At 49.2% G+C, this 70766-nt stretch overlaps 2 protein-coding genes across 2 annotated transcripts; one reads left to right on the top strand and one right to left on the bottom strand.

The window, feature by feature from the left end:
• Positions 1-17394: 17394 nt before the first annotated feature.
• GASK1A (golgi associated kinase 1A) lies at positions 17395-38690 on the top strand. Its single transcript, XM_028107029.2, has 5 exons — positions 17395-17490; positions 19223-20518; positions 36237-36359; positions 37496-37599; positions 38211-38690. The coding sequence occupies exons 1-5, from the start codon at positions 17395-17397 to the stop codon at positions 38419-38421; spliced, it is 1830 nt and encodes a 609-aa protein (XP_027962830.2). The 3' UTR covers positions 38422-38690.
• A 7144-nt stretch (positions 38691-45834) lies between these two features.
• On the bottom strand, positions 45835-67461 carry POMGNT2 (protein O-linked mannose N-acetylglucosaminyltransferase 2 (beta 1,4-)). The gene is made up of 2 exons (XM_028107138.2): positions 67332-67461; positions 45835-48133 (listed from the first exon to the last, which is right to left on the bottom strand). The coding sequence occupies exon 2, from the start codon at positions 48026-48028 to the stop codon at positions 46286-46288; it is 1743 nt and encodes a 580-aa protein (XP_027962939.2). The 5' UTR covers positions 48029-48133; positions 67332-67461; the 3' UTR covers positions 45835-46285.
• Between the last annotated feature and the right edge of the window lie 3305 nt (positions 67462-70766).

Below are 70766 nucleotides of genomic sequence, written 5' to 3'. Positions count from 1 at the left end.
TATATTTAAATCTTTCCAGAGCTGTCCAGTGTAACTTTCCAAGATGATGAAAATACTCTATTTTGTGCTGTCCATCATGGCAGCCACTACTCACAGGAGGTTCCTGAGTACTTGAACTGTGGCTAGTGGACCAGGAATGGAAATTTCAAATTGCAATTAATTTAAATGTAAATAGTCACATGTGGATAGTGGTGCTTATATTGGATGGTACAGCTCTGGGTCAAAAAGTATCAACTGAAGTGTTGATGGAACCTGGGCTATGGGCATAGTGAGTGGAGCAAGCTGGGTATAGTGAAAAAAACAAATCAATCTATGTTTTGTCTTCTCGAGGCTTGATGAGCCTTGGTCAAAGAAGTGTTTATCTTCTATGAAAAACAATAATGCTAGTGAGATCCCAAAGGCAAATGTCTTTCCTCCTCAGCGTTGGGAGACAATAGGGAGTGGTGGGGCCTGTGATGAACTGCAGAGAGCATGTTGTTGAGAAAGAGCCGTGCTCCAGCTATGTGAGAACATGGGCCCAAGCTGTGGCTAGAACTTCCTTTTTTTAAGGGAAGCCAGAAATCTGAGTTTTTTATGTGAAATATCCTGGTTTTTAAACATTGGCTTGAATTTATTAAAAATACTTCAGGCCAAGCAAGACACATCTGTACACCAGATTTGGCCCATGATCCCAGGTTACAAACTCTCCTCTGGGCCTTATCGGAAAGAAGTCCATACAACCTGCTATAACTGGCATAGATTTAAGGCAAGAGGGGGAGTCTTCCTTTAATGTCTTAATTGTCTCAGTTTCCCCTGTTGTCATGGGTTTGGTCAGAAGAGGGGAGAAGTGTCTGGAAGACAGACTTCTTCCTCTCCCTCTCTTCTCTGAGGTTGTGTCCTGTCCTCTGAGCAGCCAGGAAGCAGAGTACTCTGGAAGGCTGGAATGGAATGGCCCAGAGGGAAACTTGCTATATTTTTTAAGCAGCAATTCCTACAGCCCCATTCCTGGGCCTGAGAGCAAAATATATGGATGTTAATACAAGGGTAGCCAGAGAAAATTTCCAACAAATGACAGGGTCTCCAAAATTCCATCTGGCCTGTGGTGTTCCCACACTGGTGCTCTTGTGAGCTGGAACAAAATGGCAATTCAGTTATGGCTATAGAGAGGGCTCCTGGGGCCAGCAGGACTGCAAAAGCCCCAACGAATAATCAATGTAAAGATGGCAGCAGCACAAGCAGCAAGCAGGGAGGGAGAGATAAAGGATGTATGTTTAACTCCCTCCCATCTCAGGAGCAGGAAGAGGGTTCACATGCCTTCCTATAGGGCATGCATTCTCAATGCAGATTCCAGGAGTCCTATCGTGGAGGTAATCCCATGGGTGTTGCTAGAAAAATAGTAAGAATACTGATGCTCATTGAACATAACTGTATGTCAGGCTCTGTTTCGAATGCTTTACCTACAACGGCTCATATAACTCTTGCCATACTTAGTGGAGTGTTTTTATTTTTATGAATGACAAGTCGCATTCTTTTCCCACCAGAATGTCACCATCCACTAGGGTAGTGACTTTTGTCTATTTTGTTCACCATTCTTCTGTCTGGAGGAGTGAGTGCTTGGCTCAGGAATATCTGCTAAATGAGCCAATGAATACTCCACCTTATGAAGGAGGTATTATTCTTATTGCCATTGCACAGATGAAGAAGTTGAGGCCCAAGTTCCCACAGCAAAGACACAGTGGAGCTGGACTCAACATCCAGGCAGCCTGACTCTGAGCCCATGTGTTACTCATGGGCTAGGGATGGCAGGCAAGCCTGGCAAGTTGCTGCCTCCCTCTGAGCCCAGAGGTGGAGCTTGTCAAACAGCTTGGGGACTAGAGAAAGGTTTTGGTGAGCAAATTTGTCCTGGGGGTTGGTCCTGTGGTCAGGGACTGCGTGGGGCTCTCAGGGCCTGTTTGCATGTGGGGTGCTCAGTCCCTTACTTAGCCTATGCCTGTGGGCTGTGGCCATCCATACTGAGCTTGAGGACTTGGGGCCTCCCTGGAGAAGGTGCACAAACCCAAGAGATAGTTTGTCTTGCTGATGACAGAGAGGTCATCTGTCCCTGGAGCAGACACCCTGGAGCAGACACCCGGCGGCTGCATGTGTGGAACCCTGTGCAGAACTGCACATTCCACGCTCCCTTCGTTTGCTGAGCAGTGAGTGGGAGCTGAGGTTGGAACTTGGGCTAGAATCCTGTCCCCTCTGGGGCCGGGCTGAGGGGCCCTGTGATGGGCAACTCCCTGAGCCAGGCTTCCTTGCTTGGAGAAGGAGGCACAGAAGTTTTCCTTCCTGTGAGGGAAGGAAACTCCCTCCACCCTCTAGATCCATACCTTGGGTGACACCTGCGACTCCCCTTGGGAGAATGACAGGAAGGTTGTTTTGTGTGTGAGCTTCAGAGATGGGAGAATCTTCAGATTGAAAAACGTCACATTCTTTTCCCAAAATACACCTCCCTTGGGCTTTTCGTCCATGGGCCCCTCCGACCCTGACTGTGCAGACTCGTCCCTCTCCAGCTGAACCTCATGTGACACTGCCCAGGGAAAAACTCCTCCTAGCTGACATTTACTGAGCATCTACTAGGAGACTGGAATCCTTGTAAGCATTTGATATCTGGCTCGTTTAATTGGCCTCATTGCCTTATAAGGCTGTTAGGTTGGCTTTTCCCAAAAGCAGACCTTGAGACTAGGATTCCAGTGTGAGTAATTTCCTTGGAAGATGTCACTATAAGACAGCAGCGGGAGGGGCTGGGGTGGGGTTGGTGGAATAGAAAGTGAGACCAGGAAGGCAGCTGATGCAGGCAGGGTGCATGAAGGAGCAGCTTTCCACTGCAGGCTGGAGCTCATTGCTGCTGGGGCCTTCAGGAGGACTATGTAGAACATGCCTCACAGCTGGCCTACCTGAGGGGTAAAGCAGATGGAACCTGTACCCACCAGTTCCTGTCTGTCTGAGGTCCAGGGCTGATGCTGTGGGTATTAACTTCCCAGCAGACATACTCCAGCATCAAAGCAGCCTGAAGGCCAAGAGCCAAAGCAGCTTGTGGGAGGAGATACGGGTGAGGCACAAATAGCACCCTCCTATAGGTAGGTGTGTCTATTTCCCCCAATTTACAGGTGAGGAAATTGAGGCACATTCCATATTAGTGGGTCACTACCAGATTATTCTTTTTAGAGAAGGGAAAGTAAGAGAAGGAAGGAGAAGGGAGAGAGAAAACATGAGTCATTCCATCTCTTAAGGGTATCATTTCATGAAACTTTAATTTCAGTTACACACACACACACTGAGTCACAATGTCAAATGCATTCCTGTGTATATTGGTAAAAAGAAAGATTGAAGGCCGGTGGTTAAATGACGTAGCTGTGGCAGTCGGGATTTGGTTAGAAGGAAAGAAGGTAAGTAACTTGCCCAGCAAGTAGTTGGTATTGCTGGGATTTGAACCCAGGAAGTCTGACTCCAGAGCCTCTGTGCTGAACTGCTGTGCTGTTTATTGACCACTTCTGAAGTTCTTTAAGTGGTTCTGGTCATATCCTGGTTGTTCAGCTGTATGGGCAGGTATCCTTGCTCTTCACTTGTTTCTACAATGGTTGAAGACAAGTCCATGAATTTCCATAATTCTATTTTGCATGTCAGAAGGCGAACATTGGTCTAACCCTGTGCGTCTCTTTTGTAACATTCATCTGTAACACTCCCAGGTAGATGGATAAACTTCAGCTCAGGTTCTCAGGAGTGCAAATAGGAAAAGCACATTAATACTTTGTAAGTTCTATTCTTCCTATTTTTGTTGTTTTACACTGCTCCTCCCATGAGATTAACCGTATCATTGTCCCATCCAGCAAGTGGCTGGGGTTATGGACTATTTAGTTTTAGTTGTGGGGGGGGGGCAAGATGGGGAATAGAGGACACATAGAAGACTACTTTCTTCTACTTCCTAGTTTTGCCTTTTTTACATTTTCATTCTTTGGACCCCCACAGCACCCCAGTGCACCCCTAGAGGTACCCAGTGGATGCCTATCACAGGAGGCAAATGGAGTTTAGCTCACATTTCCCCGCCTGGGGGAATTCTCTCCTTGGCTCTTCTTCCCCCTCCACCTCGGCCCCTCTCCTGTGGACCAGATACACCATTCCAGATGCCCCAGTATTGGGAACACCCAGCACCAGATCTTCACCCTGGCAGAACTCTGTCTAACTAGATCACTGACATTGTGGGACTAGTCCAGAAAGCCTGCCCTGGGTCATATGCGGAAAGAAGTTACACTTCATGACACAGGAGAGGAGCAGAACCTTTCCAGCTTCTTTTCTTGGTGGAACTTGGTGATACATAGTCCAGGATAAGGGATCATTCCTTCTAACACTCAGTGCAACTTAATCCAAACAGCATGTGGTCACATGCAGCCTGAAATGGGTTTGGCCCAGGCAGACCAGGGCAGGAGGCCAGAACAGAGGAAAGGGAGCCAGATGTTATGAAATATTGCTCTGTGCTCAGAGGGCTCACATAGCCCTTAGCAAGGATGTGGACCGGGATGCAGCGCTTGCTTGCTTATTTCGTAAACACAAAGCTGCAGATGGGGAAATATTGATGACTTGATCCCTTTCAAAAGTGAAGACCTGAGATTCGGGGGGGGGGGGGGCTATAGCTACTGACTTCCAGGAACACCTAATTTTGCCAAGAGCTTCAGTGAGGAATTAGAGGAGGCGAGGAAGGTAGGGGTGAAGGTGGGGGCAGGTGAGCTTCTAGGGGTATAATTAGAGCACTGACGTTGGACACCTCTGGGGTAAGAAGACATGTACTTTAAAAATTTCGTGTGATGAAGAGAGGGCAGTCAAACTCGCTTTGGAGAAAGAATTTCTGAGAGGTAGGAGACTTTCTGCTCGCTGGGTCCTTGGCTCACTTCTTCGCTTGCCCTGCAGGCTCCAGGGCTCAGGCCTGCCGCTTCTCCCCTCGTCCACCGTCTTTCCCATCTGAATTATGTTTCCTGCTGCACTTGCTGCCAGTCCCCTGCTGTAGGTCCCTAACCTCCTTTTCTCTCATTACACACACCCTCCTTTCCCTTTTGGATTCTTTTTACCGCTAGAAACTTTGCTGATTAGAAATCTGGTGTTAATTATTGCTAATCTCCTTCTAAGTGTTAATGGAGTTAGGTAGGTCTGTGTTCAACCTTCCTCTCCCCAAATCCCTTGTTAGATGGTCTGATGTGTTTCTCAAGACTGATAGTTTCAGAGGCTGAGTGTGCTAGAAGAATTTTCCAACTCGAGACAAAAGACAACATCTGTTCTAAGGTTGGAGGAAAACCTGATGTGTATCAGTTTCCTTCTTAAGGGATTTTCAAGGGTAATTTTGATCTAGACTTAATTTTTGCCTAATTTGCTCTATTAGAATCTAACCTTCCTGTAAGTTGGAGCCCCACTATACTATAATTGTTATGCTTGCCTTTGTGTTTGTATTTACAGCTGTATTGATCTAAGTGATCTGGTGCCGTTTATCCTTTAGTATAATATTTCTCAAACGCTGTGGACTCCTCAGGTTCCAAGGATCTATGCCTCAGTTTATATCTGAGCCATTCAGGATGGTAGCCACCAGCCACATACTGGAACATGGCTGGTCTGAGCTGTGATGTGCTATATGTGTGACATACACATTGGATTTCAAAGACTTATTACAAAAAATGTAAAATATCTCAATAATTTTTATATTAATGACATGTTGAAATGATACTTGGCCAAATAAAAAATATTATTAAAGTCAATTTCCCCTAGCTTTTTTCCCTTTTTAAAATGTGGCTACTAGGAAATTTAAAATTTCGTACGTGGTTAGCATTATATTCTTATTAGTCAGTGCTGAGTTAGATAAACACTGGCTCAGAGCAGAACCTCATTCTTTAGTTCTTTTATTCTTAATAGTCAAGCTTAATAGTTTCCCATTTCTTGTTTCCTGACCTTTGTTCTGATTTTTGTTTCTGAACACTGGGGGACTATAGGTTTTCATTAGACTCTGATTTTCTCATTCAAATGTACCTGGACTTTATTTGATTCATTTATTTCTGAGAAGAGTCTCTAGACTGTTGACCTCAATCTTGATGATTCTTCTAATTTACACAAGAAAATATTTATTTTATTTGGTCCTATATCCCCTTCAAATAATCTTTAGCACATTGTGGTTACCCACAGTGCATTTTTAAGAAATAACAGATAAGTACAGTCAAACTCAGACTACTCCTTGCCAGAGTCATTTGTGTATGAAGAAGCAGACTGTTTCTAGGTTAAAGGTCTCCAAAGCAAGGCTCACTGGCCTCAGGGGTACACTAGACAATCCACTGGGTTACAGTATAAAAAATAATAGAACTTCTTTTTTTTTAAAGATTTTATTTATTAGAGAGAGAGAGAGTATAAGATGGGGGAGGATCAGAAGGGAAAGCAGACTCCCTGCTGAGCGGGAAGCCAGATGCTGGGCTAGATCCCGGGACTCCAGGATCATGACCTGAGCCGAAGGCAGACACTTAATGGACTGAACCACCCAGTCACCCTTAGGACTTCTGTTTACATTTGTTTTACCCAATCCTTTTCTGACTTTTCATTTCTTGTTCATGCTTTCTAATGAACATATTCATTTACAATAATTTGTAAATACTGGGAAAGATAATGTGTAAGTATTAGAGGGATGTTCCCAAAATTTTTACTAGTAAGGGTATGTCATCAAAAGATTTTGAGACTACTGGTCCAAAGAAGGTAATTTTCTCTCCTAGTGTAAATTGACTCCCACCACTGTGTTAGTTACTCTTTTGAATTTATGCAATTCCTTCCTTCCTTCCTTCATTCATTCATTCTTGAGGATCTACTAGGTGGCCATTGCTTTGCTGGCATTTACCTGACCTCTGGGCTGAATCTGTTGTTTTCCTGCCCACCTCATGGCTGGAAGAAGTTTTGGCAGGCTTTGAGGTGTTTGGGGGTAGAAGAATGAGTGATGGGGGCCTTTTTTCCTGGGCTTGCCAACATAGCTTTTAGGACTGAGTGGGTCTTCACTGAGGAGAAATGTCTGCTGTCTTTAGTTTTAACGTTCTTCTCTTTATTGTTTTTAAAACTTGTATTTCCTGGGGCTCTTCTCCCTGTTTCAGTTCTTTCCCTAGACTGAGAACCATCACTTTTTAAGACTTCTTTGGTCTTCATTCCCATCCCAAGCACTAGCTATTGCTATTTGTTCAACCCAGAAGTTTCTGTCACATCACAATGTGACCACATCCCTGAAGTGATGCTATGGAAGCTAAGCAGCAGAACCTGGCCAGACATTCATGGAATCATTTGCTTGGGGTAAATGAGATTTAAATCTGAGCCTCAGGAGAACTTCAGACTACCCCCTGCCATGACCCTTCAGTCCCCATCTCTGCCATAAATCCCCCAAGGTCAATATCTATAGTGCTTTTACCTGTCCAAAATACTTTCCTTCAAATGTGCCAAGGAGAACATTTACTTGGGCAGGTTAAGGAGGGGTGGGGGCGGGGATGAAAAGAGATTTCCATTTTCAAGGAGGACTCTTCTCCATCCTTAAGAACCCACTGTGTAGACCACCACTTACAAGGCTAAGCTGGCTTCTTGAACACAGCGCCCACCGAATTGATGCAAGTAAAAACCGTGTGAAGCCATAGGAAGTGGTTGAAAGGGGCGGCCAAATCCCAGGTTCCTTTGCCATGTTTAGCCCCTCCCTAAACTCACCTCTGTCTCCCAAGGCTTCCTTCCTCATTCTGTGGTGGAATGAGAAAGTACGTGGGCCTTGGGAAAAATTTAAATCCCGCCTGCCACTGACCAGCGCTGTGACCTTGAGTAAGGTACTTCTCTAAACCCCTCTATACAGTGCTGTACAATTTCTAGAATTGTAGAGGGATCGTCGTATTAGTGCATACATCGTGGGATTTTGAGACTGCCTGCCCAGCACGTGGTATGTGCTTGGTAAGATGGCTATTATTAATAGAGATCTGCCGTGTCCATCTCTTAAGTCAGGTATGTTCAATTTCCTGGATAGAGTCTTTTACTTTTTTACTTGAAGTATAGTTGACACACAATGTTACATTAGGTTCATGTGTACAACACTGTGATTCAACAAGTTTATACCTTATGCTTTGCTCACCACAAGTCTGTTCCTGGCTTCCCTTTTAAGAATGCTTGAGCTGAAATGAACTTGGGGGCCATCTGGTTCTGGAAGGATCAGGAGGCATGGCACCTGTCTGGTGTTGAGATCAAGCCCTAGACCTGACTTGATGGTAGCAGATCATAAGAAACTGCTTCTGAAGTTACCTCTCAAGTATGCCCAGATTTGAGTGGGCCAAATGTCAGCATTCTCTTTGATATTCTTTTATTTAACGAAGTAGGACGTGAGAGAAAACAGTTATTTTCATTTTGAAAGAAAAATAAATGTAGCCCGAAAACGTTTTTATTTTCCCTCAATTTTCCCCATTGCAAAAACACTGCCACCTACCCTTGACCTCGTGCAAGCTTCATTTTCCAGATGAACTGACCAGTCCCAAAGAGGTAAGCCTCCTTGGAAGGCAGGGCCTATCCCTGAGACCCAAGTGCGGTCTTTTGCAATCAGGGCCGGAGCAGGGGCTTTGGGTGGCAGCCCATTTCCAGGGTAGCACAGCGATTAGGTCACTGGCTCTGGAGCCACACTGCCTGGGTTCATGTCTTGGTGCTGCCCTTGCTAGCATTCTCTATGCCTTGTTTCCCTTACCTGTAAAATTTAATAATAATACTAATACGTATCTTATAAGACTGGCATCTAGATTAAATGAATTAAGAGAAGTAAAGTTCTTCAAACAGTCCCAGGTACATAGTGAACACTGAATAAGTGTTAGTTATCTTTAGTTATTGTGTGTGTGTGTTTCAGGTGTTTCTTTTTCCTGGAAATTGTCTGGGCTAGAAATTACACGGGCAAAAGTCCTTTCTTGTCTTGAAGTTGCTGATGTGGAAGGAAAAGTCACAACTCTCCAGTGAAGCTGAGCAAGAGGGCCTGGCTAGGTGGTGGCTTAGGAGCCAGGCAGCCTGAGATCCTGCCCACAGTGGAACAACAGCTCCAGCCTCCCAGGACCCAACAGATCTTACTGGGAGAGGGACACTGTGTGCCTGGAAGTTCTAATGGGGTGTGCCTTTCGCCTTTGCCCCCAGGCATATGTCAGGCCAATTTCCCCTGCCTGGAGCCTGACTCTGGGTTCAGCCAAGGAAAGCAGAGTTTGACCAGGTCTAGCATGCAGTGTTACTCACAGGACTGACATGTGGTTTTAATCCAGCCCTCTGAAAATATGCTTATGTATTCCCTTTCACTCCAGTCATGGTTTTGTTATGAAAATTATTTAACTGATCTTTAAAAAATGGAACAGAAACTCCAAATTCAAAATCTCTGCCAGTCTCACTCAGGGTCTGAGTAGTGATGAATCAGTGATCAGCCAATGGGGATTGTTTAGTTTAAAAGAGCAGAGGTCGGGGAGCAGAATGGAAGGGTCTTTGACATCTTTAGTGATGACTCTAGAACCAAGGCCAAACATGAGCTTTATTACACATACACACACACACACACACACACACACACAATCACGTGGCTTCCCTCAGAAAACTCCCACCAAGAAACACTTTACAAATGCTTTGTAATTTTATCTGTTTTGATGGGGAGAGGAACCTGTGACCTCTGTCTTCTCTCCACCTTCCCTGCCCAGCATGTTATCCCATCATCCATGGCAGTTTAGTGGAGGTCCAGGGTTTTGTCATCTTTTTCTGACACCTGGGAATTGAGAAAAGATGGCTTTGCTCTGTCTCTGCCACTGGGTCCCATGCAGCAGCCAGTGGGAATCATAGTTGTTAAGCACGGGGGATGTCAGTGTTCAGAGCAGGGCCTTCTGGGAAGGGAGAGCTAGGGCCCAAAAGTCAATCCTGACTGGATTTTCCCGAAGTAGATGAGCATTCCTTTCCCTGCTACCCTTTAGAAATGGGGAAGAAAAAAAAAAAAGTCTCCTGCTGGCTGTTACAATACAAACTGTAATCGAGTCCTTTCCTCCAAGTGTCCTTGTTTCTGAAATCGTCTCAGTGCAAAGGCCACCAGGTTTGTGTTGGAATTCTTCAAAAAGCCCTTCTCAAAAGACCTCTCTGGTTTCCATTTAACAGAAATCTCCCTCAATGCCATCTGCCCATCTTATGAAAGTAACCCATTCATGGGACATATTTGTGACCAGGGTGCACTATTATTGTATGCATCATAGCCTGAGCCCATCTGTGGTGACAGCACTATACCCTTATTAGTTAAGGGAAGGCACTGTATTTCATTACTAAACTGCCTTACTGTTCTCTGACTGAGGGCCCACACTGAGCCCAACAGAAACCACGAAACTAACTGTGTTAGTTAACTTCTGCTATGATAATGCTGCATAATAAACAACCTCCCAATCTCAATGGCTTACAATATACACCTATGTCTATGTGTGGGTGTGGCTGGTTTGGCTGCAGGCTGGGGATTGGATTCAGGTCCCTTCCAGGTGCCTCACCTGGGGCATACGCCTCTCGTGGCGGAGGACAAGTTTGTAAGGAGGCAAGTCAAACCATGTAAGCACATTCAAAGCCTCTAGGAGGATGTGGCATATGTGATGTCCATTAACATTCCATTGGTAAAAGCAGGTCACGTGGCCCAGGTCAAAGACAGTGGGTGGGAGGTAGACTCTATCTTCAGTGAAACCATGGCAAGGTGAGGAAGAAGGAAGAATAGTGAACAGATAATACCACCAATGACGCTGTCCTTCACTTCATGTTGAAGAGCGGTCTCCCACCCTCTATGGCGGCAATGATAGGGGGTTTGGTGGTGGCTCCTGTCCCCAGCCCAGCACAGGTTCCCAGGTTCTCAGTGGGCTGGGCTCTTTTCTACTCTTTCGGCTTTCCTTCCCACAGTTGCTAGGGAGCCCAAACCCCATTCTTGTGAAAATCTGTCTTTTCCTTTAGTCCCTGCACATACTTCCTTCCTGGCTCCTACCCTCCACTCTTCACCTTCCAACGTGCTTTTAAGCCAAGCAATTCCTTCCTGTTCCATCCCTGATGTCTTTGGATGGAACCTCTGTAGGACAAGACCTTTCCCAGTGCCAAGGTGGCCTCCTCTTAGTTTACACTTGTAGTTTTATGATGAAGGAGTTTCTCATTATGCCTCTACCTTGAGCTGTGCTCCCAAATATCCCATTTTTTATTCTGACATTACAATATGCCAAACGCAAGAAAGGGAATGGGTATTTTTCAGATCCCAGAAAGGTAAACGGAGTTAATTTTTTTTGAAGATTTTTTATTTATTTATTCATGAGAGACAGAGAGAAAGAGAGAGAGGCAAACTCCCAGCGGAGTGGGGAGCCCCATGCAGGACTCGATCCCAAGGCCCTGGGATCATGACCCGAGCCGAAGGCAGACGCTTAACTGACTGAGCCACCCAGGCGTCCCAGGTAAAGGGAGTTTAGAAAGAGGAGGCAGAAACATTGATCCCACTACTCATTTAAACGTACCAAACTATGTGGTGGACCTTTTACATATTTTGACTCATTTGCTTCTCATGGCAATCCTTGGAGGGAGGAATTATCTCACTCTCCCCCATTTTATGACTGAGGAAATGGGCCAGAGAGGTTGTGTAGCTTGCCCATTGTCACACAGGTGGAAAGGGCAGAAGCTGATCTAGAACTCAGCTGTGTTTTCCCCAAATCCCCTTTTTCTCTGGCCACCCCCTCTTTCAGTCCTCTGCAGCTGTGGGTGGATGTGACTGACAGGCCCGTGGGCATCTTCTCTGAGGAATTAAGGGGAAGGAGGGAGGCTTGGAGAAAGCGTGGGTGGCGGGGGTTAGAGGCGGGCAGGAGAAATGGAGCCGCCATAGGAATAGACAGTGAAGGTCACACCCGTCCACTTTCCTGCCTACCAGCATCATCCCAGGGCAGCAAAGGTAGTGTGCAGGTGTTGGATGGGGAGATCGGGGGCGGGTCCAGCTGGCAAGTGGGCGGTGATGGAGTCTGTTGGGTCCCATCAGCAAACTTTCTAGAATATCATGAATCAATCCCCTTTCCCCTTCTCTAATGTCCTCTTTGTTATTCAGCTGAATATTTCTCTTCAGAGGATGTTTTTCTCAGTTTGATCAAAGCTGCTTTTCTTTTCCCAAAGCTTTACTTGGGTGGCCCTGTGGGGACATCTGCTCATGGCCGTTTTGAACCTTTCTCTCTGCACAACCACACAATTACCAACTTTCTCCAGGTTGCCTGAAGCCAAGTAAGCCAAGAAGAGGATCAAAACAGTCTGTCTTCTTCAAACACTTTTAAAAAGATGACTAATTTTTCCCTAGGGGTATCCAAAAGTTTGAAAATACAGATTATGAACCCAACATGAAAACATATTTTCCTTTTTAGAAGGGAAAAAACCAAACAGATTTCTCTTTCTATGGCCATTTCTCCTTTTAGTTTTAATTCAAAATATTGGTATTCTTGCCAGCTGTGGGACCGTGGGCAAATGTTAGCACTCTGGACCTTTCAGTCTTCTCAGCTGTAAAATAGGAATGAAAGCATTCCCATTTCCCTCATATGCGTGAGGATTTAATGAGATAATAACTGATATACGTTGAAGAGTTAATATCTGTAAGCGGTGGGACCCAACGACTTCGTCTCTCGGTGTCTCCTGTATAGAAATCCTCACAGTTCCCCCCAGAGCTGCATGTGCTGTGTGTTCAGTGCAGCGCCGTTTGCTATAATAAAAATCGGGAATGATCGAAATAGTCTCCCTATAATGGAATGGTTAAAGAAACTATGGAATATTCCCGCTGTGAACTATTAAGCAGCAATTAAGTAACTTTATATAGACAGATACGGGAAAAGCTTCAAGACATCTTAATTATGTTCAACGAGCAAGTTGTGGAATGAGCCTCTCTTTTATGCTAAAAGTAATTACTATGTATAGTAGATGAAAAAGTAATCCCCCCAAAGACATCCATGTCTTAATGCCTGAAATCTGTGAATGTTACCTTATTTGGAAAAAATGGTGTTTGCATATCTAAGTTAAGGATCTTGAGATGGGGAGCTTATCCTGGATTATCCAAGTGAGCCCTAAATGCCCTCACGTGTGTCCTTGTTAAGAGGGAGGGAAAGAGAGTTTTCTAATGCACATAGAAAAGGAGGAGACATTGGGGCACTTGGATAGCTCAGTTGTTTTGTTTTTTTTTAAGATTTTATTTATTTATTTGACAGAGAGAGACACAGCGAGAGCAGGAACACAAGCAGGGGGAGTGGGAGAGGGAGAAGCAGGCCTCCCGCTGAGCAGGGAGCCCGATGTGGGGCTCCCCGCTCAGTAGGAAAGCCTGCCTCTCCCTCTCTCTGTGTGTGCACACGTGCTCTCTCTCTCTCAAATAAATAAATAAAATCTTAAAAAATAAATAAAAAATAAATAAAATTCCCTACCCTAAACAGTTAAAAAAAAAAAAAAAAGGAGGAGGCGCAGTGACCACAGATTGGAATGATGGGGCCTCAAGCCAAGGAATGTCAGCAGCCACCAAAGCTGGAAGGTTCTCCCCTAGAGCCTCCACAGGGAGCTGGTACCTTGATTTTGGCTTAGTGAAACTGATATTGGACACATTTCTGTTGTTTTAAGCCATCAGGTCTGTGGATATGTATTGTGGCAGTCACAGGCAATTAATACATCATGACAGACGTGCATGTCTTAACGGAAAGAAAAGAAACAGGCCTAGGAAGATGTACATCCAAACTGTTGACTGTGGCCCCCTCTGGGGAGAGGAAAAGATGTTCACATTTTATTTGATTTTCTTAACATTATTTGGGTTGTTCACTGTGCTTATTAATGCATGTATTGTGTGTGTGTGTGTGTGTGTGTGTGTGTGTGTGTGTGTGTGTATTTTAAATAGTAATAAAGGCCAAATTAAAAATATATCTAATCAGGACAAAATTTAGAATCTCACTTCGGAAGGATTATCGGGTAAAGACATCTTAGGGGGTGACAAGAATCATCTGTTTTATAGAAAAAAGGCTCATTTCCATGCCTTTCAGAATTGTCCCTCTGAAGGATGGTGACTGAGCATTTATCCACTGACTTTTGTCCCCTTTGGGCTGAGGGTTGTCGCCAAAGGTATTACCTTCCTCTGTGTCCCCCTGCAGAGCAGGCAAGAAAGCAGAGAGTGCATCAGGCACTTGAGGTGGGAAGCTGTCAGTGTGCAAGGGATTGTCCACTGTGGGGCAGTGGGAATCTGTTGGGGGCCAAGAGGACCACAACGTGGGGCACCAAAAGCATCTGCTACAGAGAGAAATCTCCTGGAGCCCCAAACAGAGAAGAAGCGCAGAATTGGAGGAGCCCCTTCTCACCAGCAGACTTGCAGTGCCCTAGGCCAGGGATCGGTGTCTGTCCCCCTCCGAAAGCCCCTCTTATCTGAGGGCTCGTCTCATACGGAGCCTCCTGTGTGGTGGGCACTGTGATAGTCCCAAGACACAACAGCACGGGACCCAGTGTCCCGCCCGCGTGGATTGACAGACTTCAAATGGTCAAATATAGTAGAGAGTGAAAGGGTGTGCTCAGGGAGGAGCAGGGTGTTATGGGAGCTCATAGCTAGGGCACCCAGCCCACTGAGGGGCCTCTGTGGAAGGCTTCCTGGGGAGGACCCAAAGAATGAGAATAGGGGGAGAGCGATGTTCCAGGCAGAGGGAACAGCATGTGTGAAGTGAAGATAGAGAGGGTCTGGCACTGTCCAGGAAATAAAAGTTCAGCATGGCCAAGCACTCCAGGCATTTAGACTTTCTCCAGACAGGCTTTGAGGGATATGATCGAGTGTGTGGCGAGTGGATGGCGGAGGAGCAGGAGTGGAGGGAGAGACCAGTTAGGTATCCTAGTAAAGAAGAGGGTAGACACAGAGTGGCCAATGAGAGATGAACTGATTCCAGAGATGTGTAGGAGGAAAAATTTGCAAGACTTGGATGTATGGGGCAGAGGGAAGGGCGGAATGGAGATCTGGCCCAGATTTCTGGCTTGGATGTCTGGGTGGATGGTGCTACCTTTCAGCAGATTGGAAACAGGAAGGGCATGTTTAGAGGTGGTGGAGATGGTGAGAAATCATACAGAGTAGAGAACATCTTGTTGACCTAGTGACCCCTTCCCCTCTGACTCCTAGAAATCTCACTGTGACAGGGGGGCCACCTCTCTTCCTGCTCCATGACACTCTTGAAGGGTGGTCCCTTGGGGGTGTTAAGTGGCCAGCATACCTGGAGGCAGCACTCAATTCCCACAAAGCTAGTGAATAGATCTTGTGAACATGTACAGAAGGAGCAAAGCTCTTGGACTTCCCGGAGCTGTTTGGGTGCTGTGGCTGCAGACCACAGAAGTTGGAAAAAGTCGGTTGTTCTGTGGCCTGGCCAAGTCACTGCATTCTGTAAGGGCATGTTCCTTTCTTCTTAAAAATGTGCCACTAAGGCCTGTTACTATGAACATGGCCACATAAACTCAGCATTCTTGCCACCGTCTCCTGGAAACCATCTGAAAGCAACAAAGAGAACGGAAGACAGAATGCAAATTCCTTTTTCCTTTTTTTGCGGCAGAGGAGAGGATATATGAAGGATCTGCTCACAAGCCAGATTTGCAGGAAGCAGCCTGGTCATGATTTCAAATTCAACTCAGGCCCCTCTATAGGAACCTCTTTCAACTGACTTGTCTAACTCATAAAAGGAGTTCAGCATCCATGCAGAGACACTGTAAGAGAAAAAGGGAACAATAAACAGCAAAGTTTATGAGCAGATTAAGGTCAGTCACCCTGAAATAGGTGAAAATTTTGAACAATCCCTTCATTATGAATTTTTAAAGTTTAATGAGAAAATACCTCTCTGAAGAAACACTACGAAAGAGAAATGCAAGAACTCAAGAAAAAAAAATGGTAAGATAGCAGGAAGAAGTAAAATACGAGCTGGAAAGAAACAGGGAATAGTAGAAATTCATAGGAATTTGGTAGAAATTTGAAAGTACACAAGGGTGAGTGAATATTGGGGAAAACACAATCAGCCAAATAGAATATAGAAATAAGAAAAAATGACCAAACTGAAATGAAAATGGTTAGAAAGGGTTAGGGGATGAAAGATATGCACAGGACAGGCAGAGGAGATCCAACACATATATAATTAAAGAGTCCAAAGAAAAATAAAAATAAAATAGTGGAATGGAAAACATACCTAATATTTAGTCTAAGAAAACTTTGGTGAAATAAAATATTTAAATCTACCTTTTCTAACAAGGTAGATTACACCCAGAAAAATTGACCCAGGAAAGTCAACCCTGAGGTATATTCTATTAACATCACTGGACTTCAAAGAAAACAAAAGATCACGTCACACCTGTCAGAATGGCTCCTGTCAAAGAGACAAGAGATAACGAGTGTTGGTGAGGATGTGGAGAAGGGGGAACCCTTGTGCACTGATGTTCCCCAGAAAACTAAAAGATAGAACTATCAGATGATCCAGCAATCCCACTTGTGGGTGTTTATCTGAAGCGCATGAAATCGGTATCTTAAGGAGACACCTGCAATTCTATGCTCATTGCAGCCTTATTCAACATAGCCAGGATATGGAAACAACCTACGTGTCCACTGATAGATGAATGGATAAAGAAAATGTATACATACACAACACAATATTATTCAGCCATAAAACAAGAGAAGGAAATCCTGCCATTCGTGACAACATGGATGAACCATGAGGGCATTTTGCTAAGTGAAATAAAGTAGACAGAGAAATGCTATATGGTACTCTATGGTTATCATTTGTATGTGGAATCTAAAAAAAATGTTGGGCTCGTAGAAACAGAGAGTAGAATGGTGGTTACCAGGGCTTGGGAAGGGGCAGGGGCAACGGGGAGACATTGGTCAAAGAATATATAGACTTCCAGTTATTAGGTAAGTAAGTTCTGAGGATCTAATGTACAGTAGGTGACTGTAGTTAATAATACCATATTGTACACCTGAAATTTGCAGGGAGTAGATCTTATGCATTTTCAACACACACACACACAGGTAACTAGGTGAAGTGATGAGTGTGCTAAATAACTTGATTGTGGTGATCATTTCATAATGTATACACAGATCAAATCATCACATTATATACTTTAAATATATACAATTTTTATTTGTCAAATATACTTCAATAAAGCTGGGGGAAAAGTGTAAAGAAAAAGAAAGAGTTCTTGCGACAAGCAGGCAGGATAAAAGGTCCCTTCTATTCGGTGCAGTAGGACCCACAAGCCATTCAGAGAAAGAAACTGTGCCAAAATATTTTCTTTCTAGTCAAACTTTCCTTCGGGCGTGAATGCTGTAGAAAAATAGTTTTGAACATGCAGGAACTCAGGGAATCTTGTCCCATGAGCACGTCTCGAGAAAATTATGGATTTTTGGCTGCAGTCAACCAAGAAATAATGAAAAACCAGGGCAAGAGGGACAGGAGGTATGCAAAGAAGGTACTTCACTGAAGGGCGAAGACCTGAACAATGTGAGTATTGGACTAAAGGGATAGAATGTACAAGTTTTATATTCGAATAATATAAAAACGATACAAATATACAAATTTGGGAGGGGCATCAGGGAAAGGGTAGGAGAAAGAATAAACATGCTATTCATTAATAAGAGCAGAGAACCAAAGAATATCATTTGAAGCTGCCAGATACAGTAGAAATGTGGGCATCTTTAATTGTACGAAGGCAAACATTAAAATGATAATGCGAGTGATGAATATTGACTAGCAGAAGAATGGTAGGGGACAGGAAAGAAGATGGGTGCTCATTTTATGACTGTTCTTACTAGGGATTCAGAACGACTATTTAAAGAGCTAGACAACTAAGGGCATACAAGCCTCAAGGTATACACCATAAGACAAAATAAAGGTAACTGAAAACATAGTGAAAGAATTCCAAATTATAAATACAAAAAATATGCCATAAAATTTAATGACAAACAGACTAAAGACGTATAGCATATCACGTAACATAAATGGGCTAAACCTACCTAGTGAAAGAACACAGAGCTCTTTTGGTGGAAGTGTGTGTACATGTGCATGTATGTGTCTATTTATTTATGTGTATGTATTTGTGTGTGTGGGGGGCGGGGGGGGGAGATACAGAGCGCACAGAAGTCCTCTCCTAAACCTTTACCCCATGGTAGACCATGAAGGAACCCTCTGGGCAGATTTGAAAACCATTGTTCCAGCCCATCTCCAGCAAGCAGGCAAGGGATTCCAGATGAAATCCAAGTTTTCAGAGCCCGCATTTCCGAGGAAGATCTTCTCTAGGCTTTGTCTCCCTGCCCTGTCGCCCTCGGGGCCTTGACTGGAGAGGGAGGAAATCAGAACCCTGCCTTCATCTGATCTGCCCACTGCTATTCAGCATACTGGTCCTCACCCTGCCCTGCCTCAAGCAGGGTGTTCAAGATCGGGGCAGCACGGCCCTGGGACGTAGACCCACCTGCTGGCTCCCAGCGGCATAGGCACCTTGGAGTCAGGTGGCGAGGGGTGGGGCCTGAGAATTTGCCTTTCTGACAGGTTCCCAGGTGATACTGAAGCTACTGGTCCAGGAACAGCATGTTTAAAAATCACTGCCCCAGAGTATGTCCTTGCCAGCACACCTGGAGCTGTTGCTACCGCATCTGTGTGCTAAGAAAGGCCAGGGCATCCGACTTCCACATGAGCAAGTGGGGCGTGCAAACGTGCCTAGGCAAGGACTGAGTCACATGGCCACAGAGAGGCTGGGCAAGGTCATCTGCAGCCGGGCAGCCTTGTGCCCGGGAAAAGGGAAAGCCATGTCTGGGAGACAATTAGAGATTTAGGGAGTGGGCCCTAGGTCTCACATGGAGATGAAGAGAGGGGCCAGCCCTCAGGGGTGAGGGACAGATGTGAAAAGAGATACTCATGGCGCTTGGTGACTGGTGTCATAATGGCGGTTTATCCGAGGGGGAGAAGCCCAGGTCCGCCTGCAAGCATCAGCAAAGGCTACCCTGGAAGGCAAAGCAAGCTCAGCTTTGAAGCAGGAGCACAACTGGCTGTGGTTGCCCGTTCCTCCCTTGAAGGCTGTGAGGTGTATTCCAGGTCTCTTCCCTCTTCATACACCTAAGATGTTCGTTCACTGTCCCCGTTGTTTTGTGGATTGGGTCTGACGTTTTCCCAGGTCTCAAACTTTCTTTTTCTATCCTGTCCCCCAGGCATCTTGGCTCTGGAGAAAGCTGCGTGGCAAGAGGCGGTGGGTGATGGCATTCTGCCTCTTAATGACTCTGTCTATGGTGACTGTCACCCACTTCCCCCCACAGCATCCAGCCACTGGCCCAGACCCAGGTCCCATGGAGCCCCAGGGGGTCACTGGAGCCGCTGGCCCCCACAGCCGGCAGGCTCTGAGCTCCAGCTGGAGGCAGCGGGCAAGAGACCTAGGGTTCTGGAAAGGCTGGCCCTTGCCTAGGAATTCCATCCCGGTGTGTGCTGAGGAGCAAGGCCACAGGGGGACAGTGGACAGAAGCAGGAAGTCCCTGGGAGAGGACAGCAAGCGTCCAGGGAGGGTCAGGAGGGACATTACTTTGGCCTCTCCAGGAAATTTGAGACTCAGTACCTCGCGTCTTGTGCTCCTGAGAGACGGTGAGGTCAGGGGTCCAGGAAGCGAAGATTTGGGTACCCCCTGGCATGACAATCCCATCGGAGAGGCACAGAATAAGACTGGCACCCTGGTTGACCCCGTCACAGGACGTGGCATGACAGCTTTACAGGCTTGGAGAGCTGCTGCTGGACCCACCCTCCGGCCCCGCCCAGTGGAAAGCAAGAGTCTGCCAGGAGCTAGGAACGGAGCCTTGACTGGTAGGCGACAAGCAGGGCATCCCACCCCAGCTACAGGGGCTCGCCGGTGGCCTGGCTCTTTTGGGGATCTGCAAGAATCTGTCTGGTGTGATGCCGAGACCCCTGAGCTGTTGGCCAGCTTGAGGACCGGCGGGCAGGTTCCCCCATGGCTCACAGAGCATGATGTGCAAATGCTCCAGCTGTTGGCCCAGGGGGAGGTGGTGGGCAAAGCCAGGGTCCCTGGCCATGGGCAGGTGCTGCAGGTTGGCTTCTCCAGTGAGGGTGCCCTTCAGAACATGTCTTCCGGGCTCAGCCATCTCTGCTCCCAGGGGCTCTGTGGCCTGATCAAGAGACCTGGGGACCTGCCGGAAGTCCTGTCCTTCCATGTGGACCGGGTGCTGGGGCTGCGCCGGAGCCTACCTGCTGTGGCCCGGAACTTCCACAACTCCCTGCTGCCCTACCGATACACGGATGGTAGCACCAGGCCTGTCATCTGGTGGGCACCTGATGTGCAGCACCTGGGAGACCCAGAGGATGACCAGAACTCTCTGTCCTTGGGCTGGCTGCAGTACCAGGCCTTGTTGGCACATGGCTGTAGCTGGCCAAGCCAGGCCCCCTGCCTGGGCATCCACCACACTGAGTGGGCACGCCTGGCGCTCTTCGACTTCCTGCTGCAGGTATGTGGGGTTGGACAAGGTGAGGGTGGAGAGCAGGGCAAGTGTGGGATTTGGGATGAATTGAGCACCTGGAATTGCCCTCCTGAGGATGGTTGGTGACTCCCCCTCCAATCCTTGTCTTTTGACCACCAAGCACCCGTTTTTGTTATTTTTCTGCCTCTGTGTTTATTCATCCAGTGGTGTGCTGGAATCAGCTCATATGGGCTAATAAGAGCCAATTCCCAGAATTTTCAGGAATTTTGTGACCTGGTGGAGAAACACAGGCATTATTAAAAATGAGATAATATCAACTAATAATATAATAAGTTATATTAGAAAAAAGGTAATAAATACTCAGAACTCATTAATTCCTAATGATTTCACTATATTTTACTGTTATCTGTACTTGTTAAGTTATTTGCATCTATATAGTAAGCATTCTACAGGGGTGAGCTACTGCACGTCTCCTGTCAACTGCATATTCAGTCATGTTGGTAGCTTGAAAGTGGCCGGGGTGGGAGTATTTACACCATGGGAGTCAGCAAATGCTGCAAATCAGGACTCCCCACTATTTCCGAGAGCTAGTTGCTAAACATTTATCAGCACATCACTGTTGATAACATTATATCCTTGAATCAACAAGGATTCAAGATTGTGACCTAATTTAAAAAAGAAAGTAACTGTGGGGAGAGGGAGAGACACAGGAGGATACAGGGACGATCCTTGGGCACTGAAGAGTGAGAAAGAACTCCAGCCCCAAGGCCAGCTGAGGTCCCTGCTGTGCCAGAAGTGAACCCTGGAGTTTCTGGGGATCCTAGGGAAGGATGGGGCAGTCAGGGCACAGGGTTAACGGGGGGACCGCAGGCACTGACTGTTTACTAACTATAAAGAGTGTGGCTGTGCTGGGGCCTGTGCTCTGGACGTCAGCTGTGGAGACACAGGTGTGGGAATGTGTCCAGAAATTAACATAAAAAAAGAAAAAAAGCTCAAAATGGGTGGATTTGTGTACTAAGTGCAGACTGAGCCGGCCCCCATTTCTGTAGGGATGCCCACTGAGGCAAGACCCCAACACGAGCCCTTAGATTCAGCGACGGGGGTGAGTGGATGAGCCACAGGACAGAATTCAGGCAGCCACGGGCTGATATGCTGTATTTGGTCCACACACGGTTGGTTCACAATGTGGTTTTTAGAAAATTCTTAGACAACGTGTAATACTTTGGAGATTTCCCATAAAAATCCAGCTTCCTTTGAAACATTGGATGGTTTAGAAACATTGGGCGTCCATTCCCACATGGCTGAGTAGCGATGCCTGCTTCAGAGGCTACCATGCCCACCTTTTGGGCGTAGGCCCTACCTCTTTATTCTCTATCATCCCCTCCCCCCCCCCACGGCCCCAGCCCCAGAACCATGAATGCTACCTGTCAGCCAGTGCGTGTTCGTTTCCGGTCAGTGGGCGAGCTGGTCTCCTGAGGTACTTCTGGCTCCTCTAGTCTGTGTCCACAAAGGCTGCTTTGTGGAAAGAGGAGTGTGGAGCCTAGTGGTCGGCATGGGCTTTGGCCTCAGCCAGACCTGGGCTTGAACCCCCCACTCCCAGACCCCTTCCTGCAGGGTGACACTGAGCAGATTACTTTGCCTCTCGGAGATTCGCTTTTCTTTCATCTAAAATGGCGCTGGACAGGGGCGCCTGGGTGGCTCAGTCGTTAAGCGGCTGCCTTTGGCTCAGGTCGTGATCTCAGGGTCCTGGGATCGAGCCCCGCATCGGGCTCCCTGCTCGGTGGGAAGCCTGCTTCTCCCTCTCCCACTCCCCTGCCTGTGTTCCCTCTCTCGCTGTGTCTCTCTCTGTCAAATAAATAAATAAAATCTTTAAAATAAAATAAAATGGGGCTGGACATCCTGACTTCACCCCCTTGGGTCTGACCATTATAATGTGTGGTAGCTTCTAATTGCCAGCACCAGCATCTGTGGGCTTGCTCTGGGTGACATGTGACAGGCTGGATGCTGGGGAGCTAACACTAATCCAGGAAGTGTGACCAACCATCCAGGTTGGGAAGGAGGAGTTTCTCAGACCACAGAACCTATAGTCCTGGGCAAACAGGGACGGCTGCTTATCTACTTCCAGGAGCAGCCTCCAGTGACTGATGGGAGCCAGGGTATAAAAGCCCCGGCACCCTGGCTAGGGTAGCTCTGTGTGTTCTACGTGTCTCGCAGTGTCCCTTACCAGGACTGAGACCTGATTACTCACAGTGGTCATTGTTCACCCTCTGTGCCTCACATCTCTGCTTCCTGCTTGTGTTTTTGGATTAGCTCTCTCTCTCTCTCTCTCTCTCTCTCTCTCTCTCACACACACACACACACACACACACACAAACTGCTTTTGCTTGAATCCTTGTCTCAAGGTCTGTCTCTGGGGGAGCCTGGCCTATGTCAGATGATAACACTGACCTTGTGTGGTTTCCGCATGCAAGACTGTTCGTGTCATACAGTGCCCGGAGAGTAGCACGTGTGCAATAATAAGCAGGCACAGTCCCTCAAACTTTATAGGAATTAACTCATCCAATCCTCATAGCAACCTTACAAGTGAGATGCTATATTTATCCTTATTTTAAAGTTGAGAAATTAAAGTCCAGAGAGGTTAAATTACTTGCCCAAGGTCATGGCTGCTGGACTGGAGACAGAGCCTGTACGGTCTGACTCCAGAGCTCACCCTCTTAATCACAGAGTTCCTATTCAGCTGGTCATGACTGAGTCAGGAAAAGGGGACTCTTGCAGGGATGCCTTGGAGCCTTGAGATTGGAGGCACCTCCTTGCAAAGCCCCAGTCCAGCTGATGTGCACACAGCAGTTTTCTGCTCTACAGAGAGCCCCTCTGTCCATCTCCCAGAGCTGCTGTGTGGACCCTTCCTCGGACGCCAAGCCCTGTTGTGGGGACGGAAGCTGCAGCAGCCAAGGCACACACAGGTTGGGTGTGTGGTCAGATGCTACTTGGCATGGCCTTGTGCCACCTCTTCCTTGGTTTGCTGAACACCAGTCAAGTCAAACACCCCTGTCTGGCTGATGCTGCCTTCCTAGAAGCTGCTAGCAAGTCAGAGAGAGACGAGGTTTCAGGATGTGGGTTTCCCCGCATAGGAGCCCGAGGTGCCTTCTGACTGGGAACTGGGTACACACTCCATCTACAGCCCACTCTGTGGTGTGCTTGCTCGTTTGTTTTGTATTATCCAATAGAAACCCTTGCTTTTTCGTGTTTGTGTATCACAAATATCATTTCCCCAACACAAAATACACAAGCACCACACACATACACATTCCTTGTACTCCCCACAAAGCATACCCTATGCTTTGCAAATCCCATCTAACACCTTGTATTAGTTAGTGATTGCTGAAATGTTAACAAACCTCTCCAAAACTCAATGGTTTAAAATGCCAACTCGTTATTTCTTGCTCCAGGGTCTAGGGGTCAGTTGGACTCAACTGAGCTTAGCTCCAAGCTGTGGTTTGGGTTTAGGTCTGCTTGGTTTCTCATTCTGGAACTCAGGCTGAAGGGGCAGCAGTACCTGGGCAAACTCTTCTCATGGGAAATGGAGAAGCTCCAAAAACTCAACCAAACTGCTAAAGCACATTTAAGGCCTCTACCAATGTCACTTCTGCTTGTATTCCACTGACTAAAGCAAGTTATTGTCAGGGAAGGGAAGTAGAGTCTGCTCAGACTAGAAGGGCTGGAGAGGAGCATATATATGCTGGACAATAGTGAAAATCATTTACATACCCCCAAACACACACATTGCACACTTACATGTGAGCCTTCTGTGCCCGCATGCGCCATAGCCACCCACACACGCACACCATGCCCCTGAACCCTACACCCTCACGGACTCCAAATGATGCCCCAACACTGCTGTGGGCAAGCAGGAGCTCAATCCTGCTGAGATCATTGAGGGAGTGTGTAGACCATAGACCAGAGTTGTCTCACCTGAGGACCAAAGCTGGGTTATTTGCCCACTAGCTCCCAGCTGTCAGTGGCTGAGACTGCTCGTGAAAGCATTGACCTCATGGCACTTGTAGCCTGGCCTGTGGGCTGGCCAGCCGAACCCGATCCTTCAGCCAGAGAGGGGCTAAGGCAGAGACCTGCAGCACTTGCCGTGGAAAGCCATTGGTATGTACAGGAATAGTGGGTGCCAGGGAAGTAGGCGTGGGATACTAACGGCATCTGCAACTCCTAATGAATTAAGTCAAGAGCCAGTAGGACCAGGACGGTGCTCTCGGTTAATAAACTGGTTTCTCTACGAAAAGATAAAGTACTAATTGTGAGTAGGTACCATCCCACCCAATCTAGGCTGCGTCATAGGAAGAAGTAGGACCAAGAGAGGGTCCACCACTTCTGAACAGATCAGTGAGAAGCTGGTTCTACTCAGGTGGACAAAATGGGTAGGTGAGTGTGTATGTGTGTTTGTCGAGCGGGGCTCACAACACTCTGCTCAATGTCGGCGGCCACCTGCAACCAGAGTTGCATTCACTCCGGTAAAAGGTAGAAAGTCCCTCTCCTCTTGGGACGGTGATGATGGCACAGCCAAGCCATGGTCAGGAAGAGCTAATGACCATCACATTCACTGTAAGCCAAATCCAACCTGAGAGGAGTTGTGCCTGGGACCCAAAGGGGCCTTCGACCTAGACGCCAGAGTGAGGGCAGGAAGTGCTACGGGTTGGGCACGTTGCTATTTTTTCTCTTTTAAAGGGGCCTCTTTTCTCATACTGTGCTTCCTCTTAGAGGGTGTGTGACTGGCTAGATGGTGGGTGAGATGTGGAGAATTCAGACGGACTGGGAGCTGGTAATGTTGGCTCATGAAAGTCTTTCTGCAACTTCTGCTTGTGAAGGGCCTTCACATCCCTAAGAGTCGAGATCCCAGGAAGCCTCACCTGCCACCATCTTGGTCCAGGTCATCATCTTTTCTTACCTGGACTAACACAACAGCCTCCTGATGTGTCTCCCTGCCTCCACTTTTGTCCCCTCCAATCCAGTCTCCTTACGGAAGACTTCCCCAGGCAGACCCTGAGTCCAGGATTCCGGCGAGGTTGTTTATCTGGGGGACGATCTCAGGAGACAGCTGAAGGGAGGTGGGAAGTGAGATGGGGGGCAGGCAGCCAATAAAGGGCATGATATCAAGGCAGGTCACCACGTGGCTGACTGGGGCTTAGTTCCATAGGAAAATTTCTAAGAAAAGGTATTAAATACATGCTCAGAATTAGCCTATTTTGTAGCCAAATATCCCATCAATCTTTGGTTGAGGGCTGCTCCTGGAGGAATGGATCCCCTGGAATTTGGAAAGCCCCCAGACAAAGCCATATAGCAGCTGGAAGTTGGAGGGTGAGCTCCGAAGGTCATACAGAACTCTTCAGACACAGAGTGCATACTTCTATGATCATAAATCAGATCATGTCACACTTCCCCATTAAAATAAGGTAAGGCCTTCCCGGTGCCCTCAATATCAGGTTCTTCAAGGGCCCATGTTCCTTTTTTTTTTTGGGGGGGGGGGCCATGTTCTTTTAAGACCTTCAGGGATCTGTCCCTAGCCCCATCTCTTGGCACCTGGCCTTGGTCAGTTTCTAAACACACCCGGCTCCTTCCAGTGCAGGGCCTCTTGCTTGGACTTGCTTCTGACTCCTCCTCCCCAGGCTTTAGCTCTCCTGACCGCCCCTCATTGTTATTCTCTTTCTCTTTCATGGCATCCTGTTTAGTCCCTTTCTGATTCCCAGCACAGTCTATGATATTTTATTATGTATTTATCGTACGTCTCTGTTTTGTTCATCACATCCTCAGCACCTAGCACAGAGCCAAGCTCTTGGTTCAGTCCTAGATAAGCACTTGTTGAATGAATGAATGAATGTATGAGCAATGAATGAACTTCCAGGGTCTCTGTATGATATCCTGTCCAGATGTTGCTGTGTTTTGCTTTCTCGACCACCACTTCTTCCTGTCAACTGAAAAGAATCCCAAGGCTTTCTATAGGCCTTTCTTATAGGGTCCAGAATAGAATCATAGAGGTAGAAAACATTTGCCCTGCTCCTGCATTCTGGCTGTCAATTAACTTACACTTCCAGGACAGATGACAATGTCCTTGACCGCTGTTTCAGCACTTTGCAAATGTTAATGCCTAATAGCCCTTGGAGGAAGAAAATATTCTTAGCTTCATTCTACAGGTGGGGAAACTGAGGTTTAAAAAGAGCTAAGGAACTTGCCCACAGTCACAGCCTTGTTTCATCCAGTGCAGTCTGGCCACAGAGCGCATGCTCTTGCCCTCTTTGCTGTACTTAACTGGCCCTAGAAAAAGTATTTATTGAGTCTCTTGTGGGTGGGACTGGCCCATTTCCTTCGCAAGAAGCCTGTTCTCAGTTATTTGTGATCCTGCATACGTTCCTTGTTTTGAGTCCAAATATATGGCTTCAATTCAGGTGTATCTCCTCTGGTTTAGTCTTCCTGGGACATCAGGTGTTCTGTCAGTTAGAGAGGATCTCAGATCTGTCATCATTGCCGACCTTTCAGGCTTCCAACCAGAGACAGTTATGAAGTGCCTACACCTGTCCGGCAATGTCTGACCCAAGACACACACACGAACTCATTTAAGTCCTACAACAGGCCTACGAGATGGGAGCTGTGTTCCTCCCCATTTCACAGATGGTGCAGCTAACTATGGAGGATGAAACACATGCCCGGACAAGGGTGATTAAAGGGTGACATTGAGTATCTTTACACATATGTTAAAGCAGGACCTTGATCAGGGTGAGGTATGAGGAACAGACTTCTAAGATGATCCCCACAGTTCCCACCCTGCTGGAATTAACCCCTGCCCTTGAGTATGAGTGAGACCTGCGAATATGATGGACTAGTACTCCAGTGATTAGGTTACCAATCATTTAACTTTAAGTTGATCAAAGGGAAGATTATCCTGGGTGGGTCTGACCTAATCAGGAGAGTCTTTCAAAAGAAATGAAGTATCTAAAGAATTTCCTGCTGGCTTCAGAAAGCAAACAGCCATGCTATGAACTACCTGGTGGAAGGGGAGGTCTCTAGGAGGACCCTGAGATCCCCCGGGACCTAGTCATACAACCACAAGGAATGGTTTCTGCCAACAACCTGCAGGAGCTTAGGGGATGACCCTGACTTACAATGAGACGTGGCCCCTGGCCAACACCTGGAGTTCAACCTGGTGAGACCCTGAGTGGAGAACCGGGGAAAATATGATGGACTCCTGACCCACAGAAACTGTGACATAATAAGTGGGTTCTTTGAAGCCACTAAGCCACTGGTCGTTTGCAATGCAGCAATAGAAAACAAATTTATGAGCCCAAGGTGCAGACATTTTAAGGAGGTTTAGCTCCTGTCCTGCATGACTTGGACAGTGAGCACCTCCCTGTTTCTTCAGCACCACCCTAGTCCTGTCTCTGGTTCAGATTTTTTTAACTTGTTTATTCTTTGTCCATAGTCTTTGCTCATTTCCTTTTAGGTTGTTGGTCTTTTTCTTAATGATTTCAAGAGCTTTTTATAGGTGAAGGCAATTAGTTTTTCGTTTGACTGTATTGTAATATTTCAGGTTTGGTTGTCATTAAACTTTGTTTATAGTTTTTCTGCTATGCAGAAATTTAAAAAATGTTATGTTGTTAAAATTATCAAGCTTTTCTTTTATGACTTCTAGGTTAGTATACGTTTTAAAAGGCCATCCTCACTTCAAGGTTATTTTTAAAAATCTCCCATATGTTTTCATCTATCTTTGATCCATCTGGAAGGTGTTTTGGAGCAAGAGATAAGATGCAAAACAACGATTTTTTTTTTCAGATGGCAACCCACATGTCTCAACACATTTGTTGAATAATCAACCTTTTCCCCAAGCTGAAATGTTGCCTTTACCATATAGCCAGTTTCCATATGTATGTAGGTCTATTTCTGGACTCTTTTCTGTCCCAGTAAAGGTTTTGCCTATTTATATGCCAGAATCACAGTTTTAATTGCTGTGCTTTATATTTTATGTTGACAACCAGTAGGGCTGGGTCTTCCTCATTGCTCTTTCTTAGAATTTTCCTGATAGTCTTGCATACTATTCTCACAAGAAATTTAGAGTCAGCTTGTCACTCCTTCTCCTTCCCAAGTCCTTTTGGGATTTTAATTGGGATCAAATTAAATTTGTGTGGACTATAGAGAGAATTTACATCCTAAAATATGAAGTCATTCTAGCCAAGAATCGGATATTGTTGGTTCACAACCCACTCTGGATCTCCTCAGGTGTAATCTGAAACTGGCCCCCATAAGGGGAGGGCAGTGAGAGACCAAAGAAAGAGGCAGACCACTCCAGGTTGGTAGGAGGTAGGTTTAATAAACAAAGAGAACTTATATACGAGGCTTGTCTTGGGCAGCCGCAGGACAGTGGATCTCTGCACCCACCTTCCAAACTTAGAAGTTTATATAGAGGCCTTAACTGGGTTCAGTCATGTATACTGTGCAGATGTTCTCAACACCACATCACCATCTCCAGGCTGTGTCCTTGGAACAGCCTCTGGGAGCGGGAAAGGCAAGCGGAACCCACATTCCAAGGATCAGGGAGGGGGCAAGAGGCCTCCAAGTGCCCGGGTCCAGCTCATATTCCTGTGGCCATTGAAAATGGGATCTTTTCTTCCAATATATGTTCTGTCCAGTAGCCCCCAGTCTGCATGAAGGCTATTATTTCTGTGTATTAATGTGGTTACTGGCCACACAATAACTTTGTATTGCTTCTAACAGTTGCTCAGTTTATCCTCTGGGTTTTCCAAGTACACCAGCATTTCATCTGTAATGAATGCACTTGGTCTTCTCATTGCTTCTCACCTCATTACATTTGCTGACTGCTCCAAGGCAATGGGAAATATTAATGGGCTGAGGGACACGAGTTGTTGCTACAGATTTGGGACAGTTTCTGCTGCTTCACAATTAAATGTCATACCAGTTTTTGACGGAAGATATAATGAGGAACTATTCATTATTCTTGCTGTATTAAGAATTTCTATTGTCAAGAATGGATGCAAAATTTTATCAAATTCCTTTCAAGTATCCACGGAAGAAGTCGCAGTATTTCCCCTCTAATGTAGTATGTGGGGACTCTTGTGGAAGGTGTTCTAACGGTGACTCAGCCTAGCTTTCTCGGTTGGAAACGTTTTTGCTGTGGTGAATTTATCTTTTCATGGCTGTGGTTTTTGTGTTGATGTTAAAATTTTAGACCGATCTACAGATGTGTTTTTAGATAAGATCTAGTTCTTCTCAGTGCATCTCCTCAAAGCCCATTAGCCAGTCTATTCAGCCGCATCCTAAGCTGGCGCCACAGCTTCTGGGCCCAGGCTTCGGGCAGATGCAGCATCCAGATGTTCCTCCCCAAAGCCTCCAGGAAGATCGCCCTTTATCAGGACCCATGGGGAACACTCCAAGGTGAGTCCTCAGAAGAAAGTGGGAGCAGTGCCCGTTAACCCACTTCCCCCCAACTCTGACCTCCCCAAAGAAGCCTCGAGAATTCTTTAACCGCCAGTTGGGTCAGGGTGGGACCCGACCCTTGCCCTCTATGGAGAGAGATGCTGCCACCCTGTGGCAGTCTGATCACCAGGCAGGGAGTCGGCCCTGCCAAGAGCCACCCTTTAACACCCAGAAAGACCCAGGCTTGTGATTGCTCCCAGCTTGGGAGAAGGTCCCTGAACAGGGGGTATGGGCCACCAGGGACAGCAAGCGGCCCTCCTGGAATCCACCAGACCCAGATCAGGCACTGGCTGAGGAACCTGTCTTGGCCCAGGAGCCTGATGGGTCAGTGAGGGGACTCTGGCCACCCTTCCTACCCTGTGCTGGCTCCCCCCCAGACCTCCCCTCTCCCACAGCTGGACCTGCTGTCCCTCCTTGGCAGACTGCAGTGTCTTATCTCATCCAGATGTCCTGTGTGGGGGCCACAAAGCCAGGCCTCCCCCTGGATACTTCCGGTGTTGGCATCTTGGGCAGGGAGGTAGGGTTAAATGATCACAGTCCCCGTGCTATCAGCCAGCCACGCACTCGATTCACTCATTCTTTCACTCAGAAAAACCTCAACTCAGTCTCTGGTTGTGCTAAGCAAGTGCAGGGTGCTGGGGACCAGACCGAACCATGTCTGCATCTTTGCCAGCAGGGAACTTGGAAGCTCTGGTGCCACACAGCACGTGCCGGCCACACCGTCCCACTTACCGGTCAGAGCCGGACTGTTCGGCTTTGAGTCTTGGCACCACTGCTTCCTTGCCGTGGGATCTTCAGCATACGGGAAGGAAGCCCCTGGGACTCAGTTTCCACATCTTTGAAGTGGGGATAATAATGGTATTTACCTCTTGGCTACTGGGAGGGAGTAAACGGGTTGTTGTGTGTAAAACACTGAGTGGGCTTTACAATGGCTTAAGTAAAAGTGAACAAAAACCTCAGTCCACATCATGAGCATGCAACGTTGCTGGGTGGGTCAGAAAAGCAAAACTGCAAAGGTCTATCATTTTTTCTTGGTTACTGCTCATTTTTTCAAAAAGCGGGGAGAAAATCAAATCCTGAAGGAATGTGGGAATGAAACTTAATCTTGGTCTTGTTTGGCTGCTAGCCTGCTGCTGTTGAAATTGAATTTCTCTTCGGTGGAAGAAAAATAACCAGACGGTGTGGCAAAATAATCAAACTGGCCACCGGGCCTGGCCAGACCCTTCCTGTTAAACATTCAAATGGGTATAGAGTCTGAGACGCCAGGAATATTGGATGGGCCAGTATTCCTTGTGGCTTCCTCTGGAAATAGATGCTGCTACAAATTGAGATCTGCACAGAATGGCCGGGAGACGGGGGATCGGGAAGGGTTTGGCAGGAGGAAGGGGGCATGGCTGGCTGGGTGTCAGACATAACATGAAATCCAGAGCAGTTGCTGTGTCAATCTTGCCGGAACTGCCCTGGCATTTACTCTCCCGGCCAAAGAGAACCCAGCAGGTGGTGTCTGTTGCACATATCTGTCCAGAAACTGGGTGTACCCACAAGAAGAGCGTGGCTACCCTGTTGTAACACTTCCCATATTTCAGACTCTGGTTCTCTGGCCTGTAGCACTGGGTGAGGCTGGGGCTTCCTGGTGTGTGTGGGGGTGGGGGAACCCCTGAGATTCCTGGAGGTCTTTGGGCCTGTCGCTTCCAGGGCCGACACCACAGAAGGCTCTTCTGCAACAACCACTCCCTGCTTCACAGGTATCATTACCCTATGTGGGCCTCGGGGCGGTCCCACGGGCGGGGAGTATCGCTGCCCCACTTTATTGATGAGAAAACTGAGGGGTATAGAGGTTAAATAACTTCCTCAGGTCGTATAGTTAGGACATAGCGGAGGGGGGCATGATACAAGCCTCAAGTGGGTTTAAGACCAGTTGGAAGACTGGGAGGTCTCTGGAGGCAAGCTGCAGGTCTCTATCCTCAGCCCTGCCCTGGTCAATGCTATTATTAGTAGCCTGAGTGAGGACATTGCAGCTAAAGTAGACTTTCACACAGAGCCCTGATTTGATTCTCCTTCTGCCCATTCCTGGGTCCAGGGATCAGTGCATCGCCATCCTCCACTGGCCACGCCCGGTCCAGGGATGTGTATGACCTGATTGGTCCAGTCAGGCTAAAGGGAAGGTGCTTAGAGGAGAGATTCCTTTCCCCTCTGTCTGTCTCTCTGTCTCTATTTCTCTCATTAGTCCTCTCCTTCTCTCTGGACCTGAACATACCCACAGCGGCCACCTGCAGGCTTCTAGAGACAACTCTGGGATGTTAACATCGTGAGTGGTGAGTGGAGAGCAGAAAGAAACCCGAGTCCTTACCATGACAATAAGGAGCTGCTAAATCTCCGGCCTGCCCTATCTTGGGACTTGCTGCCACAGAGGATCTTAATTTTCCTTACGGTTGAAGCCGTTTTGAGTCAGGTTTTTCTGTTACTTGTGACTGTTGTTATCCAAAGCCTAGGCAGCCAAAGCAGTGATGGTCCACGTCAGGGGTCTTGTTAATGGGCTCACTTCATGCACGGGGTGATGGTTTTTTGCCACCCTGGCCAAGTTGGACCGGTCCTCTGGGCTTTGTGCATTGGTCTCAGTAGTGCCTGTGGGTGTCTTTGGCCCACCGCCCCTGGAAATACTGCCTAAGGTGGCCTCACAGAATTGCCCTCAGCCTGTTTGGGGTGATTGGTCTATGCCCGACGTGCAACTTCTCCGTGTTGAACTATTGCAAAACAGAATGTGTTTTGAGACAGTAGTTGGGGGGACTGTTGAACACTCTCATTCCTGGATGTCTAGTTTTGTGACGTTGATTGAAGCATATTTTCTTGTTTGTGTTGGAGGAGATCAATTTTGTATTTCTTCAGAACATATGTGAGTTCTCCTACAAAGGGATATGGAAATGGAGCAAGACCTTTGGCCAGCGCTGAGCTGGGCTGAGTGGACTGGGGGGTGGCTTTAATGAGTACTGCATCCTGGAGGTGACAGATCGTCCCCCTCGCCCCATTTGTGGAGAAGGGTGGCTGTGCCAATGGGCAGAGGGAGGCAGGATGGTGGTGCTGGCTCTGGTTGGTCACCACAGTGACCACAGAAGAGAGACATGGACCATCCAAACACCACCACGGCCGCTGCTGCATTGTTGTCATGGAGGATGACGGGCTCTGTGTCTTCTCATTCTTCCCCTTCCTCCTTCATAGTTTTGAAAGCTCTTCTCCAGCCTTAATTAGCAAGGGTGAAACCAAATTAATTAATCTCATGAAGAGTAATGATGGAGACCTCATTTGACCTCTGTAACTGGCTCCCCTTTCCTGGTCTTCGGGGAGGCAGGGCAGGATAACACAGAGAGCTGGCCTTCGAGCCAGACAGATCTTGGCTCGAATCCCAGCTGTATTACTTTTACATGTATGACCTTGGGTATGTCTGGGGTCAGTGTCCCCATGTGTAAAATGGGATCATAGTGTCTCCCTTGCATAGCTGCAGTGAGGAGTGAATGCGCTAGGGAGGATGGCAGTGGTCATGGTGGTGGTCATCTGAGCGATGTTTTGTTTTGACACCAATTCTCCACCACCAACTGGGTTTCCCACAGTTCAATTCAGTTCTGACACTGTCTACCTGGAGTCAGTGTCAGATCCCACACAGGTTAAGGGGCTCAGTCCTACAACACTGTCCCACTTCAGATACCAGTCAAAAGCCCTGGGCTATGCACACTTCTGACCAACTGGCTATAAATTCTCACAGCCCCCTCCTCAGGTTGGATAATTTGCTAGAATGGCTCAACAGAACTCAGGAAAACACTTTACTTACATTTACAGGTTTATTATAAAGGATACGAATGAATGTCCTGGTGAAGAGGTATATCGGGTGAGGTCCAGAAGGGCCCCAAGCACAGGAGCTTACGTCCCTGTGGAGCTGGGATACGCTACCCTCCTGACGCATGGATGTGTTCACCAACCCAGAAGGGCTCCAAATCTCATTGTTTGAGTTTTTATAACCCAATCTCCAGCTCACCTACCCGCCCTGGAGGTTGGAAGGCGGGGCTGAAAGTTCCTATCCTCTCTTCCCTTGTCTTTCTGGTGCCCAGCCCCCATTTGGAAGTTTTCTAGGCTGCCCTGCATCATCTCATTAGCATAACACAGATGTGGACCAAAGGGCTCATTAGGAATCACTCAGGAAAGTCCAAAGGTTTGGGGAGCTCTGCGCCAGGATCAGGGCACAGAGACCAAATATATTTCTCATCATACCACATCATGTATCCCTGAGAGACAGTTGTTGCTTTAAAATCAGATGAAAATGATCGCTGCTGTAAGCCTGTGGCTTTTCTGCATCCTCACCACCACCACGGGGGAGGGAGGGGCCCCAAATCCTGCCAGAGCTGAACCGTGCGGTAGAGCAGAATCCCAGAAGGTTCCCAAGGACTGAGAGAGGAAGCAGACCCTTTCTTTCTGTGGGGTTCATCACCAGCTTGGTGCCATCTGGCTTCCTGCTTCCCTCTCCCTGACTCTCACTCACCTCCACCCTGACTCTCTGCCCTCTGTTCCCTGGGCAGTTGGCCTAACCACAGTATGTTACCTGGAGCTGATTTCTAGATTCCCAGGCTGGCACCTGCCTCTCCAGTGGTGTTCCCAGGCTTCCTAAATTAGACTAGCCATTCTGCCATGGTGGGGTCTGGGTCTCCATTCTGGGTCTTCCACACACCGGGCTTTTTCAGGAAGTGAATTACCTTTGCATCCTGAGAGTTAGCACCTGTGTGATTCATCATCCTTGGGGGGTGGGGGGGGTGTCCCTGAGTCCTCCCTCTCCTGTGACCCTGACACCACCTGGGGATTTAAGATGACTCAAACCCTGGGTCCCCCAACCCAGGAGGATCTGGAACCCTTCCTAGGGTTTGGGCAGATCCCAAGCAGCTGACGGCTGCTTCACATGCCTCGATTTGCCCCACACCAAACCTGAATGCAAAGCTCAGCCCCTTCCCCCGGGGCCAGCAAGCATTTCACCAGGGTGGCCGCTTCTGCTGGAGGATGGAGGGGTCACGGAGGGCCCATCTCACCCCCTCAGCCTCCTGCTGCTCCCTGCTTCACTCCCCTCCTCCTCTCCTCTCTCTCCTCCCCCTCCCACAGCAACAAACGGACTTTTCCTCTTGTCCCAAGCAAAGCAAGTCCTCCCACACCCAGACCTCTGGAGATCTGGTGAGATCTGTCATTAGCACTCCTCCAGGTATCGTATCGAACCAAATTTCCTTCCTACGAGGAAAAAGGGTACATCTCCTGCAGCTCGCCCACCCCGTGAGGGGCACTGCCGGCCGCCCCCAACCCCACCCGATCTCTCCTCTACTTCCTGGCACATCCCAACCTTTTCCACACCACCTCCCCCTTCACCTGTCTCTCTCCTGCCTGTCTCCCTACGGCAAGACCCTCCCTCTCCCACCCCAGAGGACTCTGCCACTTCTGTGTTTAGGCCTCTCCGTTCTGGATCTCTTTGCACTTGCTGCCCCCTCACGTAGGTCAGGGCTGGGGCGGATCCATGTTTCTATTTAATTCCCGACTTGCAGGCGGCAACTCCTTCCTTCGCAAGAAAGCTACTGGAAGCAGGTGAGTGGGATATATTATTATGAGAACCCTGTGACCCTCTAAAATGTCATGTATGTCAGCTACATGTGTGTATGGAGGGGGCGGGAGGCAGAGCTCCTCGGAATTGACCCCACACCATGCTTGAGAATTCCCCTCCGGTGGAAACCGAGCCCAGGAGGGGAGTGCCCTCCTCCCGCCCTGACTTCGAGTCTGGCCTCTGGCCTCGCTGTAGGGTTGGAAGAGCTATCTAGAGGGTCACTAAAGCACGTTCGGTTCCCAAGAGGGGAGGAATCCTTGCTGTAGCACTGGCTGCTTTAGGAAAACATGGAGTCCAGTGTGGATCCCCGCCCCCACGTAGACAGATGCTCAGCACTGGGAGGCCCAGTGGCCTCAGGCCAGAGTTCGGGGCAGGGCCACAGGGGAAGCCGTGGGTACCGGTGGAAATCCAGGCTGGCCTGAGGCGTGAGCCAGCAGCTCCAGGGGTGCAGGGTGAGCTGCCTGGAGGAGCAGGGCAGAAACTCCCTCACTACGGGCTGACCAGCACCCACAGCCACGGAGGACTGCCCCCAGCATGAGCCCCCCACCCAGCCCGGGCCCAGGCCGCCCGAGTGCTGGGCCTGGGGGAGGCAGGCCTGGAGCTGCACCCCTCACAGCCTGGGTGTCCTCGCAGGTGCATGACCGCCTAGACCGCTCCTGCTGTGGCTTCGAGCCCGAGCCGTCGGACCCCTGCGTGGAAGAGAGGCTCCGAGAGAAATGCCGCAACCCCAGCGAGCTGCGGCTGGTCCACATCCTGGTACGTCCGCTGTCACCCCTCACCTGTCACCAGACTGCGGCCCTCCTGCCGGAGTTGCAGAGATCACGGGACACGGGCGGTTCCCAGCCCTGCTCTTTTTAGCCGCAGGAGCCTTTGGTTGGATAATGTTTCCAGGAAGCCACTGTACATAAAACTGACCCCAGTGGGGCTTTGCCAGTGTGGTTGAGGTGGGACCACTCCACTGTCCCCTTGAGAGGTCTACAGGGAACCCCGAGGGCACCCAGATGCAGGCGTGACATCTGTGTGTCTGGGGAGCTGCCCCCACCCTGCCAGCCAACGTGGGGACTGTGGCTTGGACCGGGCTGGGCGGTGGCAGTGACAGGGCTCCCTCCTATAGGATAGCCCACGGGCTGGTGCTGATCCGAGGGACACTGGGCTGTGCAAAGTAGAGCCCAGGCTGGGAAGTGACGAGCCGAGGACATCAGAGACAGTGACGAGGGGCCACCCTCGGGAAGGGCTACTGTATCTTCTCCCCCAGTGACCCTAATGTCCTCGACGCCTTCTCCTGGCCAGTTGCTTGTGGAGGGTACCATGGTGCCCCGGGCTGAGCGTCAGGTAGGCCACACCGGCCTGGAGGCCAGGGCTGCCTCGTGAAGCCGCTGGGTGGTAGGAAATCTCCATCTCCTGTCCTCAGAGCCCACTCCCCTCTTCCCTGGTAAAAGGCAGTCACCCTGGGGAGAGGTAAGGCTTTTATATCTATCATTCACCCCTGGGCGGCAGCCATTTCACAGATCCCTTAGGACAGCAGTTTTTGGAGGGAGGAGTCAGTAGGCATCAAGAAATAGATGATCCCTGATATGGGGTAGGGGGGAGAGACAGAGAGAGGGAAAGCTAGGGTCCTGGAGGCAAAAGTTCATAAGTTAAGCCAGGGTGATGGAGAGAATTATGGGAAAATACCATGGAATCCTGGAGAATATATAAGAATGGGGTGCACGGGGGTGGGAGTAGGGAGCAGAAGACACGGACTCTCATTCCCAGCCACACCACATCGTGGGACTGTCAGCTCAGCCCCCCCCCCCCCCCCCCGCCAAGTCCCTTAACCCTGAAAGAATCCGTGGGTGCCAGCTAGGCTGCAACTTTCCCCACCCCTGTCCCTGGCCATCTTCTTCTCCGAGGTCCGGAGCAGTGATCCATCCCATCTGGTCTACATCGATAATGCCGGCAACCTTCAGCATCGTGAGGACAAGCTGAACTTCCGGCTGCTGGAGGGCATTGCTGGGTGAGGGTCAGCGGGATTGGATGGAGGTTTGGAGACTGAGGCCCGATAGCCCTGCTGTAGACTGTGCGACCTTGACTCATGCTCCCGAGCAGTCCGCAGCCTGAGACAAAAGCTGCTGGATCTGAGCCCCGGGAGGAGGTGGGGAGCTGGGGGAATGCAGCCAGCAGGCACCCCCAATATCCAGAGGGCCTCCTGGCCCTGCAGAACACGGCAGCCTGCTAGGGTCTGGTAAGGCTAGCCCTTCCCTTGCCCCAGAGGAGGAGCCAGCCTGGGGAGCCTGCCTGCCCTGCTCAGTCAGGGCAGGCGGCTTGGCCTTCTTAGGGCTCTTCCTGGCATTTCACCTGAGATAGCAGAAGCTGATTCCCGCAGCTTCTCTCTGGGAAGGGGGACCCCTCCAGAAGCCCCATCCCCTGCCTGCTTCCGCAGCAGAGTAGGTGGGAGGGTTCTCTGATAACGAGTCAGCAAGCGGGCCCCGGGCACTCTGCAGGACGACTGTGCCAGGCTTGCCGGCCATGCAACTTCTGGCCATCTGGCTTCACCCGTCCCGGACATTTTCTGAGATCACTTTTGCTTTTCCCTTCTGTCCTGGGGCCCGGGGGACCTGCCTCCAGGTTTCCCGAGTCTGCCGTGCAGGTTCTTGCCTCAGGGTGTCTGCAGAACATGCTGCTCAAGTCCCTGCGGATGGACCCCGTGTTCTGGGAGAGTCAGGGCGGGAGACAGGGACTGAAGCGGGTGCTCCGGACCCTGGAGCGGCGAGGCCGGGTGCTGCTGGAGCACATCCGCAAGCACAACCTCACACTCTTCAGGGAGGAGGCCTCATGAGCTGCCTCGCTGGTGGGGCGCTCCCGGCACCAGCTGACTGGATGAGCACCCATCCTGGTGGCCACAGTCTCTTGGGTTTCCCCCAACTTGAAGACAAAGGGGAAAAGCCAGAAGAAACCAGAGGATACCGTGGATGTCCCAGATGTCCCACCTTCTTGGGACAGTGAAGGTGGTGGTGGGTGGTGGGTTTTCCATCTTAACCACCCTCCTTTCTGCCTTTTCAGCTCTGGCTGTTTACTCCCTTCCACCAATAAATATATTCAACAATGTTCTATGAACCGCTCCAGATACTATAAAGTTGTGCATCCCACATGCCTATGTAGAGTGGATGTGTGTGTGTGTGTGTGTGTGTGTGTGTGTGTGTGTGTGTGTGTGTAAGTTTCCCCCTGGAGACACCAAGCCAGAAGCTTGTCAGTGAGCAAGCCCCCAAGCTTCCAGCAAGCTCTTGTGTGTCCTGATGTGAACAGGTCTGCTCAGCACAGAAATGTGGACGCATCAACAGTGTGTGGCCCCATCCAGCTTGCCCAGTGCACGTCGACCACCCAGGGCACGGGAGGACGGGGCCCAGCGCTCTGCTCAGCCCACTCGGCAAAGACCAGTCTCCAGCAAGCCCAGCTCTCCTCGTATGTCCTCAGAACTCCCAGGTTGATCGCCCCCCCTTCCTGGGCTGCTCCTCAGCCCCAAGTTGCTCCAGCAGGGGGCGCAGGCCTCTCATGGGGCTGTTCCTCAACAGGTATCCCTGCCCTCCCTCCCTTCTGCCTCAGAAGGCCTTTTGAAATGTAGGTACCCTTAATATTTTGTCTACTTTGGTTTTCAGAGGACTGGACTTGAACGAAGGAGCTCTGGGTTCAGATGTGGCCCGGGCCACTGCATGGTCAGCAGATGACATAGGTTTATTGAGCACCCGCCGTAATGACACTTCCTGAGCGACAACTGTGCGCCAGGCACTGTGACAGTGGTTTGCATGGATCAAAGCATGTACTCTCACCACACCCCGATGGGTACGTGTGATTATTAGCATCTCCACTGTACAGATGAGGCACAGAGGGGTTAAGTAACTTGTTCAAGGGTATCCAGCCCGTAGGCGGAGGGGTCAGAATTCAAACCCAGGCAGGAGTTGTCTTGAGCATGTCTTGAGTCCGGGACCCCCACGAAAGGGCTCCCACTGCCCTCCTTGGTCACTCGGACAGCTTTTCCTCCTCTAGTCCCTCTGGATTCAGAGCTGATGATGAGGCAGGGCCGATTCCCTGGAGTGTGGATCTGCACACTTCGACCCAGCCACACACAGTCACATGCATCAGGCTCCCTGCCCATTGCTCTTTGCTCGTGAAAATTGGCTCAGTCTCTGAACTGGGTCTTTCCTATGAACTTGAAACTTCAGCCACTTTCTATCCTTTTCAAAGAACACTCTCAGCCACAGGGTGCACTGCTTGCCCTCTGTCTCCCCCAGCCATTGCCTCTGGAATGAGAAGGATGTGCCCAATGAAGCAAACAGCTGGGGTTGGTGAATCAGGACCTTACCATCAACCCAAAGAGGCTTAGGGAGGCAGGGGCGGGGCAAGAGCTGTGAGAGGTCTGCGGTGCAGGGGCTGCTCACCTGCGTGCCAGTCCTTAAGAAACCGGCCGGCCACAGGGTCTGGTAAGACCAGCACCGGCGCCAGCCACCATGCTGCCTGACTCGCCTCACCCCAGGCCTGACCCTGTTTCTTTGTACTTCATTCCAAAAGGGCTGCTGCGAAGAAAATGATGGTGCTTCCAAAGGGGAGCGGCTGGTGATAGTAACAGAGGTTCACAGCTCTCTAGATGCAACTGCAACAGTCCCCAAGCTCTGAAAATCAAAAGCCTTTTCCTACCTTCGGTGCCAAAACTCATGTCCCACTCAGCTCGAATATTCAAACGTTTCACTGCCGAAATGCCAATGTGTTCGGTGATTGGGTGTAACCTCAGACCCCGCTGAGAGTGTAGCATTACCCCTGGTAGAGGTACCATATTACCTTTCTATATCTGAAGAATTCAGAATTCGGAATGACTTCTGGCTTCCAGGGTTTGGTTATGGGATTCCAGACCCGTAATAACTTAATACAAACCAGGCATGGCGCTAAGGGCTTTATACAGGTGATCTCATGAATGCCTTACAATCCCAGCTGCACTATCCTCACTCTAGAGATAAAGAACCTTGGCTGGGGAGGGAGCGCATTGCCCGAGGCCGCACAGGTGGGGTGGCAGAGTCTGCCCCTGAACCTGGGGAGCGTCACCTGGCATGAAGTGAATACAGACGATGGCCCACACCATGCCAAGAGCTGTACCGTGTTCCTCGTCGCAAACCTTCGGAATAACTCCAGGAGGTAGGCGTTACTGCTCCCATTTGACAGAACAGGAAACGGAGGCACAGAGAGGTTGAGTCACTTGCCCAAGGTCACAGTGCAGGTAACTGCTGGAGCTGGGATTTGAACCCAGGCCCGTTTAACTCCAGAGCCCTTGCCCCCACTGCTATAGCATCCTTCCTTCTTACCTTCATTCATTCACTCATTCAGATTTTCCACGCAGAATATAGAATTTGGAAGCAATCCATGTGTGTGGCATGCTTTGGTGGCCACGTGTCCCAGATGTTTGGAGACACGTCATCTGGCCATCAGAGCGTGTGTCCTGGCGTTCTGTTGGTGAGCAACGTCCCCGTATTCACAGTAGTTGCAAAGACAGTACTTGGAGGTCCTGTGTACCCTTCATCCAGTTTCCCCCAGTGGTTGCATCTTCCGTAATTACGGTACAGTTCCAAAACCACGGACTTGACACTGGCATACTGTGTGTCATTTTAGCACCCGTGGATTCATTAACCACCACAGCAATCAAGATACAGAACTGCCCCAGCACCGCAAAGATTCCCCCTCCTGCTCCCTCTCCTGCCACACCCACCCCTTCACTCTCTCCCACCCTCATCCCCGGCAGCCGCACATCTGGTCTCCATCTCCACATTTTTTTGTCATTTGAGAATGGTATCTAAATGGAATAGCACAGCATGTAAACTTTTGACAGTGGCTTTCTTCACTCAGCATAAAGCCTCTGAGCTCCAGCGAAATGGTTCTTTTTACCAATAGTCTGTTCCTTTTTTATTACTGTTCCTTTTTATTAGTTAGCATCCCATGGTACAGAGAGACCGCAGTTTGTTTACAAGTCACCCCCTGAAGGACATCTGGGTCATTTCTCGTTTTCGGCTAATACAATTAAAGCCGCTCTGAACATTCTCGTACTTGTTTTTGTGTGAACAGAATATATTCTTTTTTTTCTGGGGCAAATGCCCAGGAGTGCAATTTCATGGTAATATGTTTAATTTCTTAAGAAACTGCCAAACTATTCCCAGGCTACTCTTTTACATTCTTCTCAGCAATGCATACGAGAGATCCAGTTTCCCTGCATCTTTTCAGGCATTTGGTATCATTCTTATTTCTTATTGTAGCTGAGGCAGGAGTGAGGTGTTCCTCCCACCAGCACCTCTGCATTTCCACTTGGAAAATGGGAGTATGGGGGGATTATTAACCTCGTGGTTATACAACAAACCCTGCCTCACATTTTCCGTTAGTTGGAAAAAGGTGTTGTTGCCAAATATGGCATGAGATTGCCAAATACGTGTTACATGAAATTCAGTTTTGAGTGTTTTGTATTTTGTTTGCTAAACCCTAGCAATCCTAGAAAAAGGCTGACCTACCTGAACCTGGGAAGTCTGATAGTACAATATTCCAAAAGAGAGTACTGGAGTATTTCCCTAGATGCAAGCTCCCAGAAAGCAACTGTATCTTTTTGTGTTTTTTATTCCCCAAACAGAACAGAATCGTCTCAAATTCTAAATTAGCTGTGTGGCTTCGTGAGGTTTTCTCTGAGAAATGAAACTCCTTTTTGTAAGGGCCCTGGGGTCGCAGAGCCAGCATGACTCCTGAAGGGAAACCCCAACAGTCCCCTTCCGCATGTGGATGCAGCCCTGGGCTCTGCCTCTGGCACTGACCAGGGGGACCTGGCCAGGCTGTCACCATCTTCAACACTGACTGGGCTGGGAGAGCACGGGGCCAGACCCCTGCAGAGAGGAATAGTGGCACGCCACTTCCTCCCTCCTACCTTCCCCCATGTCTGAGGAGGACTATTTGCAGACCTGACACTGCCCTTCTGTGCTGGAGGGTGGGGACCCAGAAGAAGGGGCCCTCCATCAGCTCTGGGGTACATGCTATTGTGCAGCGCCTGGCACCTGGAGGGCCTGACCACATGGGGACGGCCGAGCGGGGCGGACAGAGGCTACACAGTCAGGGGCTGAGGAACAGCTCTGAAGGGTTTGCTTTGGGCTGGGGGGGGGTCCATGTGTGCTCCATTTCCAGGCCTCGCACGAGCCTGCTGCCACCCCACCTACGGCCAGTGAGGTGACCTCAGAACTGACTCATGGGGCACAGAGGGAGGCACTTGCTATTGGGATGGGCTTCTGTCGGAGGAGCCCCCCCCCACTCCGGGCACCCCAGATCCCCGCTCCCAGGCTCTCCTGCCCTCATCTCCCGGCCCCGCCCCGATTCTTTGATGGGGCTGTATTAGGACGCAAATTTAAAACAAACAGTATCAAAAATGTGAATATCCTTAATGTTAAAAGCAGCTCTTATAACTCCCCTATAATAACAAAAAAAACAATTCTTGCCTGCTAAATTTCCAAAGCTTAAAAAACTGCAAATACGGGGATGATGGAAATAATCTACACCTTGCAGGGATGTGGGGTACAAAGAAGTATATATGAGTGAAACCCACGGAATCTACACTGAAGATGGTGCACTTCACGAGAAATGAACTAAACATCAATAAAAGAAACATGATGACAACAAAAAGCAGCAGCAAGAGAAGAAACACGCAGTGCTGTCAAAGGGCCTGGGCTGGGCTGCTGGGCATGCGGATCCAGCCTCCTGCCCCTTAACAAACGCTGTGATCTGGGGAAAGGGTATCAATTTCTCTGTGAGTCCATGCAGTGGAATGCTCTACAGTCAACCAGAATCTTGTTTTCAAAGAATAACTTTCAGTGACACGGTAAAGCGTTCCTATTATAATGTTAAGAGGAAAAAAACAAACAAAAAGAACCAGGACAAAGTTTCACAGGATTACAAATCTGCAAAAAGCAATTTGGACACAGGCAGAAATCCAGTTTCGTGGAACACATGAACCATTCACGGAGCGCCTCGGCATCATGATCCACACACATAAACACCCACCCTGGGCCTCTAGCTGGTGGGTGACCCCTTGCGGGAGCAGAGTACCTTCCAGAACACGACAGGGCGGCAGAGCTGGGGTTTGGGGGACGCGGCGGGCCTCATGACCAGGGAGCTGGAGGAGGCACACACTGTTTTCCAGAAGAGTTGCCCCTTGAGCCGAGCTTTAGTTTGTTTAATTGAAGTATAGAGTGAAGTATATCAAGTGCCCTGATCTCAAACGGTTGCTGTGCAACCACCAGCCAGATCAAGACATTCCCAACCTCCCGATTCCCTCGTGTCCCGCCCAGGCTCCACCCTTCCCAGGAGCCATTCTGACTTCTCCCACCATAGATTGGTTTTCTTGTTCTAGCACTTCACGGAAATGGAATCATACAGTACGTACTCTGTCACTCAGCATATACTCAACACTCTGTGAGACTGACACTGTTGTTATGTACCCATATTTCATTCTTTTTTAAAAAATTGTTGTGTCCTGGGGCACCTGGATGGCTCAGCCGGTTAAGCATCCAACTCCTGATTTCGGCTCAGGTCGTGATCTCAGGGTCGTGAGACAGACCTGAGTCGGGCTCTGTGCTCAGCATGGAGTCTGCTTGGGATTCTTTCTCCCTCCCCCCATTCATGCTCTCTAAATAAATACAATCTTTTTAAAAAATTGTGTCCTTTGCATGAATACACTTGTTGGTGGAAATTTGGGTTGTTTAGTTTCTGGCCATCTAGAGCTGTATTTTATACATGTCTTTTTGATACCATTAGCACTCCTTTCTCTTGGGTCTATATTTAGCAGTGGAATTGCTGAGACAGGGTCGCTATGTGTTCAGCCTTAGCAGAAACCACCAAGTGGTTTCCAAGTAGTTTTACTCTCGCCCCTCAGTCAGAGACTTTCAGCTCAACTGAATCTTTATGTGTGCATCAATGTGGTAGTCCGAGAAGTTGGCCGATGGAGGATACAGTTAGGGACAAAGATGTTCTGGGTAAAAGGAAGGTCATAGAGGTACCCAGTGATCATGAAAACGTGCCACTCAGATCTCCTGCTCTGAATCCACCACCGACAGGCACCGAAGTCATTCTCCCCCAGCTGCCCTTAGCCAGGGAGGACCAGCTACTCATCTAACAGACCACTTGGAGCTACAGCCTGAGGCTCTCCCTCCTGGACCCCCTTTCCTGCTCTCCTTCCCAGGAGTCAGACTTGGAGCAGGGTCCCTTCTCCAAGGGCAAATCTGATCTTGGGTTAACGTTCTAGATCTGTTTCCATAGAAGCCAGACAACGGCAGAATGTCAGGGGTGCCATTCAGCAAAACTGACAGGACAACTAACCTTGGATGAGCTGTGGGAAGGGCTACGCGTGAACTTAATGTCTGGTTGGGTACCAGAGCTGTAGGCTCCGCTGAGTGCAATGTCCTGGAGGGGCCCTGGGCCCCACTGGAAGACAAGGGTTCCTATGGGGCTTCTAAGCCGGTGGCCCCAACTACGGACAGGGGTCTTACCTCGTCATCCTCGAGCAGCGACTCCCAGAACAGGGCGAGAATGGGCCCTGGGATGGTGTGAGGACTCCTCCTGCAGAAGAAAGTGCTCAACACTGTCCTGCTGAATGCCCTGCCCCTATGTCCTTCTAAGAGAACCCGAGGCTAAGTGTGATCTGTTGTGGTCTTGGGTGCCTGATGGCCTCTTTAGCCTAAGAGCACCCCCTGGTGGACACTGCTCTTCCTCACCGCAGTCCTGGCCCTAGGCTTCCAGACTTGGACCCCGCTTAGGTGGCAATGTGATATTCAAAGGGCAAGTTGCAAGATACAATCCAACCAGCCTGCCTCACTTCGTGGTCCTCGCCGCTTGCCCATTGCCACATCTCCTCGGCTGACAGCTGGGATGAAAGATCACGTGGGTACTGACTACCAGCCCCACTTCCACCTACCTAATAAAAAGACTTGACCAAGGGGCGCCTGGGTGGCTCAGTTAAGTGGTCTGCCTTTGGCTCAGGCTCAGGTCATGATCCTGGGGTCCTGGGATCAAGCCCCAGGTCAGGCAGCCCCACTTGGGCTCCCTGGTCAGTGGGGAGCCTGCTTCTCCCTCTCCCACCCCCCCTGCTCGTACTCTCTCTCGCTGTCAAATAAATAAATAAAATCTTAAAAAAAAAAAGACTTGACCAAGATGTTTACAATCATTTAATGAATTTTCCAAACACACTTTCACTGTGCTACAGGTGAATTTCATGATGATGGAAGCTGATGAACCACCCACCCAAGCGACCACATGATATACTCACAGTTTCCAGACATCTGGTTATCAACCAGAAAGATTCATAGGGAACAGCACGATCACTCAGCCAGAGGCTCCTTAGGTTTTTACTTTCCTTCTTCCTCCTCCACTTCCTCCTCCCACTAAGGACCTTCTCCAGGGTATGGATGCTCAGGACGGGAGAAGGGGGCTAGGAGGGTCTCATTGTACCAGTGCAAAGAATGCTGGGAACTCCACACTCCAGATGCAGTAAGACACGGAGGCACAAGCCTGGGTGGGGCAGGCCTGCTCAATAAATAAATAATTCCCAGAAGCCACCCCAGGGTGCTAGTGGACCCAGGGATGCTGAGCTGGAGGAGCCAACCCCCACACCCCCCTGAAGCCTGGCCATGGCACGCTCACTACGTGTTGCACACCAGCACATCTGCAAAGGGTCCCAGGAGGATCTTGTTGAAGATGCAGCGGACCCACACCAAGTAGGTAGTGAAAGGCTTGATGTTCTCAGTGAAAGTATGGTTCTGCAGGGCCAGGATGTAAGGCACGTAGGTGTTCTCCCCCTGCTCCTGGAGCCACACCTCGTACTTCACCTCCCTCACCTTCAGGTACTTGAGGTTCCAGGGGATCTGCCAGGAGACAGTGAGGCGGGCCTCAGAGGCACCCTGCACAGACGCCTGGCACCGCGCCTCCCGAACCTTGCCTGGGTAGAGGCCGACGGTCCACTTCTGCTTCCGTGGCCCTGGCCGGCCCTTTACCACTCGCCGTATGGTTTGGATGAGGGATGGGATGTCCACCTTGGTGTCCTGGTAGATCCGGAAGAGCCACTCAGGGTTCCGGCAACACAGATGCCGCGGGACCTCATGGCTCTGTAGGATACGGGCCTGCTCAGCCCGGTCTAGGTGAGTGATGCCCCCCTGGTCCCAGGGCCGCTCGGGATGCGTGACCGTGTTCTCTGGCATCATGTTGCGCCAGGCTACATACTGGAGGTCCATGCCAGGCAGCGTGGCCAGCGTCTTATAAGGGGTGTAGTGGTCCGGATTGACAGCATACGGGAAGAGCTCGACCACGGTGGCCCCGCGGGGCAGGAAGAGGGCAGTGACCAGCTGGGCCCCATGCATGCTGACCAGCATGGAGGCATTGCTGACCAGCCGCACAACATCGGCAAAGGCGTGGTCCTCCAGGGACACGGTCACTGTCTTCATCTGGAACTCCTGGGCCAGCGCCAGCAGCAGCTGTGCCTCATTCAGGATGAGTCTGTTCTGGGTGCGGCTGAAGACCAAAATGTACTCTTCGCTGGCGGGAGTCCCTGCGTGGCTCACGTTCAGCTTTTCCATCATGAACCGGGCAAACTGCCGGATCTCGTTGCCTGAGACGAGGATGTTAGCCTTGGGGCCCTGGGGCTGGACGAAGCCGTACTGGTACCATGTGGTGATCTTGGAGAGGCCCACGAAAGCATGGGAGAAGCACAGCAGGCGGCCCAGCGTCTTCAGCTGCGCCCGCAGGAGCGGCTGCTTGGGACTGAGCAGCTTGTACAGGTCAAAGTGGGCGCCCTCACTCCAGCCCTCCATGAAGAAGAGCCGGGCCTCGTGCGCCAGCCCAGGGAACTGCCGCAGGGTGTAGAAGAGAGGCAGCAGGTCGTCGTGGAAGACGTGCATCAGGTTGTCGGGGTTGAAGCGGTTGGCGAGGAGCGCCACGTCGGGCACGAACACGGGCTTGGGCATGAAGCGCAGGGCAGCGGCCGGCAGCTCCACGAAGTTGAAGTACTGGGTGTTGTGGTCCTCCACGGTGGACAGGTCGAGCAGGGCCGGCTGGAAGCGCCGGGAGCCCAGGTTGGGCAGCATGACCGAGGCGTTGCCGTGGAAGAAGATGAATTCCTCGGCCTCGTTGGAGTAGCAGAGCCACTTAAAGCGGCAGACGCGGTCGGTGTGCGTGCGGCCCGTGCACACCATATGCGTGCCCCCCTCCATCAGGATCTGCAGGGCCTTCGGGTAGTCGATCCGCGGCGCGGGGGCGGGCTCCGGGGCCTGGCGACTGCCCGCCACCTCAGCCTCCAGAGACGCCGCATGCTCGCGCAGCCGCACGTGCTTCCACAGGACGGCCGCCAGCACCGACACCAGGAGCGCGTTGACCACCGCCGACAGGTGCATCCTAACGCCGCCGTGGGGCCCTAGTGAGAGCACAGCCCCTGGGCAGTGCCACAGGCCCGGCGGGCTCTACCCATCCCGGCGGGCACCCCGCGCGCCGGCACGAGCCTGCAGGAGAGAAGGAAAAGGGAAAGGCGTTGGCTCCGTCTGCGCGTATTTGCGCCCTCCCTTCCCCACTGCTCCCATCGGGGTGGCATACATCCCTGCACCTTGACTGTGGGCGTGGCCACATCACTTGCTTTGGCCGGTGAAATGTTAGCAGGGAAAAGGAGCAGAGGCTTGGAAAAGAGCTTGCGTCTTGTGCGACCTTTGCCTTCTTCGTACCTAGGACAGTGCCACGAGGAGAATGTGTGCAGCCTAACTTCCCGGTCCCAGGAGGAGCCAGAGGTGTGTGGAGCGGAGCTGCTCCTGCCAAGCCCAGTCTAGCCCAGCTGAACCCTCGATTGAGAGTGACCCCCACACAGACATCTGGGCTCGTGAGTGCTCCTTATCGTATGTCACTGAAACCCTGTGGCTGTTTGGTATGAAGCACCGCTACAGCAAAAGCTAACCCACGGAGGATCTGTGATGAGAGGCCACAGGGAAAATCCCCTCCAGGGGCCTGGCATTCCTAGTACTGCAAGGTAAGGACTCTTCCTTATGTAGGCACAGAGACCAGACCATACACCAGGACCCCAGTGTCCCTTTCTTTGGACACATGGCACATATGCCTGTGGGGTATTGGGGGGGGGGGGTCGTCTGCTCTTGCTTAAAGCTCCTGTTTGGAAATCACGCCTGCTGGTTTTTGAGATTCCCATGAAAGGATGGGTGGATATTCACCCCCTCCCTGATCCAGTAAAAGAACTGTATCTGGATGTCACCACTGACATGTCACCTGGCTGGGCTGTGGGCGTTTGCTCCATTTTCCTGCACTAGCAGGAAGGGTAAAATCCTTGCTCTGAAGCCCAGGACTGCTCAGATTTGAAGGGTCTCACCCTTCGCCCTCATAGAGGCAGCCCAGGCTGGTGCCTAGCCAGCACTGCACTGGGGAGGGATTGGAGTCGCCCCTTTATTCCCTCAAGGCTAGCTTTGGACTCTTGGGGTCTTGTAACTTCTCTCTCCCTGCAATCATAAAAATCAAAGTGCAATCCTGCCCAGAAAGAGACAGTGGCTTAAGCTAGATTCCCTCAGAAGCAGAATCAGAGACAAAGGTTTGAGCCAAAATAGTTTGAGAAATTATCCAAAGAAATCCCTGTAGGAGAGTGGGGAATTAAGAGGAAGGAGCAGTGAAGCCAATACAGCGCACATTAATGAGCAGGTCACTACTCTGAAGAAGCCGGGCTATTTGCCTTCCGATTCCTCTCCAGCACTAGCTGAAGGCGATTCCTGGGGTCACCATCTCTTCCAGCTACCCTCATCTAAGGGTTGAGCATGCACACATTCATACATACACACGTTATATTTTCCCACCAAAATTTCACAAAGAATTACCCTGACCAGCTATAATGTACTCCAGTGTTTCTTTTTCTAGTCCAATATTTTAAGTTTGTTCTAAAAAGGGGCGTGTTCATCTTAATTTTACAACCTAACAGGGTTGGCAATTTGCTGTTTAAAAAAAAGGTCTAGGGGCACCTGGGTGACTTAGTCAGTTAAGCATCTGACTCCTGATTTCAGCTCAGGTCATGACAGGTCGTGAGATCAAACCCCACATCGGGCTGCAAGGTGAGCATGGAGCCTGCTTAAGATTCTCCCTCTCCCTCTGCCCCTCCCAGCACCCCCCCCCCGACATGCTCACTAGCTCTAAAATAAATAAATAAATAAAAATAAAAAATGGTCTAGACCACAGATTCTCAAACCTGGCTGGTTCTTGAAATCCCCAGAGGCACTTGCTAAAACCGTATATTCACAGGCACTAATCCTGGAGGTTCTGATTCAGTAGTAGGTCTGGAGTATGGCTCAGGCATCTGCATCTTTTGTTCCTCTGTTTCATTTTCCCGTCTTCTTGCAGATTATCTGAATTCCATTTTTATTTCTCTATAGTGTTTTTGAGTGTATTTCTTGGTGCAGATTTTCCAGTGTTTGCTTTAGGCACCATACAATGTATATGCAACTTAGCACAGTCTACTCTGGAGTAAGTACAGAGACCTTGTCTCCATCTGGGTTCTTTTACCCTCCTCCCTTATAATTATCTTCAATATTTCCTCTACATGCATTAAAATCCACGTCAGACAGCATTATAATTTTTGGTTCAACTGTCAGGTGCAATCTCCTCAAGAGGGAAAGGAGAGTCTATTATATTTACCCATATTTTTACTCTTCCTGTTCTTTCTTCATCCCTGATGTTCCAGGTTTTCTTCTGTTATTTCTCCAGAGAACTTCCTTTGGTCATCATTTTAGGGAAGTTTGCTGAGAACAAATTCTCCTGGTTTTCCTTCAGGCAAAGAAAATGTCTTGATTTCACCTTCTTTCCTACAGGATATTTTCACTGGGACAGATCTTTGGGGTGACAGTGCTCGCTCTCTCTCGGCACGCGAACGCTTAGGCAGGGCAGCCTCCTTTCGGCCGCCATGTTTCTGATGAGGAATCTGCTGTATGCGAAGCGCCATTCCCTTGGCCGTAGTACGTCCCTTCTCTCATGTGGCTCTGAAGAGTTGTTTCTTTGTCTACTTTTCAGAAGCCTGGTCATCAGGTGTCCTGGTGTGGGTTTCTCTCTGTTTACCCTGTGAGGGTTTCATTCACTCTTGAATCTGTAGATTTATACCTCTCACCAAATTTGGGAAATTTTCAGCCATTGTTTCTCTAAATATTTTTTCAGCCTCCAGGTCCACAAATGCTAAATTTTAAAAAAGTATTGTCCTATAGGTGTCTGAGGCTCTGTTCAATTTGTTTTCCCAGTCTACTTTCTCTCTGCTGTTCAAATTGGATAATTTCTACTGTCTTGTTTCCATGTTCACCGATTCTTTCTTCTGCCAGATCCATTCTTCTACTGGGCCCACCACTGATTTTTTTTTTTTTTTTTTTTGTTACTACATTCTTCAGTTCTCAAATCTCCATTTAGTTCTTTATATCTTTTCTTTCTTTGCTGAGACTTATCCTGGAGCTTATATTAAGTCTTCCATTTTAGCAGGTCTTTGCAAGAACCATGCTGGTGGGGGAAGGGAGAGCACCGACTCTTTATCGTTGGGTGGGAGGAAATCCACACTTCCTTGCTTGGCCTCCACCAACAGCACTCTGGCAGGGAGAGTGAGAGACGCGGCACAACCGCTGAGTAGGGGTGAAATCTAGGCTCCTCAGTTGGCCTCAACAGGGGTGCCTCATCATCACTGGGTGGGGGTCGAAGTCTAGGCTCCACTGACACCTCAAGGGGACCATGGTGGTGAGACAGGAGGGGACATCTTTTTACCTCTGGGTGGTAGTAAAAGTCCAGGCTTCTCATCCAGCCCCATGGTGGGGGGATGGGGGTGAGGTGCTGAAGGTGGGAGGTACCTGGCTGGTTACCACAAAGCAAGGATGGATGTCTAAGCTGTCCACTGAGCCTTTACTAAAACTGGAAGGGAAGGGAGAAGCAGTTTTCCCTGTTGTTTTATAAGAATAGGGTGTTAATGGTCAAAAAGGTTTTGCAAGACTGCTCTTCTTCCAGTCCTTTGATGAGAGAGAGCGTGCTTTCCCTGGGGCTTTTTCTGGTCTATGCTCACTGACATTTCTGGGTTGGCTTTTTTAGCACCCAGTCTAGGATACATAGGAGGCAAAAAGAAAACCCAAGGAACTCACCACTGTGTTGTTCCACATTCTTCTCTTCACCTTTCAGTCTTCTCATGTTTTATACCCAACGTCCTGTGTTTTTAGCTGTATTAGTGCATGGTGCATGGATAGGGATACATGTGTCCACTCCATTTTGACCAGAACCCAAAGTCTCATTGGTATCTGCTTTTTTACCAAGCTCCCAGGTGATTCTGGGGTACAGCCACGTTTGAGAAAAACCAAGAAGAGGCTCTTAACCAAAGAACCAGGCCATGAGTCCCAATAGCCCCTAAAGTCTTCCTTAACTCATTCCAGCATCATTCAAAATTATAACTCCAAAGTCTCATCACCATGGGATATGGTGAACTCGGGCTTCCTGGAACCTGGGGTACCTAGTGGTTTGCAGACCTGATCTTTGGGGGCTGCCAAGGCTGGTGGCAGGCCACAGGGACATGAGGCCAGGGTCTTGGGCCTCCATTTACCTCCAAACAAAACCAAGCACCTTTAATTTCTTATATTTAGGGGTACTATAGTGGGTCGAATAATGTCCCCCCCCAAATTCATGTCTACCCAGAACCTCAGAATGTGATATTATTTGGAAATAGGGTCTTTATGCATATAATTAGTTAAGGATCTTGAGATGAGATTGTAATGGATTAGGTTGGGCCCTAAATCTAATGAAAGTGTCCCTATAAGAGGCAGAAAAGGACACAGAGGAACAGAAAAGGTGGCCACGTGAAGACAAAGACAAGAGACTTGAATGATGTAGCTATAAACCAAAGACCACTCAGAATTACCAGGAACCACCAAACACTAAGACATAAGAAAGGATTTTCTCCTAGAGTTTTCAGAGGGAGCATGGCCCTGTCAATATCTTCATTTTAGACTTCTGGCCTCCAGAACTGTGCAAGCATGGATTTCTGGCATTTTAAGCCACCGTGTCCAGGGTTAAATCTGTTGCAGCAACCCTAGGAAACTCATAAAGTACCATAAAACTTATTTAAAAAATGGGCTTCTTTGTTCTTGGCAGGGAATTCCACTATTAGTCAGGCTTAACAATCACGAAGCAAGTCATCCTCATTTTAGAGAGGTGAAGAATTTGCCCCAAATCACCCAGCAAGTCTGTGACATGGCCAGGATTAAAAATGGAGGTGTCCTAACGTGTGGGTGAGTGCTGCCTCCTGAAGGCTGGGGAGAGCAGCAGGGCAGGGGCAGGCCCGGCCGGGCAGCTTCTGAGTTCAGGGTCTGGTGAAGGTAGACGGCTCTTCGCACAGCCCAGCCTCTCCACTTCTTCATCCCGCCACCTCCCTCTAGGGCCAGGCCAGGTGTGATGTGGATGAGCCCCTCTGGACCCCCTTGGGCACAGCTCTACTAGGGAGGGCAGACCCATTCCCTCCCCTGCAGCCTCCTCTGCCCAAAGAAACTCCTGTGGAGTTCTCCGCTTGCCACACCTTCTGCTAACCCTCCGCAGAGCAGGGAGAAAGGCAGTCCGCACGCCTTGGTCTTAGGGCACCAACTCCATCTTACTTCAGTAAGTCTGACGGACTGGTTAGCTCTTTTGGAGACACCTGATCACCAGTAGTTCTCACACCACACCCTAAACCAACCTGGCTCTGAGTTCCCACTACATTACTGGTGGTCGATGGCTCCCAGAAGAGGATGTGTTCTGTCTAGGGAAGTTTAAGGATAAGAAGCCAGAAGACTTGGGTTCAAACCCCAGCTCCATGACTTTACTGTGTGGCCTTTCTGAAGTCAGCTTCCCCATCAGCAAAGGTGAGGGTGCAGCCCCCACCTCCCAGGGTGGTGGTGAAGGTCAGATCATGTATTAGTTGTACCTCATGAGTACTGATAGCCTACTGCTTCTGATGTACAAAAACAACAATTTCACACAAGTAGGTTCAAACTAATAAGTGTCTAGCAGAGGGGCAAAGGAAAAAAATCGGGGCATCAGATGGTTAACAAAGGGCCACAGGGATGCACAATGAAGTCTGGCGTTTTGAAACCTTCTGGACACACTTGGCTGCCTTCGTGTGACTTGAAGCAAAAGCTGACCGGCGCTCAGGTGGGAACTGTCACTTTTCATTACAGTCATTTGAAACAAAGGATTTTAAATCTAAGCAGAGGATTCCTCCCAAAAATGGAGACCGAGACGAGCCATGCCGTCACCTGTTGGCACCTTGGGCTGGAGTCAGTCACCTGCTCTGCTCCTTGGGCTGCCAAGTCGAATGTATTAATACGTACCAGGGCAGACACTGTTTCCACCCAGGGTCCCCGCCCCCTCCCCCTGCTTAATAAAATCCCGGGTCTGGCCAGAGAGCCAGCCCTTCCCCCGGGAACCCACGAGGCGCAAACAAAGCCAGGATCTACCTCCCACCTCCAGAGAGCTGACCAGCGGACAGCGAGCTTCTGGAGCCAGTTACTGGCCCATTGGAGGATGCTACCAGAGTAGAACCAAGCAGAGCAAAGGGGAAGGAGTCACAGCCCATATTTGCACCCACCAGGGAGGAAAGAAGGACCTGCCTGCCATCTGCTGCCCAGCGGGAGAACGAAGCCAGGATGCCAAGGACGGCGGGATGGAGGAGAGATACAAAGGACCCCACTGACGCCTTGGAGCCCTATACCTGGACTTCCTGCTGTGAACTTTCCGGATCATCGAAGCCAGCTTCGGCTGGGGTTTTGGTTTCTCCAAGCCAAGAAAAATTTACCTGAGGAGAACCTCTTCATAGGTTGTTGTGCAGGAAGCAGATGCACGGGAGTCTGGCCTCTGCCTTCTGCTTCTGAGCTGTGGTCTAACCTAGTGGACCTATTCGGCATCAGTTTCCCCATGACCCTTCTAACTCGGGTAAACAAAGCCCTCCGTGAAACTCTGGTATTAGCAATTAGAAAACAAGCATATTCATTGTGGGCCCAAGTGGAGCTACAACTTTCCACACAGGTCCCATGTGGTAGGGAATGTGGACTAAGGTAACTTGAGTGTCATAACAGGCGGTAGGTGGGGCTCCGGTGAGCCCTGCAGGCTTCCTCTGAGGAAGAAATGAGTCCTTCTGGTTTGGCCATTCCTTGGAGCTTTCAGAGGAACCAGAAATGTCATCTCCAGGGTAGAAAGAAAGGCGGTGTGGGGGCGGGGGGGCATCCAAAGACGGAGGAGACCACACAGCCCAGTCTGGTTAGGTAGATGGTTGACACAGAGGAAAAGCAGAGAAGAGACTTAGAAAAATTAGCTAAGGACAGAATGTCAACGACCTTGATGATAGGTCAAGAAATCTGAACTCTACCCTCTAGGCAATGGGGAGCTCTTGAAGGTCTTTGAGCAGAGTAGCCTGGAGATAGGGGAGAACAGAGGTAGAAAACCCAACGATAAGCTCCCGGCCTCAGTGTCTCTCCATTCATGTGGGAGTTAGAATGGGGTGCCTAGAGGAGAGGGAGCTCTGCACGAAGGGGTACAAGGATCATGTTCCTTACGGCAATTCAAGTCCCGAAGTCTGCAGATGACTTATTTGAAATATATTCCCATGTGAACTAAAAGCCGGTCCTTTAACAGAACTCCCACTTGCTCAGTCCCATTGGGCCTTCTTGGTCTGTAGGGAAGAAGATAAAGTCACAGCTCTCCTGAGAGCCCAGGAACCCCATGTCCTTCATGCAGGTCCTCAAGGCTTTTGCGGAACAAGAGCAGAGACCTTCTGGTCCAGCCCCAGAACGAGAGGAGACGCAGGCGGCTGCCTTCTTGGCTTGGTTTTGTCAGTGCTCCAGTCAGCCCTGTTAATCTCCAGGGGAAGGGCTTTGCAAGCCCAGAACCCTACAGCCAAGAAATGTGCTTAAACGTCAGTGTTTCCCTGTCTTTTCAAACCCAAGGGCCCACTGATAAAAAAAAGAGAAACTCTTTCGTGCTCCATACTGACATGTAAAGTCCAGTACCCCCTTCCCCAAGCATTCTTCATTCGTAAGAGATTCTCTTCTTACAGGATCCACCCCCAAGACTGAAAGATTTCATCACCTTTTATCTTCTGAAGCTGGCGTTTTTTATCTATATCTGCGTACATAAAATCATATTGCTGCATATACTTTTTCAAAAACATGTGCCCCCCACACCTCACCCCATGAAATTCTCCACCCAGCCCCACCAGCGAAGAACTACTTTGCTACCAGGTTGAATCATGGTAAACTGCTGACACTTGACCAGTTCTGACCAGTGTCCCGTGGTTCTGCCAAGGGCACCAACGATCTTTACCACCCCTGTGGTACGGACAGCACAAGGCTGCTCAGAAAAGAGCACCTGCGTCCTCAGCGTGACATGACCACAGCTGCGGGTTCTGACATCTCTCTAGGAGGTGAGAGGAGGGGAAAAAAAGACACAGAAAGAAGCCAGGGGGAGGGAGGGAGAGTTCATTCATCCTTAAGGTCAGGAGAGGCCAGAAGGGCAGGGTGTCTCACTGGGGAGCGGGGGAGGCTACCCTGGCGCCTCAGCTGAGATCTGGGCCAGGGAACTGAAGAAGGACTCAGGCCCGCAAGGCAGGAGGGTGTGAGAAGGAGGAACAGCTGTGGGGGTGGGGGGGGTGGGGGGTGAACCCACATACACACAGCTCCTAGTTCTGACCCACAGGAGGGCCTGGGAGCAGGGACAGCACAGCTGGCACTCAGGTCTTGGTTCCTAATATCATCCCCTACTAAGGAACCAGGGCTCTGTGGAAAAATCAGCTTCCACGACTCGGGCAGGGAAAGTACAAGGTGAGTTTGGAACATCTTGTACTACCAGAATGTCAGGAAGTTCTCAAAAAATGACGAGGACATAACAAGGCAGCGCAGGAGCTAACCTGAAGGAGCTCCTGGTGGCTAAACCTGGGGCAATATAACAAAATTAAAAAGCAACAGTAATGGATTATAACCCATAGAATAAGTACACACAGCCCATGCATAAGCATGCAATACTGATATGAATAAATAAGCAAGAAGGAACATATCTTTCTTACAGTAGAACTCCAATTAATAAATGTAGAAGCAATGATGGAAACAGAAAATCACCATTTGGCAAACATCACAGTAATAATGGTCTCAGGCAAGATCCACAGCTAGATGCTAAAATTAGTGGGTGGAGGTATGGTGAGAAATAGGATATTTGCATCATCTTGAACAATCTCCCTGTGAGATACTATTACAAAGGCAAAAATAGGAACTTTACGGTACAAAAGAAAAAGAAAAGAAAGAAAGGAAGGAAGAAACTTTACAATACAGAAGCCCGGCAGACAGCCCCTGAATCAACAAATCGACGTTAACATCACTGGTAATAATTTCCTGACACCATGTGCCCCTTGATACCCCTTGCTCTCAAATAAATAAAATCTGTTTAAAAAATTAGATAACCTTCTATTTCCATTATTGCTGACACTGAGAAGGGCACCTCATTCCTGTCATCTTCTTACCCAAAAAACAACCTCAATCTGTATGTCCGTATGAGGAAACGTGGTCTAGCTCCACTGTTAGCTCTGAATCTGGTGTATAGGTAAGTCAGTAGGGAAAACATTAAACCCAAATTGAAGGACATTCTACAAAATACCTGACCAGGACTCTTCAAGAGTTAAGGTCACAGAAGACCAGGAACGACTGAGAAACTGGCCCAGATGGAAGGAGTCTAAGGAGACACAACAACTGAACATAACGTGGGATCTTGGGCCAGGCAATGGACATTAGTGCACAATTGGCAGAATCTGAGTAAGGTCTGTGGTTTAGGTAATGGTTCTGTGTTAATTTCCTGGTTTTGATCATTGCACTGTGGTTATGTAAGATTTAACATCAGGGGACGCTGAGTGAGCATTTTTGGTGACTTTTCTATAAGTCTAAAATTATTTCAAAATAAAAAGTCATAAAAAATTAGGTAAGTGGCGCCTGGGTGGCTCAGTTGGTTAAGTGTCTGCCTTCGGTTCAGGTCATGATCTCAGGGTCCTGGGATCGAGCCCCATGTGGGGCTCCCTGCTTAGTGGGGAGTTTGCTTCTCCCTCTCCCTCTGCTTCTCCCCCCCAACCCTGCTTGTACTCTCTCAGGCTCTCTCTCAAATAAATAAAATCTTTTTTTTTAAAGATTTTATTTCTTTATTTGAGAGAGGGAATGAGAGAGAGAGAACATGAGAGGGGGGAGGGTCAGAGGGAGAAGCGGGCTCCCTGCTGAGCAGGGAGCCGATGTGGGACTCGATCCCAGGACTCCAGAACCATGACCTGAGCCGAAGGCAGTTGCTTAACCAACTGAGCCACCCAGGCGCCCCTCAAATAAATAAAATCTTTAAAAAAAACTTAGGGCACATGGGTGGCTCAGTCGTTAAGCGTCTGCCTTCGGCTCAGGTCATGATCCCAGGGTCCTGGGATTGAGCCCCACATCAAGCTCCCTGCTTCGAGGGAAGCCTCCTTCTCCCTCTCCCACTCCCCCTGCTTGTGTTCCCTCTCTCACTGTGTCTCTCTCTGTCAAATAAATAAATAAAATCTTTTAAAAAAAATGAAAAAAAAAACTTAGATAAGAAAGAAGAGAACATAAGTGGTTTTAGGTAAAATGACATGTACGTGGTTTGTTCTAAAATACTCCAGCAAAGGGGCTCCTGGCTGACGCAGTCAGTATAGCATGTGACTCCTGATCTCAGGCTTGTGGGTTCAAGCCCCACGTTATGTTAGGCACGGAGCCTATTTTAAAATAAATGAATAAATAAAGTAATAAAATAAAATAAAGATACTTCAGCAAAAAAAGTATGGAGACAGATGGAACAAGACAGTAGCAAATAGATCACTGTCAAAGATGGTGATGGGGGCCTTTCTATGATCCTTTTTTGGGTCTGTTTAACGTTTTCCATAATAAAAAGTCAAAAAGTTAACAATAAAGAATCAAATAAATCCCTATTTACAAATGACAGAATTCGAGAGAGTGGCTGAGTAATAATATTTAGACAATATAAGATAAACAGCCCTCCCTGGAGAGATGAGAGGCAGACAAGCAGGGCAGGAGCTGCTGTGTGTTCTGCCCCCATGACAGACAGGAATGCTTCCAGCAGCAGCTAAAGCGAGGACAGACACACCCAGGGGACGTCAGAGAGCAAGACCTGCAGGGAAATGAGGAAAAGGGAGGAAAGACCAACCTCTAACCTGAGTGGGCACCTCTCGGTGAGCATTCTGTCATCTGCCCCTCTCCCAGGCCTCCCTGTGGGGGAATGCGAGCTTGGCAGCAGGTAGGTGAGGGTGTGGGGTGGGGCCACAGAACGAAGGAGGCTGGGCCCCTCCTCTGGACCTGAGGGACTGCGTGTGCAGCGGACAATCCCAGGCAAGCCCTAAGCTCGGGGCCCTGAGGCCAAGCCTATGGGAACCAGGAGACATGGGGCTGGGGCATTGTGGGGCAACTAGGCAACCAGGCAGGGGCCAGCCTTTGAGCCTGGGGGCGGGGGGCGGGGGAAGCACTGTTTCTAGTTAGATGCTAAGTTACCACCCCCTCCCCAGGCCAGCCAGAAGGATGTTGACAGAAGACAGGACAAATACAGACTGGCGCACAGGGCCCTTCAGGCTCTCAAGTTGCCTTCCGAGGGGGAAAATGGCAAGAGAGGTTTGCTGGGGATGGGCAGAACCTTCCACTAGAAATCGCGTGGTGATTAAAGCATGGGGCCCAGAGGAGGGATTGCCTGGGTTTCTAACTGTACCATGTACAAGCCAGGCAGCCTGCACCAACATCTGATGGGAACAGGTGCATAATTACCCCCCTCCCATGGAAGGGTTGAATCACTAATATAACACTGCATGTTCACTATACTGGAATTTGAAATATAAGTGAGTGAATGAATGAATGAATGAATGAACAAACGAATACCCCACTCCCATCTTCCCCAGGTCGGAGAGTTCTGAGGCATATTCTACACTCCAGAGTTCCCTAACGGATGAGGTGTTGCCCACAGTGGTCACTGGCCTGATGCATTCCCCCTCCTTTCCCTTCCTTGTTTCAGTTCTTCACTCCCTTATTCATGTTTATTGGGATGGAGTTCAAAATCATCTACTTCTACTTGAACCTTTGTCTCAGGATCTACTTCTGGGAGAACACTAACTAACATAGTTATTTCTGTATTTTGCCACTGTGGAGACAGATGAAAAGCCACCTTGCATTTTCACCTGCCGTGAAGTAGCCAAAGTGCAGTAGGAAAAAGCCAACAGGTAGTTGGGCAACCGGTGGTTATTATAAAGTCCTTTCAGTCTGCTTCCCGTACTCCCCCTTCCCCGGGCCCCCCAAATGCACTGCAGCAGCAGCTGCATAAGCCAGTAGAACTCAAGGATCAGGCAAAATGCTCAGAAGAGTTTTCAGAAGATACGGCTGGAGGCAAAGAGCTCATTTAATCAGACCCCTAGCACTAAAGAAGATAAAAGAGGCCTTTCTCCGTCACCGTTCCAAATGTTTCTGGATAATAAACTCTAGGAGGAAGTTCAAAATGGTGAAGAATAATTGGGCCAAGTTGCTTACTGGACAATGGACCCCATGATGTCCCCTTCCTCCAGGCCAATTTTCAGTGCTCCTGGAGAGGCCACCAGTCTCGGTGACAGCCGGGCAGTGGTAGGGAGACGGGGGCGGTGAGGGAGAAGTCAGGTCGCCATCCTTGGCCTGGGAGACCAGAAGAGACACTCAGCCAAGCTTCTGACTTCTGCAGGACTGCGGCCCACCTGGCTGGCAGGACAGCTGTGTCCAGTCCTGAGGTCTGACCCACTGTTTAGTGCCACTCCATGCACCAAGAGCCTCTTCGGAATGACAGCAATCGAGGAATGAGGACTTGTCCAGACTGAAGGCCTCCATACCCCTCCCTGTCACCTGGCTCTGCTGAAATAGGCGGAGGGGCCAGAATCCCAGAGGTACCTTACTCTCAGTGATGGGGAGTTCCCTCCCACTCCTAGGCAGTCCATCCTCCTGTGTACTTACTCTCCTGAGACCTCAAGAGCTCAAAAACAGAGCTGGAATTTGCCCGTCCTTCATCTGCTGTCTCTAATCCTCTCTCTCTGGATGACGCAGCTTCTGAGCAGTGGGGTGGCCTCCACCCTTGTCTGCAGGTAGATGTAGAAAGCACCACATACGTACTGAGTTCCTGCTCTGTCCCCGTGCTGTGCTGGGTCCCTCACATGCATGCATGACGCCACTTACTCTTTCCTCACCAGCACTCAGCACGGATGCTTCACCTTGTCCCCATTGTTCCTCTCCAGAAAGACTCTCAGAGGCTGGGCCACATGTCCACAGGCCAGGAGTTGACCCCACACATTTCCACCTGGGCTGCCTCTCAAAGATGAGGGCTTGTCATAAGACTCCCTGGACAAGGGAGAGGTGGTGGCCCTCGAGGCAGAGGCCACCCAGGACAGTATCTTTTGTCTCCTCCCAGTGCCCCCCCCCCCCACCGAAAACCTTCCTGTCTCTCTAGGATCTGTGGGTGGGCATGAAGGTCCGGTGCTCAGTGAGAAGCCAAGGAAACCACCACTCCCTCTGGGAAGAGCCTCCAATGGGATGGGATCTGGAGAGGACAGAGGGTGTCTGACATGGGCTGTTCCACGCAGAGAACAAGAAGAGTCAGATAAACCCTTTCCCTGCTGGGGCAAGGATAGGACAGATGTCCTAACGGAGGCCTCCAGCCTGGCCCCGGCTCCAAGCCTGCCTTGCCTTCAGGGGTTCCCACGGCCTCTACGTAGGGCATCCCATTTGGTGCTCACCTCAACCCCATGAAGCACCATTATTCCCAATTCTCCTATGAGGAACCCGAGGTCAATGAGGTTCAAGGACTTGCCCAAGGACATGCAAGTGTGAAGTCTAGATATCAACCCAGTGTTCTCTGACTCTGAAGACTGCTCAAAACCATCAAGACACAGAAGATCTGGTTTTAATTAAAGTGGAACAAGGGGTGAAGAAGAAAAGGAAACACTCCAGGCATTCAAAGGACTCCAATCAGGGAAGAGCAAGTCCAGCCTCGGGCCCACGGACCCCACCTCGCTCAGAGGCCGCAACCCCCCCACCCCCCTCCAGGGCTGGTGGAGTCGGTAGCTAAAGGACTCCATCCGAGAGCACTCGCCTTCTCTGTTCTGCCTCCCTGGGGGTGCTGCTTCTCCCCTTAGGCAGCCTCCCCTCATGGTCAGGACATGGCCATCAGCCTCAAATGGAGCAACACGCTTCCCTGATTTGTATCTAGTGACAGGCAGAAAGTTCACCTGATATGGTTAATTCCCACCCAACCCCGTCCTGGGCCAGTGACGAGGAGCAGAGGTAGCACTGCTGGGGAGCTGAGAGCCATGGGTTTCTGCGGCAGGGAGGAGGGCCTTGCAGGAGGGGAGAAGGGAGTGGATGCTGGTGGGTGAGAACGATGTTTGATGTTGCAACTCCTGAAGGACACGGGCTTCACAGGGGACCCAACAACCTCGGGCCTTGTTTGCTTGTTTTTCCTTTAGAAAGCAGAGGAAATAAAACTTGGAAAAACTGCCTCTGCCCACGACCCCTCTCACTCCTGCCCTAAGTGGACACAATGAGGTTTCTCCGTCACCTCGGGATCACCAGCCAGACACCCCGTGGTATACCTCCTGTCCCAACACACTACTGAGGGTATGGCCTGCACTTGAAACTGATCCCCAGATGACTGCCAACTATCAAATATAAACCCACTCTGACCTCCAGACATATAATCAAGACCACGCAAAACCAAAATCCATTGCCCACGCAAAATGGGCACATCTCATTTTTTTTTACTTTGCAGAATTTAGACAGTAACCCAACTTTAGCAAATTTCTCTTTCAACTTATCTTCCTAGAAGAAGAGACAGGTCGTTCTTCTGCCCCAGATTCTCCTAAGTCCTGTCGGCTGACTGAGGGGATACACCTTTTCCACACAAGGCACAAGGCTGCCGGAAAAGGGAGGGCAGAGGCCCCCCCGCTTCCTCCAGTGAAGTCCTGTCACGGAGGCAGATGAAGAGCCAGCCTGGCTGGGGGGAAAGGAGACAAACCAAAGGCTGACCCAAACCTTGATTCTACTCCTCAACAGAAATGACCCCAGTGGCAACTTCTCCGCTTGTGGGGCCGGAGGCTGATTATAAACCTGTGTTCTTTGGGAATAAATTTGTTACATGGAAAAGGCAGTCCCTATTGGACTTTGAAGGTTCAGCATCAACAGCTTGGATCACGCTGTTTTCAGCACGCCTACTCCCTGGCACGAAGGTCTATAAGACAAGACCAGACCACCCATGTCTCAAATTACCTGTCAGTCAGTCACTTTGCCCCAGACGAAGCCCGGTCTGGTGCAGCGGACCCTCCAGCAGAGTTAAGGAGCCAGAGAAGGCAGGGGAGGATGCGCATGCTCACATCGAACACGGCTTTGGGGCTGCGACACACGGACAGGGTACTTGCCCTGAGCTCCCACCTTCCAGCAAAGAGGCAAGCTCTGACTAGATCCCCAAAGGAAACCCCTCCTGAAAACATCTGCTGAGGCCTGGATACCTGGCCCATGGTGGAAAGCTGTGCCCTTGAGTCATTCATGACGAAGGTTCTTAAGATTCCTTCCTTCATTCTCTTAAAAATAGGCTTGGGTGAGACATGGACAGGCATGACATGGAACTTATTTAATGACTGCTGAGTGAAGCAGTTTTAGGGGGCAAACTGGCAGCACCCTTCTACCTGCCTCAGTTTCTAAAGGGCTTTTTGTAGCCTTTTTTTTTTTTTAAATCTCTTGTTTATTTCATGTTTTCCCTTTCTTTTGAAAACAACCTGACACAGGGCCTTCCTGATAATGGCAATAATAGTGGTAATAGTGGCGATTCGGCAGACCAGAGGCTCTAGCCTCTCCCTGATGCTTGGCTTGTGGCCGAGTACCCAGTGTCCAGCCTGGAAGGCTCTTGGCATTAAGACCGTACCAACGGTAGTCTACCAGTGGCAGAGTGAAAGGTCTGATTCTCTGACAAGAGGTGTAGGCAGCGGTGAGGCCAGGGGAAGCCAGACAAAAATGGAAGAATCAATCGCTGTCCTGGCTAGCTCAGGCAAAGAGGATGCTGGCCTCTGGGCAGGGGGTGGAGGTTACCACCACCACCAGCTTACTTTATTGAGCACCTGCTGTGTGCCAGGCACCATCCTAACTAAGCCCCTTTCCCGCCCCTTTTCCCTTAAGCCGCACAAAAGCCCTCCAATGTAGGTACTAGGATTAGCTCCGTTTTCTTTTAATATGAAAAAACCCACAGTTTAGTGAGATTAAGAAGCTTGCTCTAGGCCTCAAAGCTCAAGCGGAGGCCCCAGGATACAAACCCATGTCTGACTCCAGGGGTCTTATTCACGGTGCTTCAGACTCGGCAGCACAGTCAGTGACAGAGAAGAAGGGCAGACATCAGAGGAAGGAGTTTTTATCACTCAAGGGCAGAGCAGGTTCGGATGGCTGCGGAAACGCAGACCCACAGGTCCTTCCCTGTAACTTAGCAACGCATGGCTTCCCTTGGGTAATTACTCCCCACCGGGCCAGGCAGAGACACCCAGTGGCGGCAGGCCGCTCAAGGGAGCTGTGACCATTCTCTTGCCCCAAGGAAAGTCTGGGTAGCACGGGGGGGGGGGGTGATAATTATCCCCCCTGCCCTGCTGCTGTGCTGGGAGGGTTAACACACCAATTTAAAATGACAAAACCATCTATTTTTAGAGCTAGAAGAGCCCTTAGAAATGATCTGCTCCAACTCTCTACTTTATAAAAGAGGTCGAGAGGGGCTGCGTGAGCTCTCAAGGGCAGCCAAGATTAAAACAGCAGGTGTTCTCAGTCCAGAGTGCCTTCTCCTCACACTCATGGCTCCCCGGTGGCCCTCCTCCCAAAGGCAGAGATCAGGCCCAGACAAGAACTCTTCCCAGCCCCTAAACAAGCTCACTTCTTCTCATAATCAAGCTCTCTAGGCCTCATGGGGATGGCGCCCTTCCCTGGCCCTGTGGTCGAGGGGCCAGAGGGCTGCCTCTTCCTAACACCTCATCCCCCAGGCTCACCCAATGGATGCTGCCTCCAGCATCATCCAGCCTCAGGCATGGAGAGGAAGCACAAGCAGCCAGACTGTAGGGTCCCGCCTTGAAGACCCCCTGCTGCAATGCTGGAGGCTGTCTGCCCCCCCCCCCCGCCCCCGGCCGTAGAAGTAAATAGAAGTGGTTTTGGAGCTGAAATGCCAGAAATGAGCTTCTGTCCTGTCACTTAGCAGTTGCATGACCCTAGACCAATTCTTCTTCTTTTTTTTTTTTTGACAGACAAAAAGTTGCACATAATTAAGTGTAAAACTTGATGTTCAGAGACAGGTATACACCTGTGAAACTATCACCATAATCTATGCCATAAACCTATTCATCACCTCCAAAAGTTTCCTCCCGCCCTCTTATTTTTTGTGATAAAAATATTTAACATAAGATCTACCATCTTAATAAATTTTAAAGTATATAATACAGTCATGTTAACGACAGGCACTAAGTCTCTGGGACTTAGTCATCTTGTATACCTGAAACTTTATACCCTTTGACTAATGCCTCCCCGCTCCCCCTCATCCCAATCCCTGGCAACCACCATTCCACCCTCTGCTTCTATGAGTCTAGTATCTGTCCTTCTGTGTCTGCCTGGGCTAATTCTTAACCCCTGCAAGCCTCCATTTCCTGGTCTGAAAAACTAACACAATTATACCTACTTCACAGGCAAAACAATGCCTGACGATTATTCTTATAGTATTATTATTATCATAATAATGCTCTACCGCCCATTCAGTGGCCCTTACTCTATACCAGAAAAAGAGCTAAATGCTTTAGATGAACAACCTCATTCATTCCCTCCTACAATCTAAAATAGGTGCTATATCAATTTCATCCCACATTTGAGGAAGTATGCTCAGAGTTGTTAAGTGAATTGCCCAATGTCACACAGCTATGAAGTGGTGCGGCTGGGATTCAAACCCAAGTCCAACTCCAAAGCCTATGCTGACATCTGTGGGCTACGCCTTTCACGTTCATTATTTTATCCAATTTAAAAAAACCTATCAGGCGTTAGGCAGGTCCTGGGGGAGAGTATCCACTGACAACCAAACTGAGAGTGCCGCACACCCTTGGGGAATGGAACATTTGGTAATTTAATTTTCCAGTTAGCTCCGTATTCACCAGAAGCCTTTGTTTATTGCTCAATATTCTCTAAAGCCTGGCTCAGAGCAAGAACTTACCAACCAGAAGGACAGCTGGAGAACTGTTGCAGCTGCTCTGTCACTGACAAATCAAGGCCACCAGGATGCTCATGTGGCCACAGTGCCGTTCTGGGGGAATTCAGTCACCAGCACCCCATCCTCCCCTTTGCTGAGGATCTCCACTCTCTACTGCTCCTCCCCCTCCTGGGGCCCAAGGCTCAGGAACAGATGTGCTGGCCATCCCTGGGGAAAACGGGACCTGTATTCTTTTCTGGCTCTGTCACTAACTGGGACTCGGATTCCTCATCTGTGATGTGAAAGGATGAACTGGAAGATCTCCAAGATCCGTGAGAGCCTGAGAGAGCAGCTAGTTCCAGTACAGAGATGGGCCTGGGTTCCAATCTCACCTCTAACATTTTCTATCTTAGCAACCCCAAGTGCTAACATCTGCTGCACATCCACTGTGTACCAACAACGGACTGAGGACTTGCACAGCATTATCTCATGTAATTTTCACAGCAAGCCTGTGATGAAGGTACTTTTATCCCCAGTTGGCAGAGGAAGAAACAGAGGCTCAGAGAGGTTAAGTGACTAGCTCAAGTGCACACAGCTAGTAAACGAGAGCCGGGATTTGAATGCCCAGCACATGTAACAGTAACATTTGATGAATGAACTCTGTTCTGTCTGTGCTCCTGGCCATTAAGTCCTATCAGAGCTCACCCCATAACCTTTCCTGTGCTGGGCCTTGCTTCCCCCAAGAGTAGGCTCTGAGAGTTGTTTCGTTATAAAGGAAGCAGACCCTAGCCGCCCGCCACCAGGTGCAGGGCTCTGGCCTGAGAACCCTAGATCTTAGCAGAGGATTCTCATCAGTGACCAGGAGACGGGGTCTACACACATGGAAGGGGTCAGGAGTCCAGTGGGTCCCTGCAGAGGCTATCCTGGCACTGTCAAGCACGTCGTGGCAGGCTCTTACCACCGCGCACACAGTAGATATCCTATCGAGCCCCAAAGAGCCCAGGGATCAGCTGCAGGCCTGCCCAGGTACTGCCTTGCAAAGGAGCTCGGGAGGCCCAGGCCCCTCCGCTCACCTCGCTGGCTCCCCGCCAAACGTGCTAATCGTCTCCCAAGCAAAAGGGCGTGAGGACCCGCTGCCAGTGCCAGCCAAGAGCTAAAGGATTCAACGGGGGCGCCTGGGGCGCGCCGCCCGGGCTCCGCGGCACCGGGACCCCGAGGGCCCACCTCTCCTCACCGCCGCCCCCATCCCGCGCCTCCGTCAGTCCGCATCACCGGTCGCTTCTTGGTTCTGCAAACTTCCCTGGGCTCCTCTTCACCCCAGGGCCCGGCGCTCCCGTTGCTCCCTCCTGGGGGAGGTCCGGGGCCGATCCCTCAACTCCACGCGCAGCGGTGTCGCGGAGTCCTCGCCAGCCCCGAACGCGCGCGTCTCACCTGCAGCCCGCAGGCCGGGCTCCGCGGGGCTGGAGCGTCCAGATGGGCCCTCCGCGGAGCCGGCTTTGGCCAAAACAGCCGCCGCTGCCGCCTCCCGCGCCCGCTACAAGACCGGGAGGTCCCGGCATGGAGGGCAGATGCCGCGGCGCCGCCGTCCGCCGCCGCCGGGCTCGCGGGTGCCCGCCGTGCGCCTGCCCGGCTGGCGAGCCCGGAGCGGCAGCCTTTCCACGAGCGCACGCTCGCGGACTCAACTGCCCCAACCCTAGGCCAGAACCACCCCCTTGGCTAGCGGGATTCTGGGAATTGTAGTTTGCCTCCGAGAACAGCCCACCCCCTTCAACCCGCGGAATCCTGGAAGTTGTAGTTTCTTCCCGAGAGAGGGACAGTTTTACTTGGTGTTAGATTTTTACAATTATGGGAGTCCTGATAATAAATATAAATTCAAGTCAAATCAACAACCAGATGTCATTTATAAAATCAAAGTAATTCATACATCACATGTTTTTAAAAATATCTATTACTACAGATACAAATAAATACAAAAGCCCTATCTAGTTCCCCATCCCATCCCATCCCATTCGGACCCTCTTAAAAGGGCAAACATTCCCAACTCTTATGGCTGCTACATCTGGAATTTACTGCCCAGTCTCAAAATATACATATGCCCCTATTTCTTGATTTATGAATTTTAGACCTCTTGGCTTTTTACTAGGATAGATGAGAATTTAACTCATTTAAATATATGCACCAACCATGACTACCAGCACCCTCCTTGAGTTATGAGACATTTCTTTTTTTCTTTCTCCAAATTTTTATTTAAATTCCAGTTAATTAACATACAGTGTAATATTAGTTTCAGGTGTAGAATTTAGTGATTCATCACTTACATACAATACCCAGTGCTCATCACAAGTGTCCTCCTTGATACCCATCACCTATTTAACCCATCTCCCCACCCACACCCCTCCAGTACCCTTCAGTTTATTCTTTATAGTTAAGAGTCTGTTTCTTGATTTGCCTCTCTTTTTTCCTCCATGTTCATCTGTTTTTTCCCTTAAATTCCACATATGAGTGAAAAAATTTGGTGTTTGTGTTTCTTTGACTGACTTATTTCGCTTAGTGTAATACTTTCTAGTTCCATCCACATCACTGCAGATGGCAAGATTTCATTCTTTGTTATGGCTGAGAAACATTCCAGTGTGTGTGTGTGTGTGTGTGTGTGTATATACACACATATATATATATCTCACATCTTTTTTATCCATTCATCAGTTGATGGACATTTGGGCTCTTTCCATAATTTGGCTATTGTTGATAATGTTGCTATAAATAAACATTGGGGTGTATGCATCCCTTCGAATCAGTATTTTTTTATCCTTTGGGTAAATACCTAGTGGCGCATTTGCTAGATCCTAGGGGTAGTTCCATTTTTAACTTTTTGAGGAAACTCCACACTGTTTTCCAGAGTGGCTGCACCAGTTTGCATTCCCACCAACAGTGTAAGAGGGTTCCCCTTTCTCCTCATCCTTGCCAACACCTGTTGTTTTCTGTGTTGTTAATTTTAGCCATTCTGACTAGTGTTAGGCAATATCTCATCGTAGTGTTGATTTTTATTTCCCTGATGATGAGTGATGTTGAGCATCTTTTCATGTGCCTTTTAGCCATCTGTATGTCTTCCTAAGAAAAATGTCTATTCATGTCTTGTGTCCATTTTCTTAACTGGATTATTTGGTTTTTGGGTGTTGAGTTTTATAACTTCTTTACATATTTTGGATACTAACCCTTTATCAGATATGTCATTTACAACTAACTTCTCCCATTCTATAGATTGCCTTTTAGTTTTCTTGTTTCTTTTGCTATGCAGAAGCTTTTTATTTTTATAAAATCCCAATAGTTTATTTTTGCCTTTGTTTCCCTTGCCTCAGGAGACATATCTAGAAAGAAATTGCTATGGCTGATGTCAAAAAGGTTACTGCTTGTGTTCTCCTCTAGGATTTTGATGGCTTCCTGTCTGACATTTAGGTCTTTCATCCATTTTGAATTTATTTTTGTGCATGGTGTAAGAAAGTGGTCCAGTTTCATTCTTTTGCATGTTGCTGTCCAGTTTTCCCAACACCATTTGTTGAAAAGACTGTCTTTTTTCCATTGGGTAGTCTTTCCTGCTTAGCTGAAGATTAGTTGGCCATATAGTTGAGGATTTGTTTCTGGGTTTTCTATTTTGCTCCCTTGATCTATGTGTCTGTTTTTGTGCTAGTACCATACTGTCTCAATGATTACAGCTTTGTAATACAGCTTGAAGTCTGGAATTGTGATGCCTCCAGCTTTGGTTTTCTTTTTCAACATTTCTTTGGCTATTCAGGGTCTTTCCTGGCTCCATATAAATTTTAGGGTTGTTTGTTCCAGCTCTGAAAAATGCTGGTTGTATTTTGATAGGGATTGCATTAAATGTGTAGACTGCTTTGGGTAGCATAGACGTTTTAACAACATTTGTTCTTCTAATCCATGAACATGGAATGTTTTTCCATTTCTTTGTGTCATCTTCAATTTCTTTCATCAGTGTTTTATAGATTATGAAACATTTCTATCAAACTGGTCAAAACTTGCCTTTCATTTGTAATTATTTTAAATGATAATGCCCAGTGTTGAGGCAGTAAAACTTAGTAAGTTTATGCAGGACAATTTGACAATACAGTCAAAAGCCTTTAAAAACATGCAGACTTTTGGGGTGCCTGGGTGGCTCAGTTAAGAGTATGACTCTTGGTTTTGGCTCAGGTCATGATCTCAGGGTCTTAAGGTCAAACACTGTGTGAGGCTCCACACTCAGCTTAAGGTCCTTTCCCCCTCCCTCTACCTCTCCCTTTGGTCTCCCCCCGCCACCCTCACCCCTCACCCCCACCACTTGCTCTCTCATGCTCTCTCTCTCTCTCTAAAATAAAAAGATAAATAAAATCTTTTTTAAAAACAAGCAGACTTTTAACCAAGAAATTCCCATAATTGTGGATGAGTGCAAAGGCTAAACAGTGTGGTTTGTGATAATAATAAAAGGCTGGAATGGCTATATTAATTTCAGATAAAGTAGAATCAAAAACAAGGGAAATTACTAAGGATAAAAAAGGATATTATGTAATGACAAAAGGATAAATTCGCCAACAAGACACAATAATTCTAAGTGTGAATGTACCTAATAACAGAGCCTTAAAGTAAATGAGTCAAATACTGATAGAATTAAACGTAGAAATAGACAAATCTGCAATGATAGGTAGAGACTTCAACATCCCCCTCTCAACAATTGACGGAAAAACTAGACAGAAAGCAGCAAGGATATAGAAAATCTCAGCAAGGGGCGCCTGGGTGGCACAGTTGGTTAAGTGACTGATTCTTGGTTTCAGCCTCAGGTCCTGATCTCAGGGTCATGAAATCGAGCCCTGCATCAGG

This window comes from Eumetopias jubatus, unplaced genomic scaffold (genome assembly GCF_037043125.1).
Source record: "Eumetopias jubatus isolate StellerSeaLion01/CBP00866 unplaced genomic scaffold, mEumJub1_p1.0 scaffold_1, whole genome shotgun sequence".
Taxonomy (NCBI): domain Eukaryota; kingdom Metazoa; phylum Chordata; class Mammalia; order Carnivora; family Otariidae; genus Eumetopias; species Eumetopias jubatus.
This window is presented reverse-complemented; position numbering and strand designations above follow the sequence as displayed.

Bases quoted from the DNA above. Each gene is read 5' to 3' on its own strand.
- GASK1A (XM_028107029.2), top strand. From the start codon at position 17,395: ATGAGCACGTCTCGAGAAAATTATGGATTTTTGGCTGCAGTCAACCAA. The intron at 17,491-19,222 runs GTACTTCACTGA...CCTGTCCCCCAG, and splicing joins ACAGGAGGTATGCAAAGAAG to GCATCTTGGCTCTGGAGAAA. The intron at 37,600-38,210 runs GTGAGGGTCAGC...ACCTGCCTCCAG, and splicing joins CTGCTGGAGGGCATTGCTGG to GTTTCCCGAGTCTGCCGTGC.
- POMGNT2 (XM_028107138.2), bottom strand. From the start codon at position 48,028: ATGCACCTGTCGGCGGTGGTCAACGCGCTCCTGGTGTCGGTGCTGGCG.